The sequence below is a fragment of the Quercus suber genome, unplaced genomic scaffold (assembly GCF_002906115.3).
Source record: "Quercus suber isolate HL8 unplaced genomic scaffold, Cork oak 2.0 scaffold_50, whole genome shotgun sequence".
Taxonomy (NCBI): Eukaryota; Viridiplantae; Streptophyta; class Magnoliopsida; order Fagales; family Fagaceae; genus Quercus; species Quercus suber.
The window spans coordinates 1678798-1750886 of NW_027069515.1; the positions used below are offsets into that span (position 1 = coordinate 1678798).

Below are 72089 nucleotides of genomic sequence, written 5' to 3' on the forward strand. Positions count from 1 at the left end.
GTGTATCTGCACACACTTCTAATGGATGCCACCGACTAAGTTGCAGATTGTTGGAGGTTGAGCTTTAGGCTCTTAATGGAACCATATCCCTACCTATTTGGATGGGGTGCATTTGCACTCACTCCTGATGGATGCCACCGACTAAGTTGCAGATTGTTGAAGGTTGAGCTTTATGCTCTTAATGGATCCATATCTCTACCTGTTATGATGAGGTGTATCTGCACGCACTCTTGATGGATGCCACTGACTAAGTTGTAGATTATTGGAGGTTGAGCTATAGGCTCTTAATGGATCCATACTCCCTACCTGTTGGGATGGGGTGTCCTACACGCACTCCTGATGAATGCCACCTATGTGTGAGTGGAAGTTAGGCCGATTCCTATAAACTGTTTGGGTAGGTCTCTAGAGCTCTCATGAAACCCAGTGGCGTATGGCCTGGATAAGGCTTCAACCCACTTAAGAACAACCTTGATAAAGAAAGTTACGTGGGTGGTAAGTTTGGATTACTAATAACTTGGTTAAAGGAGTTTTAACTCCGCCATTGTCTTTTAGTTCCTACTTATTTATCCTAAGTATGGTTAAAACCTTTGGCAAATGGACCCTAAACAAACTTTCTCAAACAAGAAATTTTCTACCATACAATCAAAAACAAGGAGAAAATTATCTAAAAAATTAATAAAACTCAACAAAACTACAATTCAAATAAATAAAAAATCAAAATAAAAGATTGCAACTCTTTTTCCTTTAAAAAATAATTAAAAAAAAACCCAAGAGTACAATTCCAAATGGGAAAAAGTAGAGAAGTTATATAAATACATTGGCTTTACAAATTCATCTTAGACGGTTTTAACTTTACATATTTGCCAACTTTAATTCTTATGTTATAACTAAGTATTGTCTATGAAAGTTCAATATGTGTATAAAACACCCTTAAACATTTAGACCCCAAATTATGAAATATCAATTCAAGCTTATAATCAAACAATTAATGTGCGGAACATAAACATAAGCCAATCACAGAATTGATAACTAATCTAAGCCAAATATAAACACATCCACAGCAGTAAATATAAGGCAAAGATAAAAGAAAGGAAGATGCAAACACACGACAACACACGATGTGTTATCNCTTAGGAAAAAAAAAATTTTTTTTTTTTTTTGGAACTCAAGTTCCATGAACTCGAGTACCATGTAAAGTACTTGAGTTCCACTTGAATTTTTTCACGGAACTCGAGTTCCATGAAGTCAAGTACTTCACATGATACTCGAGTTCATGGAACTCAAGTACTTTACATGGAACTCGAGTTCCATGAACTTGAGTTCCAGAATTTTTATTTTTTTTAAAATTTTTCAGTTTGCTATGACTCGATTGTTCAAAAATCGAGTTTTAAATTAAAACTTGACTTTTAGAAAAATTGAGTTTCAGAACAAGGGCACTTCCCTAATTAGTTTTAGATATGGAGCATTTTGCTGAAAAGTTTTGGCGAAATGGGCAAATGCCCATTTTCTCCGGTTATAATGGAGTATCTAGTTGTACAAGCATTTTGTAAGTAGATCGTTGTAAGTTGCAAGTTCTTTTCCAATATTGAATTTTTACATGACTATTTGTGTCTTCAGAGTGGGTTTTCCTTTGAAGAGATTCTTCATTAATTTTTTCACTTCCTAACCAAATTTGGGCATTTGCTTTTATTGCTTTTGGTTTTATTAGTGTCTTAGATTTGGTATTTGGTATTTGATATATGTGGTTAATGCTGTAAAAAAGTATGGAGTTCAAAATACCAAAATTATTTGTGAAACCATTATGGGCTTAAGAAATAATAAGAATGAAGAGAACTTGAAAAATAGATAGCCACAACCATAGCCACACACAAAAGAGAACACAAAATATTTACATGGTTTAGCCTTTACCTACGCCTCTGGGCAATGACAAAGAAAACTTTTCACTAACAAATTGGGATAATACAAAGATAATATAGAGACACTCTCACATAACCCAAAACTCCAATACACCCAAAATATTTCTTACTCACAAATACAAATACTAGGGACAACAACTAATACAAAAAGAGATTTCTCTTTAACTAAAACCAACAAACCACCCCCTCAAAAAAAAAAAAAAAAAAAAAACCCAACAAACCAAAGCCAACTCCAAATTGTGGCACAAAGGGCTCTCTCACAAACTAATTGCATGACAAACACAAATTCAAGGTCTCTCCCTCTGTAGGAAGACCGTTGAACCAAAGCCACCAAATCTTTTGTAGTATTGTCTATTTAGAAAACAAAAATAAAATTTCCTCTTGGACAATAAATTCATTTTTTTGGTAGATAAATAATACTTTTCTTGGTAAATAAGGAATATATTTCCTTATTGAACAAGGAAAAAACTTTACTTTCACACCAAGAAAAACAAAACCAAATCAAATTAGGAATTTGAAGCAATATTTAACCATTAATATACCTATTTGTGTAGGAAATTTCTAATAAATTAACTTGTTGATTTAATTTATTTATTTTGCAGCATATCGCCTGGGATCAATTTAAGATTTTTTTAAATTGAATTAAAGCAATTTATAACACATGGGGGTCTAAATTGAATTTTAGACAAAAGCTATACATTGGCCTTTAATATTTGGGGTTGTTTTCACTTCTGCCCTTTATATTGCAAAATGTTTATTTTGGCTCTTTATATTTGATTTAATTTTCATATTAGCTATTTACGTTTTAAAATTTTTATTTTGAGCCTTTGTGAAATTGAAAATTTTAAAACATAAAAAGTTAAATAGAAAACTGAATAAAAAATAAATTGTCAAAATAAAAACAATTTCAAATTCTAAAGATCAAAAGTGTACTTAGTCCATTTTTTAATAGAGTGACACCCCACCTTTCTTTAACCTCCACCAATGCAAAACGCTCTCTTATTCATATATTCAGGTTTATTATATGTCTTCGACATATAATGTCGAAGAGGAACCTGCGTTACTTTCTAAGTAACAGATTGTTTTTTTACTAAGTAATCATGAATATTATTGCAAATAAACAAAGAGGGACCTGTCTCCATCTCCAAAATCCTCAACAAGCAGCTCACTTGGGATGTCTGAGATGGGTATAGTTCAGACCTTGTTACAAAATAAGGCCTATTTCATTCAGCTGTCTGTTTACGTGTTTAGCATGCCAAGAGTAGCAATTAGACAAAAGAGTTTTGGTATCTATACTACATTTGCTTCGATACATAACTGATTCATAGGCCAAAATGGGGATATACCTCTTTCACCCAAAAGTTCTAGCAAAATGCTCCATTTTTTAAATTATCTAGGGAAATGCCCTTGTTTTGAAACTCAAGTTTCAACGAAAACTCGATTTTTAGAAAATCGAGTTATAGACAAATCAAACTTAAAATAAAAAATAGATAAATAAAATAAAAAATTTGTGGAACTTGAGTTCCACTTGAAAATTTTCAAGGAACTTGAGTTCCTTACTAAAACTCGATTTTAAACAAATCGTGTTTCAAAAGAGGGGCATATTGCTAAATAATTTCAGAAATGGGACATTTTGCTGGAACTTTTGGGCAAAGGGGTATATCCCCATTTTGGCCCCAATTCATATTATTAGAATATTATTAGAGTACAAGCCCAATAGACCTAGGCCTATAGTTGTAGGTCACTTGTACATCATAATTTGTCTACCGATATATATAAGGTTGACCCTTGTACTTTATTACCATTGGCAGCGCCACATTGACTTGAGGGGGTTCAATTGAACCCCTGACTTAGGACAAAAAAAAATTACATATAATCTATACTATTAATAATAGAATTCCCAATTTGGTTTTCAACTTTTTATGTACTAAAATACTCTCACACAATTTCTTAAACTCTCTAAAATACGTCTATCATTCAGTTAAATAATTTTAAATTAAAAAACACAAACTAGTTAAAAAAGTAATTTACTTTTCCTAAGTTTTAGGTTTTTTACATTTATCTTCTCCATTCAGCCTAAAACTTAAGACACTATCTCTATCTCTTTTTTAAACATTATTCTACATTACCTTATCTCTTTCTTAAAAAAAAAAAAAAAAAAAATACACAAGTTATTTATATATTGCTTTTAAACATTATAACACTAAACCAAAAAAATAAATAAATAAAAAAAAGAAAATTATTGCACGCGCAAAGCACGTGTGGTGAGTCTAGTAATTTTATAATTTTTTTTGGTTACGACCACCCGAAAATAAAAATTTGAACCCCCTTAAAGAAGCCCAATAACAAACCAATTTAACACCAATCTTTATCTTATCATTTTTAAACAAAAAGAAAAAATCCAACAACAAACCAATTTGATTTAAAATTTGAAAAAACAAAAAAAAAAACAAAAAACAAAACAAAACATAGCAAGTCCAACAAAAAATCTCAGAAAAAGATAATTATGTAAGCAGTAAAGTGTAAACACTAAAAAACAATTAAGTGAGAGGTGGTGGAAGTGAGGTGTGAGAAGAGAAACATATACCCAAAACTTATGGGTTCCACCAGCTGTGAGAGAAGAGAAACATATACCCAAAACAGGGTGTAGTTTCTCCCCAAGCACGCCAACCAAAGATGACCCATCATAGTTAACTCAATCAAGATTGAAGCCTTCCCATTGGAAAGGAAGGATAAGAAGAAATTTGCCCCTTGAGTGGGCCCAACCTGAACTTCTACCCTAGTATCCCTTTTTTTTTTTTTTGGAGAAACCTACCCCAGTGCCCCTTATCTCTCTTTTCAAGAAATATCATTATCATGTCTATTTCCTTAACATAAAATGGCCAGAGAAATTGTTCTCACCTATAAAAATATGTACATTCCGTACACACATTCACACATTCATAATTTCGAGCATAATATTTACATTTTTTATTATTAATTTATTAATATATATTTAAAATATAAAATGTGTATCAATATGCTCAAAGGGAAGAGCATTTGCAAAGCTGGCTCAAAAAAATTTGGAGCTTAAGAGTTAGGATGGTAAATTAAGTCGGATATCTTTTATATATATATATATATATATTTGAGTATAAATTAAATAAATTTATTTAAAACTCACCAAACTAAGATTAATTTGATGAATTAATACTAAACAAACTAAAGTTAATTTCATATGAAGAATCCAGTATCATGGTTCATATATACAATTTAACAAAAATAAATGAAACTTTCTTTTAGAAGTGAAATTAGTTTTATCTTGGATAAGGTGGTGTAATGTAAAGTAAAGTTGTAATTTTATTTTTAATTTTGATTTTGATGTTAAGAAAGAGATATAGATTGTTTGATGTGTGGTCATGTGGGAGATTAAATGGTTTATATTGACAATCTATCATGTTGGATATTGATTTACAAGAATTAAGCCTCAAAACATTTTTTTCCCAAGCATTTTTAATTAGTTTTCAATTGGGTAAAGTTTCTAGTACTGGTTTAATATTTGGGAGACATTTTTAGAAGTAAGAAAAATAGTACACTATTTTTTTTTTCTCTCTCTCTCTCTCTCTCTCTCTCTCTCTCTCTCTCTCTCTCTCTCTCTCTCTCTCTCGTTTTCTTTCTAATCTTTCTTTCTTTCCTCTCTGGTTTTTTTTTTTTTTTTTTTTTTTTTTTTTTTTTTTTTTTTCGTATATTCTTTTTTCCTTCTTTTTCCTATTCTTTCTTTTCTACCTCCTCCCTTCGTTTGTCCTCCTTTTCACTGTTCATGGCTACCCCTTTTTATATCATCTGCTGGCTGCCCAACCACTACCTTTGCTCAAAGTGTGTTGGTTGCACCACTCTTCATTCCCAAACAAAATTACTTGTCTTGTTCCTTATCTCTCTCTGTTTTAAGGATTAAGCTACCTCATTACCTACCTCTATGGCATGTATCAAGTGGTCCCAGCCCATACTTATCTCTTTTGGGTGAGATGCCATCCAGCAGGACATTTTCCCTAAAGAAGCTTGAGCAGGGACCCCAAAATAGACCCCCCCCCTCTTCTCCCCACTACCAAACCATATCCTCTGAATACCTTGACTCGTGGCCCACCTCCCACGTATTGGCTGGGTACAAGTTGGTGAAGCCCTGGCCCTTTATGCATGCTTCACTCCGTCTAAATTTGTTTCTTTCTAACTTTCACACTATTTCTGTTGCCTTTGCATTGTTTGATTCTGCTGTACGTATTGGTTGATTTTTATCCTTTGTGGCGTGAAGGGTGTGTGGGCTTTTGGGCTCATATTTTCTTCCTCTCATCCTTTCCTGAACTGGGTGTTGCTTGGGCAAAAGCCTTCATCTTCTTGGTGAGCCCATGCTTCCTTCTTTATGGCCGTAGGCCTTCTTGGCCATTAATCTTGCNTGAGCAGGACCCCAAAATAGACCCCCCCCCTCTTCTCCCCACTACCAAACCATATCCTCTGAATACCTTGACTCGTGGCCCACCTCCCACGTATTGGCTGGGTACAAGTTGGTGAAGCCCTGGCCCTTTATGCATGCTTCACTCCGTCTAAATTTGTTTCTTTCTAACTTTCACACTATTTCTGTTGCCTTTGCATTGTTTGATTCTGCTGTACGTATTGGTTGATTTTTATCCTTTGTGGCGTGAAGGGTGTGTGGGCTTTTGGGCTCATATTTTCTTCCTCTCATCCTTTCCTGAACTGGGTGTTGCTTGGGCAAAAGCCTTCATCTTCTTGGTGAGCCCATGCTTCCTTCTTTATGGCCGTAGGCCTTCTTGGCCATTAATCTTGCCATATCACTTCATTGTGTCTGCTACAACTTTGCCTTTCTTTTTATTTCTTATTATCCTGTGGGCTTATGGGCTGATGTTCCTGCCATATCAACCCACTTCTTCATCAATCCTTTGCTTAGGGCTTCCTTGGCCCACTTCCCACGTCTTTGCCTCTTTTGAGCTTATTGGCCAATATTCTTGCCATGCTAGCCCATATTACCACTTTATTCCTTGGGCTTCTTCGGCCCATTCATTACATTTTTACCTCTTTTTACTCCCATGGGCTTGTTGTTAAATTCCCTGGGCTTCCTCGGTCCTTTTACTATGCTTTTACCTCTTATTACCTTTTTGGGCTTATTGGCCACTAAGCTAGCCCATTTGACTTTACCAATTCATTCTCTGGGCTTCCTCGATCCATTTACTTCTTCTTTACTTTTTATTGTTCTCATAGGCTTACTACTTCATTCCTTGGGTTTCCTCGGCCCATTTACTCATTCTTTACCTCTTTTTATTTTCATGGGCCTTCTGGCCATCAATCCTGCTGCTTCAGCCTGTTGGGCTTGTTTCCTTATTTCTTTACCGTTTTGCCCACATTTCCTTCTTACCTTCTCTATTGTTGGGCTTCTTTTGCTGTTGGGCCATTTGTCAAAAATGGGCATTAATAGGGATCACAATATATTCTTAATTACCCACAGTTGTAGTTTTCCCATTATTTAAAAAAAAAAAAAAATATTCTGGCCACATAAGCCATTGAGACTTGAGAGCACTGCAATTACATGTGTGGTATACAAGTTGGAATTCTTGTTCTGCCTTCCATAGATAAATGAAAAGGTGTAAATCTGCTTATCAGATTTTGTTCCATTCCCAGATTAAAGTTGAACGTGAAGCATGTCTGAGACCATGACTTAGTCAAGATTTTCATGGTGATGGATGGGCGAAAATTTACCAATTGAGAACCTGTAAGGATTAAACAATCTACGTCTTACCTTTGAGACCAACTAGTGGGATTTACCTAAAGCATGCACTCTAAAGGTTAAGTCAATTTGTATGATATTGATTTCCAAAGTTTTATGATATAAGTAGTTTTTTTTTTTTTTTTTTTTTTTTTGGTGTGTGTGTGTGTGTGTGAGTGAGTGAATGAACGGTAGGAATAGAGGCATGCATCAATAGACCACATTTTCTCTCCCTCTTGACAAACCCACTCTCTGAAGATTAAGAATCGAAACTCAAACCATTTAGGCCCTTTCTCCAAAGTGTATAACTTCTATGGTAAGAACCTTTCTTGAGGTTATCCGCGTTGGAGATTGGTTCCCTTCTTGGGTCTGCTCCTGCTGAAAAGTTTGGCCTATCATCTAGCAAACAAGCTTTTCTTTCTTTTACTGGTCATATTTATTGGGTGATACACCCACTATTCAACTATTGAGTTATTTACTTTTTTTCTATTGTAGTGTTATTTCTACCTACTGTATTAATCTACTGTAACACTATTAACTATCTTCTTAGTATTAGTTTTATTTATTCTGTTTAGTATTGTGGTTATCATGTTGTATTGTATTCCTACCATAATACTTGTAACAGTTATTCCTACTACAACCACACCACATGCCCTGCCCACAACACTCATGCCAGAACGCGTCCACATTGGATTGGCTCAACTTGTGCACAACCTGGCCTGAAGCGTTGCCCTAGTAAGACTAGTCCCAACTCTCTTACCTGAAACTAACAGGCTACAGTGCAACAGAAGGGATTGAGGCCCAACAGTGCAAAAAGGTCCACCAATCCCTATATGGCAAAAAGCCAGAATCCAAGAAATTTCCCAAGTACATTTTTTTAGTGAAATGAATTTTAAAGTACTAAAAAATGTGATGGTCCAGTCACCGTGACCTAACCTTAAGTTTTTAAGTATATGATCTAGTCTTGAACTCTTGACGCTTTAGCCATGAGGTATAAGTATTTGGTTTTTGTAATTAGTCTGAATTAGTGGATTTAAAGTTGTTGTACTCCAGCTATCAAAAGTGTGGATCTAAATCTTCAAAAGGATAATGAAGTCGTGGATTGGAGGTTCATGTTGCAATAGGTTGCTATCAAAGAAGTCTGTGGATCTTAGAGCTAATTAAGTTTGGTAAATTTAGTTAAGTTTACGAAGTATAGGGTTATTCATATTCCCAATTTTTTTCATGCAGAATTATTTTGTTTTATTGCTTTCCTAAGTCATCACATCGTGTGTTTTTTACTTTTCCGTACTTGCATGATATTGATGTTTATCTGATTAACCTAAAGCTTAATTTTCATAATAAATCTATTAATTAGCTTGCCTTTAAAAAGTGATTAATAATCGAATCTAACCGGGGTTTAAAGTCTAAACCCAACAAAACTTTTTGCTTTCCTGAAGATTATTAATTTAACAGGGAACATAGTGTCCATGATTAACCAAGCAGTTAGCTGACTGAGCAATGATTAAGGAAATTGACTTTGATTAAGTCATGGTCTCAGACATGCTGCACGTTCAATGTTTGTCTGGGAGTGGAACAATATCTAATAAAAAGATTTCCACCTTTTCATTTAACTGTGGAAGGCAGAACAAGAATTCCAACTGCTTGTATAATGCACATGCAGTACTCTCAAGTCTTAAAGGCTTAGGTTAGGTGGTCTAGAAATTGGAAAAAAAAAAAAAAAAAGAGAAATTACAACTGTGGGTAATTAAGAATTCTGTGATTCCCAGACCATACCAAAAAGACAAAATCCAAGATATTTCCTAAGTAAATTTTTTGATTTTTCTAGTGAAATGAATTTTAAGGTACTTAATATATGTGATGGTCCAGCCACAGTGACCTGACCTTGAGTTTTTAAATACATCGTCTAGCTTGACTCTTGAAATCTTGATGCTTTAGCCATGAGATATAAGTACCTGGCTTTTGAGATCCAGCCATACACAAAGGACAGATTGGCCGGTTCTAGTTTTATAACTAACTTTATATAGAGTACTGTATTAAACAATGAAATAAGTTGTAAAAAGATTAGCTACTGTCCAGATTGACACGACTTTGAAGTTGCGTGGGGATTTTTGTTTTTGTTTTTTTTTTTTTCAAGTTGTAAGGAAGACAACATATATATGTGCTTTGTTGTATTGTCTTAAAATGTTTCTTGTACTTTAGACACGCGTCTTGATGTTATTAGACAACGTTTAGTCTAGGCTTTTTCTAAGAAGGAAGTTGGACCTGACACTCTGCGAAATGAGCTCCAAGATACAATTCTGCCACTGCTAGTTTGTGCGCAAACATTAAGTCTAAAGTCCAAGAGAGGATGTTGCAAAATGGACTTATTCTCCGTTTCTGCTACAGTAGAAACTTTTCTCCAATTTCTACCACAGGATTGACTCTTCTTAACTTCCTGTTGTGTAGTAATTTCTGCATTTTTCTGCAACGTGACATTTCTGCATTTTTTGCAGCAAAGCTAGCTTTTCTTAACTTTCTACTGTGCAGTAAAGTTTTCTACACTTTTCTGCAACGTGAATGACTGCTCTTCATTTTCCACTACAAAAAATATTTCTCCACTTCCTGCACATAAACAACTCTAAATAATGATTAGCTTGTATTAAAAGTAAAACACGTAAAGTATTCTCAAATATATAAATACATTTGACTACAGAAAGTATTCTCAAATATATACATACATATATTTTCCACTACAGAAAGTATTCTCAAATATATACATACATATATTCGTATATATACTTATACGTATTTACATATAAGCATATAACATATATATATATATATATATTGCAGAATAATGATTAGCTTGTATTAAAAGTAAAACACGTAATAACAAAGAAATAAGAAAACTTCAATAGAAAAGGTTTAGCTAGCATAATAGCTAACATGGTGAATATGATAAAAAGGTGTTACAACAAAATAACTAGTACAGCAAGTAAAGATACCACAGCAAGACAACTGATGCAGCAAACGTGATAAAAAAGTGCTATAGCAGAACAACTAAATACAGCAGATATAAGTTCTAACGAGTGAAATCAAATATATTTGCAATTGAAATCAAGTATTGAATCTACCCATAGAATAAGTAAATCAAGAAGGAACCCAAACTCCAACTTGAACAAACTTGTCATAGGCTTTTGCCATCAAAGTTATGCATTTTGGAGAATAGGCCTAAATAGCTACAAGCTATTACTTTAAGGGGACTTCAAAGAGTGGGTTTGCTAAGAGGGAGGGAAAAGATGGTTTATTGATGCATGTCCCTATTTCTGTCGTGTTTTCTCTCTTCTTTTTACCACTTTTTTCTTTCTTTCTCTCCGTTCTTTTTACTCTTAGTTTCTAACTATCTTGTCGTGGGTTGTTTTTCTCCCTTAGGTCTTTTCCCTTTTGGATCCCCCTCTCCCTGGGTGCCTCCCCATTTTCATCTATGGCTACCTTTTCCTTTTATAGTAAACTAATTCAATGAGATTTCTCCTTTTTACCCCTAGGGTTTCACCAACTGTTTATGGCTTGTTGTCGGCATTCCTTCAGGACTAGCAACCAACCCATTGGTTGCCCAGACACTACCTCTGCTCAGAATATGTTTGCTACACCACTACTCATTTCATGACAAGATTCTCTTTTGTTTGTTCTTTCTCTATACCTTTACCTCTAGTTTCAAATGGATAAAGATTGAGCTACCTCTATTGGGTAAGGTACCATCCCAACAGGGTATATTCCCAAAAAATGTTACTGCTGGAAACCAAATATAGACCCCTTTTCCCCCCACCACCAAACCATACCCTCTGAATCCCTTAACCGTGGACCTACTTCCCTTGTATTAGCTGGGTACAGATTGGTGGTGCTTTAGCCCTTGTGTGCTTGCTCCACTATCTTTTATTTTTGTCTTCTTTCATTCCCATGTCGTTTCTACTATAGAAGATTGGTTTTTATTTCGTCCTGCTACATGTCTCCTCTGCCCATGTTTGTCCTCTATGGAAGAAGGTATTGGCTCTTAGGCTTGCCTTGTTTTCTTTTGTCTTTTCTCTAATTTTATTTTCTTTATCCTTCACACATTTTTTGCTCCTAGATTTGTCTTATTTCTTCATGCATTTCTTGCTGTATTTGTCATTCCCTTTGGTTTGGCTTTTATTTCCTTCACACAGTGCCTGCAGCTGACACTTTTTTATGTTCCTTGTTTCTTTTCAACGTGCTTCTTCATATTATTTTTCACTCATATCCTTTTATGCAAAAGGATTTGGGCCTTCATGGGCTAAATAATATTTACTGGATCAAAAGGGTTTTGGACCCAATTTGCCTTGGTCTACTAAAGCCATTCTACTGAAAAGCTGCATTATGTAGCAGATATGTATTCTGTTGCAAATTTGCATTTCTGCTGCAAATCACTCCCCCTTGCAATTCTTTCTTTAGGCCTTTCTTGCTCTTCGATCTTCTTGACGGGCCTTTGGGCCTTACTTTTTATTGGGCTTTCTTCCTCATGGGTTTTGGGTACAGATTTGCAAAAACGATCATCAACAGTAATCATACAAGCATATTTTTTTTTGGTACTTAATTATTCATCTCAAGATTTATGTAATTGCATGATACACCATTTTATTCATATAGATTTTCTCTTAATCAACACCCTTATTTTGCATACTTGGCTTTGTAGTCACTTCAAAGCTAATCAACAATCTTCCCTAGTAGTTCAACAAAAAAATATTAGCACTATAAACAATCCTCAATTTCTTATTCAATTCATCGAAAGCATTTTTACATCATTCAAAGAGAAACTTCAACTTTTAAATAATGTTTTAATGAGAAACTTCGATTTTTAAATAACATTTTGCATGTCCAAATCTCATTTAAAAGATGATTTCTAAAGTAACCTGTTTTCCGAAAAGAATTGAGTTTTAATGTAAGTTTTCTAAAAAGGTTCTTGTTCTTTAAATTTGTGTAAAACCAAGTGATTTCAAAGTCATATTCCTGTTCTCCAAATAGTAATTAAATGTTTCTTTTAGCAAATTGAATTTTCAGATTTACTCAAGAATTGTAAAATACTTGTATAAACTCCTCTATTCCTACTCATTCCCTAAGAGAGTCAAGCATCGTTTGATTTATATTTCAATTCGATATTGTGATATTCGATATGCTTTTATATTTGGAATAATTGTCAATGTTAAGAAAATCATTCTATTTTGTATAAACTTTGCTTTTGTGATATGTGACTCAAAATAAGTGTTTTTAGAATTGATCAAGTATATGTGTAAGCTCACTCACAGGGTTGTATGTGAGAATATGTGATATCTGTATATGTAACACTTTGCTCTAATCAATTATCTATATGTGTTTTCAAATGATTTAAAATTTGATTACATATGTATTAAGTGGTTCATTATATGTTTTGGAATAATTATATTTGATATCATTGAATGAGGTTGTGAAAAATTAAAATACTCGTGCTATGCTTGACTCTATTCTACTGTATATTGTGTATAATTGCTTACTAAATGTGTGGCTCACCCCATCAATTACAATTTTCAAATTAAAATTTAGTTGGGAAACAGAACCTTTGGATTACTTCATAAGGTGCAAGGTAGAGCGTGGGAGTTTTTAGACGACGTCAATAATACTTGAAGCTTTTAAGGATTTTTAGTTATTTTTATTTAGCTTAAGATTTTATAGTATTTGGAGATTATTTCTAAATTGTGGATTTTAGTTATTATAAGAGATTTATCAAGAGCATTGTTTATTTGGAGTTTGAATTATTTTGGAAATTAATTATGCTTATTGATTTATGTAAAATCAGCAGATTAGTCATGCATCAAAATTCTTAGTCCATGGATTTGGGTCATGACACCTTGCATCTATTTGCCACATTTATGGCATCTGAGGTACTTGCATCCACACTCAAAATGTCATTTTTCCCAGGTTACAGATAACAAATGCCTTGATGTAACATAAAACTGAATTGAAGATAATCAAGACATATTGATCGTAAATTTCTCACCTTGGTAAAATATAGTCTGGCAAAGTAAAGTATTAACGACTCTTTCTGTGATTCTCACCATAGTAACCTAAAACCGAAAGGGGAAAAGAAGAAAGAGAAAACTTTAAAATAATTGAATGGCAAAAATCCAAAACTGACTCTCTAACTTTCATCATTTGTCATTTCAGTCCTCTAACTTTCATTTTTGTCATTTCAATCCTCTAAGTTTCAATTCTCGTCAATTTAGTATTTGGTTAGACGTCAGTTAAGTAGTGCCATTAAATGAGTCAAAACGACGCCGTTTTGCCTCTATTTTTTTTTTTTAAATTAAAAAAATAAAAACTGTTATGAAAAAAAATAAAAATAAAAACACTGAAAACTGGGGGAAAACCCAAACCCCTAACTGAGAAGTTTGGGTTGGCAGGGGATTTAAAGATATTTGAGAGAGATACCGATATGAACTTTAGCTATTTTTGACACCGAATCAGTCTCAACCTTCCCAACCAGTTTCGACCCAGTCAACAAAACCTTCATATCACTTGTAACCTCAATGTCCTCCTTCGCCAAGAACCCATCCCCAAAATCCATCAAATTGAACACCATCGCCACGTTAGCCTTAATAGCCTCGCACGACAATGCCACAACCACATCAGAAACTGCCGACAAAGTCGCTAATTCGTGATCCAACAAAGCAGAAACTCCAAATGCCAATGAGAGTCTATCGAGTGTGGAGGAGTCAAGTCGTAGTGAAGTGAAGTCAGTGGCAACGGCGTAGAGTGTTGGATTAGGGACTTGGAATGTTGGTTTCACTTTTTTAAGATGATTTGTACCAGAATCCTCACTACGCAATGGAACTTCCTGGCGTTTAGATTTTCTTGGTCTCTCAAGTGTAACATCCACCTTCTTTTCTTCTTCATTTTCATAACTGGGTTTAAACATAACCTTTGAAAAATAATGTTTAAGTTCTACACCTTCTAGTTTCCTCAAATAAAGAACATCCATCCCATTTTCATCAACAATCAATCCTTTCACATTTCCTCCAAGTTTCATTATCGGTCTCTCTCTCAAATATCTCTCAATCTGGGTCTCTCTCTCAATCCCCTACCGACCAAACTTTTCAGTTAAGGATTAGGGTTTTCCCCAATTTTCAGTGTTCTCTTTTCTTTTTTTTTTAATAACAGTTTTTTTTTAATTCTTAAAAATAAAAAAAAATTAAAAAAAAAAGCCAAAATGGTGTCTTTTTGATTCACTTAATAGCACCACTTAACTGACGTCTAACGAAATACTAAATTGACAAAAATTGAAACTTAGAGTATTGAAATGACAAAAAAAAAAGTTAGAGGACTGAAATGACAAAGAATGAAAGTTAAAGGGTCAGTTTTGAATTTTTTTTCCTAAGTGAATAGATTTATACCCCAGTTTTCATATAAAAAAGGACTTAATTAAACAAATGTGCAGTGCTATTAAGCCAGAAATTGAGAGACATACATCAAGTCATATTCACACCTTGGACCTCATAAGTTCTTTTTCGATCAATAAACTGACTGAAGTTTGCAATATTTTTTCTATTATTGAGATCTAGTGTTACATCGTGGGAGCATATCAGCACTCTATCTTAACTACCAAGGATGTCTGTTTCTATGAAATCTGCCCCTCTTCAATAGCTCTCACCTAGTGTTGCGTTCAAGTTTTAAAAGTCTCAAATGAATCATCAAATATATTGTTTTAGAAAGCCAAAGGTCTGAAATTTTGAAACTCTCTTTGGAAGAGAGAGAGGTTGGCATTAGCAAGCTGAAGGGCTTAAATGTTAAAATCGTGGAACACAGGTAGAGCAAAAGGAGGGGATATAGAAAGGGTTGGCATTATAGAGTAAAGGCTATTCGAAATGGGTTTGGGCGTTATGGTGGACAGCATTTTGATAGTCCTCCATTAGAATATGGGGAAGGGGAAGGAACATGGTTTGCATGAGAAATCTGCCGTTAGAAGGTGGAGAAGGGGAAGGAACACGTTTTTTGTGAGAAACAAAAGTGAAGGAAATCTAGGAAGTTGTAACCATGATTTTCAAAGGGTTTTCAATTGAGAAGGCTTGGGTTTAGGCCTTATGTTAGAATTAAATTTAGAAGAAGTGAGCTGGTGGAATTAAATTTATAGGAAGTGGGCTTTATGGTAGAGATAGGCTGAAAATAATTTTAGTTTTATTAGTATTTTAAAATTGACTACTTTAAAATTGTAGGATAATTTTAGGAAAGGGGATGGGAATGACATAGCTGCTGACGTGGCTCAACGTGAACATAGCAACATTAAATGCTACGCTTCAACTTTTAGTAACATTAAATGCTACACTTCAACTTTTAGTAATATATAGATATAGATTTTTAGATACATCAAATGTTTCAACTTCATGTATCGTTATGATTCTGGAACATATTGAATGCTTAAGTCTCCCTTGTAGTAGGTCAATAGAATTACTAGCTTGATTTACTCACTTTCAATCTACTCTACACCTTATTTAAGTATTTTATTGCTTTATCTTTTGATTAGACGAGTTGGCTCTCCACCCTGAGATAAAAATAATCTTAGTTCTTATGATAAGATATTAGGTGGATCCTTGAAACCCTAGTGCTTTTCTCCATTAAATTCTCTCAAATTTATTTTTCTACTTTTAATTATCAATTCAATATTATTGTGCTCCATATTTGGGTGAAAAATTAGGGGTGACAATTCGAGTTCGCGTGTCGGGTTCGTGTCGTGTCAACTCATGAGTATCCGATTATGTGGGTTAACACTAACCCAACATATTTATTAAATAGGTCAAGATTCATCAACCCTAACACGACCCATTTATTAAACGGGTCAGTTGTGTCGACCTATTTATCAAATTTTATCAAAATGAAAAAAAAATTTATGAAAAAAATAATAATTAATTATTTTTAACATAAAATTCAGAACTAATGAGTAACTGGATCACAAATAATCATTCAAAACTAAAGCATATCTCAATATCACAAATAAGCAATCACATTATGTCAAAGAAAGTAAACCACAACAACTAATAAGTTTATATACCTAGGATTTGAAGGGTATATCAGTAAAATGTCATTTAATTAAACGAATTAGACAGGTCAAATGGGTTCCATAGGTTGAACACTAACCCAACTCGTTTATTAAACAGGTTAGTCGTGTCAACCTGAATATGACACGAACTCATTAACCCTTAACCCATAACTTGCTAATTTCATGTCCAGCCATGTCGAATTCACGAGTCATGTCCAATTTTGTCACCCCTATGAAAAATACAACAAATAACTATTTTTGTTTTCTGCTTAATAATAGAAGTTTTTACATTAGTGTCAATCATTACTTATAAATCATCCTCGAACTTACCAACATATTGTAGATTCAAATCTTCTAGATTTCCTAGAGTACTCTTTACCAATAAATTTCTTTAAATCCTAACCACTCTTTTGTGATTTAAGGATCTAGATTCTGTCACATCAGCATTCTACTAACAACACTCTTAATATAATAAAATAATGTTGTAAACAAAACAATTAAGATTATTGTTAGTGAAATGTTGACATGGCAAAATCTAAACCATTAAATTGTTAAATAATAATTAAGATTTAAGGAAATCTATTTGGTAGAATACTCTAAGAAATCTAGAGGATCTGAATCCAAATATTATTACTTGTGATAATTTGCACTTAAGTTTGCATTATTTTTTTAGAATCATGGAACAACCAACAATTCATGGAAAGCTCAATTGCTTCTTCTTTTTTAATGAGAATTTTGTTTTATTGTTTTGTGTGGCCATACATATGCAAATGACATGCCATAAATGCAATTAACTAGTGACCTTGAATTTTCTACTACAATCATAATCAAATGTCTACAATTTAACCTCAAAGTAAATGACTTTTTCGTTTACTTTTAAGTGCAATTACACTTAAATTGATCCAAGGACAGCCCTTGCACTGGATCTCAATCCTGTTAGCCGAATCCACCAATAACCATGAAATCCCATCGCAAATGACATATTATGTATTAGACCCATACAAAAGTCCCTGGACCTACTACACCTCAAGAATTCATAAACATCCACTGGTTGCACTCTAGAGTTTGGATTAATGTATTAGTAATTGTAAAGGATTAATGCTATATATATATATATATATATAACTTAAATACTATTGATAGTCATTTTTATATTTTGTTAACTCTTTAAAAAAATTTGTAAGGATATTATTAGGTATAAAATATAAATTGTCCATTTTTTTAAAAATTATTGTGAAGCACTTTTTTTTTTTACTATTCATTTATTTTAGACTCTTTGATTTTTGTACTTAATAACTCACTTGGATAAATATTTATGATGTGGTCCATCATTTAATTATAAAATTAAGAAAAGAAAAAAACTCTTTAAGAATAAACAATTTATGACATATGGCGCAAAATTAAAACTCTAATTTGAAATTCTAATTAGAGTTTCTCTCAGCTTCATCTATTATTATGTATAGATTCTTGTTATTTGAGCCCACCACAAACATTACTTTTCCCTTACCAATAACCACTAACCATATTAGTAATTTGTAAATTAAAAAAAAAAAATTATAACTCTAGCATTTTCCAATCATTAAAAAATAAAAAATAAAAATAAAATAAAAATAAAAAGACCTCTTTAGTCTTGACCTTTATGAGCCATACATATTTCGTATATGTGATTGATAGGAGATAACCTATTACTTACACTTTTTATGATTGTTGACATGATTTATTCTTATTGGTCTAGTTTACTTAATAAATATGGTGTCAACATTATTCCAATCATAATATATCATCTCAAAATGTGTAAAAAAAAAAAAAAAATTTTAAGTCAACTATTGTTCAAAAAAATGTGAAAGAGGTAAGTTTAAAAGACAAAAAATTTGAGGAGAAGAGACTTTGACCTCTTAAAAGGTAATTCATATTCAGAGTCCTACAAAAACACCCCTTTCCACGTACAAATCCACACCCCTTTTTAAGTGTCTATTTGTGATTGGATTTCAAAATTTCACTTGGGTCTACCACATGTACTTAAGCATGTTGTGTCAACTTATGCACCAAATACAAGTTGACACTTAAGTAAGGTATGAATTTGAGTGAAGAAAATGATGTATTCCTAGAATTATTCATGTGAAAGACACCAAACTTTCATTAAGAAGTTCTACTGAGGAAACTTCAAGGAATAAAAATCCTATGTCTCACCATTTATGTTCTACTCAGTATCTAACCAAAGTAAAAAATGAAAAAAATAAGAATAATAATAACATATTATAACGGATGATACATAAAGTAGAACAATAAAAAATAAAAATGGAACAAAGTATTTTTATTCAAACCTTCAAGCTCATATCCATCATGGTTCCTTTAACTAATTTGAGCAGAAGGATTTCAGTTTTTTCAAAAACTAGTGCTACCCAGATAATAATCCCGGCATTGAGCTTGTTATACTACCACGTTTTAGAGCATTCCTATATGAGCAATGGGTTACTTTCGAAATAATTTGCGGGTCGAAGCTCGAATCCACCATGAACACTTGGCATCACTGGGAAATCTTCTTGGTATGGAACGTGATGAAACCCAACTGTGTACCATAGAACTATATCTTTGTTGTCAATTGCTCTGTTCCTGCACATACCAATAGTTGTCCTCTTAGTTAACTTGAAGAAAATTAACACTCCATACTGCAACTTTGTTAATTAGACTGTACCATATTTTATACTTATAAACTTAACATATCGATTTTTTTTTTTTTTTTTAATTATGAAGGTGTCATTGAACTAGTGTCATTTGGTTGTATGAAATATGACGATGTTGTTTGAAAGAGTTCAATAACATGTTAATTTTCATAATACAATTTCACCTAGATTCACTATAGCTGAGCTACATGATCCTTCATAGCAGAGGATCAAAATATGTGTGTGTGTGTGTATGTGTGTGTGTTCAATAGAATTTAAACACATAACATTCATCTTATAGTGATATAATTTATAATTAGTTAAAACTTTTGTGGTCAAAACTCAAAAGTCTTTGTGACATAGTGTAGTGTTATTGTAAGCTTCTCTCATGATTTCATATCAAAACTCCAAAAAAAGTTTTCAAATTTTATTTCATATCAAAATAGAGTAATTTCAGGTATACAATTTTTTTCACAACCAATAACATGGCCTGTTATGATAAGAGTAATATCATTTTTATCTAAATCTACTATTGATACCATTATTACCATGTATCAATCATAACAAGTCATGTCAACATTTGTAAAAAAAGAAAAATAAAATTATGAGAAATGTTATGTCTTTAAATTTATGAATCATTCTATTGACAATCGCAATTTACCTTTGACTCCAAATGGCCAAGCCATCATCTCCTCGACTCCCATCGGCATAAAAACCTCCAGGCCACCTTTCCGACTTGTTATAGGCAGTCACCCATAGTTGATACTTTGTATAAGCAACCCTAATTTGGGGCCAATCATCATCAGATAAAAGAGAATTAACCTGTTGTCCAGTAATCAGCCGGTAACCGACATGATTCCCAAGCCTTGTCTTCTTGTTTGGATTCACTACTAAAAGTTCACTTGGCTCCAAGCCAAGCTGAATCCTAGCCTCTGCCTCAGTTTTGGCAGTTTGTTTAACTACCGTCCAATAACTTTTTCTTGGTGAAGTAGTGTTTGTGTTTTGGGTTGATACTCTTATCGTTTCTAACTTGGCTTTGACGAAGGAGTTGCCGATACCATCAACGTCAAGGTCAAGATAGTATGTGAGAAAGTGGTCGTGGTGTACAGCAACGGTGTTTTCTGCTACTAAGGGTCCGTACTCGTTATCTGTTATTTGATCGGTATTTGTGTATGTCGTAGCCTTCATCATGAGTATACCTGTCAAATCTACCTAGAAAAAAAAAATCCAAATATTTGTAAGTGTGCATTTATTGTAGGGTCATTCTATCGTTTGCTATGACCACGTGGTAAACTGTACACTTTTAGATTATGTAAAATCTAATCTAAACTATAAAACCGACGAAATGGAGAATATTTGCAATGGGAGAGGATCTTTTTCTCATTCTATAATATGTAATTTTTTTTGAAGATAAAAATAAAGTTCAAATTTAAACTACATCATTTGAGTTTGAGTAAATTATCATTTTTTTTCATGAATTTATTTAATTTTTGTTATTTTAATCCTTAAATTGTAACATCTCTGTCAAGTTTGTCCTACCGTCCATTATTATCTATGGAACTGACATTTTTTACATATGTGATACAAGTCATACAACACATTATACTAGACTTAAGAATAGTTTTATAGATGACAAACATATGGAATGACCAATTTAATTGAAAATGTTAAAGTTTAATCAATAAAATGACAAAAGATAAATTTTAGATTAAAAAAAAAAGGATAATTCGCCAAGTTTAGAATTAGAGGGTACAGCTTTGATTTTCGCCTAAAAATAAATTGAGTTTGATTAAGCTATGCCAAATAAAAGTTAAACTTTATTGTGCCTAACAAGATAAGCTGATATTAAAAACTGTATTTGTTAGAATTTTTCTTCTACAATTGCTAATTACTTTTGCAGAAGATATGTTTTTTTTTTTTTTTTTTTTTAAGAACTGCTATGTAATGTTACAATAACAAAGTACTGTTTTTTTTTTTTCACCTTGTTCTACACGTACTTTAGAAAAGCTATTACAATTAACGCTCAAATTTGAAAATCAATGAGTCAGCCCAAGCTCAGTCTGACCCATTCTCTCCGACCACAAAAACTAGGCCTGAATTTCATAGAGAATTTGGGCTTTGGGCTGGGTAAATATGAGCTTGGATTGTTTTTCGAACAACAAACATTTTTATAATGAGTGATAATAAATAAAAAAAATAAAGTGGGTTTCTTTTCTTATACATTACCAGCATCTGTGTCGGTTGCTAATCTACTTTGCTCGTCACAAGAGGTCCATCTAATCATCGATTATGAAATTGAGGTATTTTTCTTTAAAAACACAAAAGAAATGAATCTCACCCCAACTTTGATGGAGCCACTTTGTTTGAATTCCCAATCAAGAATATAATCATAATTGCCCACATTAGCCACCATTCTAATTACCAAAGTAATTTCCGGCTCCCCGCTTCTTATCTGCAAGACATAACCACTTTATGTTGATATCATAATAACAAAATTAAAAGTTAAATTATATATTTGGTCCCTAAAATTTAAAGTAAGTATGATTTTGATAGTTTAAATTTAAAAACTTTGGATTTGGCCTTTGAGATTTTAGAATTAGGAAAATTTCATCCCTAGAACTTAGGAAAAGTTTGATCTTGTCTTCTAAATACGGAGTTGGTTCAATTTTGTAAGGGTTAGCTTGATTATAGTCCTTTAAATATGTAGTTGGTTTGATTTGGTTGCTAAAATATGAGGTGGCATTACTCATGTAAGCAAAAAAAAATAGATGGAGAAACGAAAATATTTCTTATTTGAATTTTCACTGACCAAATCCAAGCCTCTAAGATTTGAAAGAATAAAATCAAGGAAAATATTTAGGTATTCTTGAAATATAGTGAAATTGTGCTCCCTTCTTTCTTATTCACGATGGACCCACCATAAATGTAATAAGAGGGAGCACTATTTACCATGCTTCAAAAATACTTGAGAATTACTCCAAAATCGAACATGCGCCAAATTTCAATAATCAAAAAGTATAATTTACCCAAAATCCAAGGGAAATTTTTTTTTTTCCCAAAACCAGAACCATAATAACCATTAATGAACACAGCTAGACTTACCACTTTGCCAGGAACATTAATTTCTGTATGTCTCCAAGCTACATCACCAGCATACCGCTCAAAAATGCAAATAGCCCTTGGTACCATTTGTGCCTGTCCGTCTGGCCCAACCATATATCCATCCATAAATGCAGCATTCCCTGGGCAATCAATCGATGGCTGTAAGGTATCAGCTGCACGACCAAACCCATATTCACCAATGTCCATGTATGTCCTATAATACCATTCACTTGTAGGATCCATATATGGAACAAATGTCTCAGATACATGTCCTCTATACAACACGCGCCTAAACTTCTTTTCTCTGTCATCAAATATTGAAGCTGTGGATATGATAACACCTGCCCGAGCATTGAATCCCACATGGAAATCCCATTTACCCCATTTAACATTTTGGCCCTCAATGGTGAACCCACCATTTGTTATGTTACAAGTAGTAGAATTTTGCTTCCCTTTTGATGATTGAAAATCAGTACCCTCAGCTTTAGGCACAGGTGCTCTAAGTCTATCAGTGTACATTGTAATCTTCATTGAATCAACATCAACAATTACAGTTATTCCTTGAATAGGCCTTGCAAACACATTAACAGACCCTCCACGATAAAAGCATGCAACTTTGAGAGTTCTTCTTGTAACACGTTCACCAAACCAACCTACAGTAAATGGTACACAAGAAACGTCAGACAAATTTAAGCCCCTTCTTTGAATTGAGTTGTTGAATTCTGGATACGTCAAAGGCAGTTTGCTAGCTCGGTAAAGTTCAATGAAAGTGAGAGGAGGATAGCCAGAACCATTGTAGACTTTGTTAGATGTGATTGAGCCAACGGTTAAGTCTACAATGAGTTCATAGGTCGTCTCACCCCTTGCTCGAACGACAACCTTGGCTTGACGATTAGGCTTGATTCCTTTATTAGAAAGCCAGTTGAGGACATCTTCTTTTTGTGGTTCTTCAACATCAACAAAATGATAGGTTAGGTTAGGAAGAGAGGCAAGGTGAGACTTTTGAATTATGTTCCTTATTTGGTCAATTTCAGTAGTGTTGAGAGGGTCTAAAGGGTGATAAAGACTAGATGCGAAGTAACATTGTAGGAAAAAAGATAGAACCAAGAATGGAATTTTCATGGATGCTGCCTTATAAATTCAAAGAAGAATTGCTTGAGCACTGGTGCTAGTAGTCAACCCACTATTTTGGACTATATAGCAACGTTGTGTATTACATTAAATGGTAAAACCCCTACAACCACAGTTCTCTATGCATCTACAATCACACGTTTCCTTATAAAATGAGGGAAGATTCTTTGGTAAGACTCTCTCTCTCTCTCTCTCTCCCTCCAACTCACATTCTCTCTCTCCATTACTAAGTATGGAACTAACTTAAGTATTGGAGTGCTTACCGTCATCTATTGCGGTATTGTCTCTTCTTTATGCGGGACCTTGGTTGTGCCAGACTTCAACAGAGTTTCGTCTCCTACCAAACAATGTTTACATGTTTAGTACTTGACTCCATACATTCAGGTGCCAGTCTCATTCGCATTATAGTGGAAAAGTTTCTGTACCGGATTAGCTCCAATACCATACTCAACACATGCAATTCATGGTATTGTTACCAACTTGTATCCACTAAAAGTTTCTCCACCTACAGTAAGGCACATTATAATTTATTGTTCCACCTCTCTTACATGAAAGCTGCGTTAAACTTTGAATAAAGGCTACCGTAGCTTTGACGTTGCAATGTTTCATTTCTTAGACTTCAGCTGTAAGCACGAGATACAAGGCCACTTGAATTTTCCAAGGCCTTTTCTTGCATTGAGAGCAAGAATAAATCATTTGCTTAGCTTTTGCTTTAATAGTGAAACTGGGGGCGTGATTGTTAACATGCTCCTCTTCACAAGTAGCTCTCTTTGGGAATAAATCACATGTCATTGATGTCAACACTCAATGCACCCGCAGAAATATTAAATTCGAATCAACCACCTTTATGAGTCATAAATTAAAAATCAATGATTCTCACCTCTAACCCCAAGAAAGACAGAAAGTATCCATACATGTGATTGAACCAAATTTTTTATTTCAACAAATAAAAAACAAAAAAGTTAATGAATGCTGCACAGGTTTATAATTTATTTTTAAAAAAAATTTTATGGAAAAATAAAAAAAAGTAACTGATTTTTTTTTTAACAATTTTTCTATATTTCCCGTGAAAGTGGTATCAAGTAATTCCTATGATGATCTATTAACAAATGTCTTAAAAACACCCGTTAACCGGATCCAATAAAAAAAAACTTTGAAACTTGGCTGCTATTCCTTGAATACTCAACAAGGAAAGATAAAAAATAAATAAGTGAAACACATAGAGTATTAGGGGGTGTTTGGATGCTTTTTTTTATCACTCAATTTCCATCACTAATCACTCTAAAATATCACACCCGTTTGGCACCATCACTCAAATGCCATCACTCAATATTTTTCACACTATTTGTGGGCTCCAGCTCTGTCACTTGGTGTAGTTTTTTTTTTTTTTTTTTCCAAGTACCCAACTCACTGAACCCAATGAAAAAAAAAAAAAAAAAAAAAAAAGGGCTAGATTGGTCAAAAGTTGCGGCTGAGTGGGTCCCCCATGTGTGTTTAATTACAAAAATGTCATTGACTTATGAGTTATGGAAACTGAAAACAGTCAAAATGTGTTTTTAGTTTCCATAACTCATAACTCAAAAATCAAAGAATTGAGTGATGAAAATAGAGTTATGGAAACAGAGATATGGTGGTGCCAAACGGACTTCTAGCTATGGGTCCCACCATTTTATAGTTATGAGTTATGGAAACAAAGAATTAAGTTACGGAAACAAACCATCCAAACACCCTCTTAGCCACTCATATAAAAATAATATATATATCAAGAAAATTGCACTCAACTCCCCTAGTTTGGAATAAGACTTTTACCTCCTCAAAAATGCAAATTATTTACACTAACCTCTCATGTATAATTCAAAAAAATGCTTCAAAAAATTGCCCAAAAAGAGATTTTAATAAATACTGAATTTTCTATAAAAGGAGGTGTGGATGATAGTTTCATTGGATGTAAAAGAGAAAATTCAAAAAAAATCTAAAACTTCTTTTTAGTCATTTAGAGGAGGTTAGCGCAAATGGTTTGCAATTTAAGAAAGATGAGTGTCTTATTCCATACTAGAGGGAAGGTAAGTGTAATGGATTAGACTATGCATATGAAATTTGTGAGTTGTTTTAAGTGGTCAGTAGTTCGATATAAGACTTTACCTTCCCTAAAATGCAAATTATTTACACTAACCTCTCATGTATAATTGAAAAAATACTTTAAAAATCCCCCAAAAAATATTTTAATAAATACCAAATTTCTTATTAAAGGAGGTGTGGATGATAGTTTAATTGGAAGGTAAAAGAGAAAATTCAAAAAAAAATTAAAACTGAGGAAGTCAGTGTAAATGCGATTTGCATTTTAAGAAAGATGAATTGCTTATTCCATACTAGAAGGAAGGTAAGTGTAATGGATTAGACTAATATCACTATACTGTAATGGGCCTTTTTAGCAATCGCAAGCTGGACTGTCTCCTACCACGTTATGGCCCAAAGGTTCTGGGTAGGAAAGTCAAGACTGGCTTGACTGTAACACACCCCAAGTCAGCTTGTGCACAAACTAGAGCCCATTTGCTAAAACTTTGGTCACGTGCCCATAGCAAATGAGACTGTTACAAGAAAGTTATGGCAAGTGTAATATGACAATAATAACAAGAATATGCTTATTGTCAACCAGAAAACAGGAAACACCAAATCATGATCTTAAAAAAGGAAGAAGTAATGCAGCGTTATAAATAAGATGATAACAAAAAAAAAACACAGCAATGCTTGATCAATAAAATAGAGGAAGAATGGTCAGTCTACCATGCTTGATTTCTCTACGGAGTTAAGTCTAGGAAGGGAACCATTCTTCAATGTGGGCAATCTCACAGGAAAATCCTACCACGGAAATTACCCACTTTGAGAGAATTGGCCTAAATGGCTTATCCTTAAATTCCTTAATTCTTACTAGAAGGTAGGCTTTTAGAGGAAGAGAATGGATTAGCCTATTGGTGCATGCTTACTATCACACTCTTGCTTACTCTCTGTTTTTTCTTTCGAATTCCTTTTTCCTTTCTAAGTTTTCTACTCTATCTTTTCACTCTCTTTCTTACTTCTTTTTCTCCCTATTCTCTCTTGTTCTTGCTTCGTTGTTCTATTGTTATCTTCCCTTCTTATGTTGTTTTGTGGTGCACAGTTGAGACCCTTTTTATACTGTCTACCGTGATGGGTTTTTACTATTTTATCCTTTAACCGCTTTTGTCTTTGTGTTGGTGTCCTTCCAAACCACCCACTAGTCTATCAGCTGCCTAGCCACTACCACTTATTTATGCTAGTCATGCCACATCCCATTCCCAAACAAAGAGTCTTATTTTGTTTGCTTACTCACCAGGGCAGTCCATCCGGATAAAGGTAGGTATTCTCTCTCACTATCCCTCATGGCATGCACCTAGTGATTCTAACTCATTTTTCCTTCTTTTGGGTGGTATGTCATCCCAACAAGACATTTCCCACAAAATAATTTGAGCGAGAACCCCAGAATAGACTCTCCCCTTTTCCCCACCGCCAAACCATACCCTCTCTTACCTCTGACCCATGGCCCACCACTCCTATATTGGCTGGGTACAAGTTGGTGGTGCCTGAGCCTTGTGCGTGCTCCACTTCCATGTGTGTCCATGGCTTGTCTGCTATTCATGCATTTGCCATGACCTGAAAGCTCGTCTGCACATTCTGCTACTCGTTCTTGACCTCTTGTGGCGTGAATGAGTCTCTAAGCTTTCATTCTTTATGTCTTATTTCCTTCCTGAGCTGAGCCTTGCTTAATTGTAGGCTTTTCCTTCTTTAATCCTTCCCTTACCCTTTTTACGATGGAGTTAACACTTCTGTATTCCCTTGCTANCGCTTTCTATTTCTCATAATGTTCATGAGTTTACCACTTCTTTCTCTAGGCTCCTTTGGACCCGCTTGCTTTCTTTGAGACCCTTTTGCTATTTTTTAGGCCTATGATCTATTATTCTTGTCATTCGGGCTTAATGGTTTTCTTCTTAATTTATTAACTTTCCTATGTTGTTAGGTTTCTTCCTACTATTGAGCCTCCTTGCCAAAGTGGGCATCAACAATCAACAATTAAACGTCATATAGTTAGAAAATTAAAACTCAAACTTGTCTACAAATTAAAAGTTAAAACCAAAACTTAAAGATGTTGTGAGAGATACTGATAATAGCTTAATTTTGCATATTTATATCAATATTAGAAAGTATTATTATACTTATTTTGAGTTAATTCATGCATTTTATATTTGGTTTTGGAATAATGTTGAATAATTAATTTTTTGCTTAATTGAATTTTAATGCATGAATTTGTCTTGTGTAGGATAATGGAATTAAATAAGTGGATTTATGTAAAGAAGAAAGCAAACGGACTTTACTTTTACAAGGGCCATGTTGAAGTTAAAGAAAGTCAACTCAATTAAATTCGAGTCCAATTGGAATAAGGAATCAAAGGAAATTTGCATCAAATCCAAATCCAATTTAGATTAGGATTCCAGCCTGCACACCAATTAGTATTTTAGGCATAACTTTCGGCTCAGATGTCCAATCGAGATAATTCAAGTTGGGCTGGAAGTTAACTTAAAGGCCTACAACTTTGTAGTTACCACAAGTCTGAATTCTGATGTTAAATGGGTCGAAAACGTCGGTTAAGCAAAACCTGAAAACTTGAGATTTTCCTCAAACGGGAATTCAATTTGTAATAGAATTCCTTAATCTCTTTAAAGGCTCTTTAGGGAAAAATTCAAAAGGGAGTTGTTGTAGAACATAATTTAGGTTTTCTTAAAATTTCTTTATAATTTTAAGAGTTTTATTTGTGTTATAGCTTGCTAAAAGCCTTTCTAAAGCAAGGGGTGAAACTCAGCTGTTTATTGGTATATTCTTAACAATTATTTTATTATTTTAGTACTTATGTTATTATGTTTTTTATTGATTCACTCATCTAGAAAAGTGTTTAGTTCTATATAATTTTTTGATTTATCGTAAACTTCGAGCACGTTAAATGCTTAGTATTCTCTATGAATTAATTCACTAGTTTTGTTTTGCCTAAAATCAATCAATTTCATAAAACTACCTTAGACAATTGATTCTTAAGTTTTTATTGTTAAATCATCCGACTAAGATCATCCTTGGTATAAATTTTAGTTGAATTATAAAATATTTATTGTTAAGACTACCAATAGATGTGTTGTGTGGATTCCTAAATCTCAGCGCCTTAATATATTGTTATTTTCTCTCAATTTAAATTACATTTACTAAACCATCAAAATCTCTTCAATTAAACTTTATTATTTTAGTTTTATTCTCTTGTGGTTTGCTAATCAATTCCCTTTTTCTTGTGGATTCGACTTCAGACTTACCAAGATTATTACTTTGCGACAATTCTGCATTTGGGAACATTATTTAAGTCACAACAAACACCACTAAAGTATCAAATATTTTACCAGTTGAGCTAACTTAAACCCATTATGTTTTATTTCTTTTGCTTATATAATTTTGCGCAATAATTGATTGTGAATGGAAATTTGTTATTAGTATGAATCTTGAATGAACTATTTCCTATTGCACAATATGACTTTAAAATTTTTAAAATAAATGAAAAGACAAAAGTTTTGGGGGTTTACTTATTTCCAATTGATTGTTCTAATAGCATGTGAAATTTGGAAGTTGATTTGAGTAATCAATAATTGTGTGATGTTTAAATGAGAAAGCAGGGACAAAGTTCCCATATTAATTATTGGCATCATAACCCATGTTCGAGTTGCAGGAATGGAGATTGCCTAAGTGCACAGTTTCTCTGAAGTTTGTGATTTCACTCCATTTTCTATGCAAAAAATTTTTGTTTGTGGCTAAATATATGAACAATTTTATTAGAGAAGACAAAAGAGAACAGCCTTGGAATCCTTCCATTTCCATTTGCCAATGCCTTGCAAGGATAAGCAATAATTGCTGCAAAAGGGTTTATTACTGAGCATTCTTCAAATTGAATTGAGACATAAGGGGTCCATCCCAAGCAGCTTCATAATAAGGTTCTTCTTTTTCTTTTCTTTTTCTTTTTTAAGTGTTCTTCAACAATGAAGCATGATATTAAGTGCACTTCAAGCCTACGTAATCCAATGACTTAGACCACTTTCAAAATGGAGCAATTAAGCCTCATGACATCTTGAGGTGGTTTTACCTTTAGCACCGGATTGCTCTCGAAGAAATTTGCTGGCCTCAGCTCAAAACCACTGCTCAGCGTAGGCATCAATGGAAAATCTTCTTGGTAAGGTGCATGATGAAACCCCAACGTGTACCATACCACAATGTCCTTATTTTCTATCTCCCTATTCCTGCATTGACAATATATAACAATAAGGATTATTAGGATAAATAGAGGATGATTAACCCATAAATCCCTACCATCAATATGATTAGTTGGCTATAGTTTCCAATTAACTCAAATGGTCATAATAAGATATTTGAATTTGAATCTTACTTACACCAAAAATCAAATAGCATCTTAACCTGATGATAAAAAACAATTACCACATAACGGATACTATAAATTCAAATCTTATTATGTGTGTATATATATATATAAATGATCAGTGGAATGATCACGATTATAACTTATCGAAGGATACCTTTGGCTCCACGTGGCTAAAGTGTCATCCCCTCGGCTTTGATCAACATAGAGTCCCCCAGCCCATTTTTCTGACTTATTATATGGAGTGACCCACACATTGTACTTAGTGAAGGCTGCTCTGGTTTGGGAGCAATCATCGTCTGATAGAAGTGAACCTGCCCCTGATTTGGGGATCAGACGATAGCCAACATGATTGCCCATCTTAGTCATCTTGTTCGGATTCACAACTAGTAACTCAGTTGCCTTTGAGCCGAGTTTGATTTTTGCATCTGATTCAGTTTTAGCTGTCTCACTAACAACCCTCCAATAACTCTTCCTAGGTGAGCCGTGGTCAGGCACTTGGGTCGTTTTCAAATTGGACTTGACAAAAGAATTGGAATCACCATCCACATCAAGATCAAGGTGGTAAATTAGGAAGTGATCATGGTTTACACCTATGGTATTTTGTGCTAATAGTGTACCATAGACTTCCTCCTCTATTTGGTCTCTGTGAGTGTACTTTGATCCCCTCACTTCTAGCAAACCAGTTAGCCCAACCTGTAATAAAAGAGTATTGATTTTTAATAATGGAGTTTTAACCCTAAGATGTAACAAATTTCACAATCGAAGTAAAAATTCTAATTAATACAATAAGACCATCATTGATATTACTTTCATTATACATTAATCCACATTTACCACCTTAGTAATTGTGAAATTTGTTATAGTATTAGACTTTATAAACAAAGAATTAATGACCTCTAATTTATAGGTGTGGTTCTCTGCTGGAAGAGTGTAAATTCCCTTCAACAATGCATTTTGGCTAGAGACTTTGTTAGATGATTGAATAGCAAATTCTATTTCAAACTAAATATTCAAGTATGTTGTATTATAAGCCTGTGACTTTGGATATAATAAAATGACGAAAAAATATATGTTACTAGTATCAATTAATCTGTTGAGAATGAATCTAAAATTTTGGGATTAAGCTTAATGATTATTATATTGTAAAGATATAAAGGACCTTATATATTTCAATACAATATTACTTATACATGGGACCATTATTGATATTACGTTTATTATACATTAATCCACAAAGAATTATACGACCTTAGTAATTGTGAAATTTGTTATAGTATTAGACTTAATAAACAAAGAATTAATGACCTCTAATTCATAAGGTGTGGTTCTCTATTGGAAGTGTAAATTCCCTTCAACAATGCATTTTGGCTAGAGACTTTGTTAGATGATTGAATAGCAAAATCTATTTAAAACTAAATATTCGAGTGTGTTGGATTATAAGCATGTGACTTTGGATATAATAAAATGATGGAAAAAATATATATTACTAGTGTCGATTAATTTGTTGAGAATAAATCTAAAATTTTGAGATTAAGCTTAATTATTGTTATATTGTAATAAAACGGACCTTATATAGTTCAATAACACTAATCGGGTTTTTCATGAAAGAGAACTTATGTGAATCAAGGGAATAAAAATGATGATTTACCGTAGCAATAATTGAGCCACTTTGCTTGAATTCCCAATCTATTATGTAGTCATAGTTGCCCACAGTTGACACCATCCTGACCACTAAGCTCACCTCTGGCCTAACCTCCCTTACCTGCAATCCATTTAGCTAAGCATGAGGTTTAAAATTTCTACTTTAATTACCCAACAAAGAACCTTAAAATAAATAAATAAATAATTGAAAAAACTGTATTTAGAAAGAAAACACACACACACACACACACATATATATATAATGCACTTTTAAAAAGGGCGGTTTCAAAACGAGTACTTGTCAATGTTGTCATCAACCCAATCTCGTTATCATATAAAGTATAAACCACTAGAAATATAATCGGCAAACCTTTAAAACCTATTAAAGTTTTACTCACTTTTTTTTTCTTTGAGAAACAAACAAAGCCACATAAGAGAGAGAATGAGATTCTAAAAATTTTACTTACTATTGTTCTTGGAATAGCAGTCTCTGTGTGACGCCACATTATATCTCCAGCATGTCGTTCAAATATGCAAAAAATTTGTGACATCTTTACTGGTTTCCCATTTTGGCCAACAACATAGGCATCCATAAATGCAGCATTCCCTGGGCATCTCAATCGATGGTTCGAGTGATCAGCTGCACGACCAACCCATATTCACCAGCATGTCAAATGTCCTATATACCATTCTTATCTAGGATCCATATATGGACAAATGCTCTGACACATAACCTTTATACAACACAGGTCGAAATTTTTGCTTCTCCAAGTCGTAAATTGATGCCAAAGAAATTATTGGACCTGCTCGCATGTCAAAACTTAAGTGAAATCCCAGTTCGCCCACCTAATTTAAGAATGATAAATGTGAATTATTTGGTCATAAAAACTACATTAATTTAAGTTAAGTTATGGCTACAACGTAATGCATGTTATAAATTGATAGTATCTTATAGGGAAAAACAATAGCAACTGTATAAAATGTCTGATATATTTTTGGTAAAGTTTAATTGGTCCTTTAACTATTAGTTATATCAATTTGATCCATCAACTATTACTTGTATCATTTTAGTCCTTTAAATTTCAAAATAAAGTCAAATTCATCATTGGATTTCCTCTCCAATTAAATTTTAAATTTAACGAAGTTAGCTAATTAACATGTCAAATGGAGCACACATTATAAATTTATAATGGAAGTGTAAAGATTTTAAAATCAAATCAATTTCAATTATTAATTAAGCTAAAATTAATTTAGACAAAGAGGAAAATCATGAATTACATTGAACTTTGAAGGATTTAATTGACATAATTAATTAATAATTTAATATGTATTTTTCTTTCATTCCCATCGTACAAAATATTCATCTTTAGTTAATTATAAGTCTACATATCCATTTTAGATGTCTTTAAAATTTGTCCTCATTTAAAAATACAATAACAAATTCATTTTCTTCATGTTTTAGTGTAAGTTTACAAAATCTTTTCTTTTATATAAATAGATAGTAGGAGATAAGGACGTGGAGTTTGTACCACAAATATAAAGAATCACAAAAGATGTCATTACTCATTACTGCTTAATTAGCTATCATTTAAAACCCAAACATCTAAAATACTTACTAAATGGCTTTATTACATCTTTACAAGTTTGGAGCATTAAATAGGAGCTAATATTACTCCAACCACCATTACAATGTAATTAATATTTATGTTAATAAAAATAAATTTTGGTTCACTTTTCAACTTAAAACAAAAACTGGTGAGTTTCTTAAAGTTCTGTTTTTGGATAATGTTAAGCTACAACTTCTTCCTTTTTTTTTGTCAATTTATTAAGATTGTAATTAAGTTGGTAAATTATGATTGGTGTAGTGTCATTTCAAATTAACCTATCAAAACTCCATTTTTATACTCTATACATTCACTACCAGATGTCACATTAACCTATCATAAGTCATAACTACTTTTATATTATGCATTAAATACTTACTAAATGCCTTTATTACATCTTTACAAGTTTGCAGCATTAAATAGGAGTTAATATTACTCCAACTACCATTACAATGTAATTAATATTTATGTTATTAAAAATAAATTTTGGTTCATTTTCAAATTAAAACAAAAACTAGTGAGTTTCTTAAAGTTCTGTTTTTGGACAATGTTAAGCTACAACTTCTTCCTTTTTTTTGTCAATTTATTAAGATTGTAATTAAGTTGGTAAATTATGATTGGTGTAGTGTCATTTCACATTAACCTATCAAAACTCAATTTTTATATTATACATTCACTACCAGATGTCTCATTAATCTATCATAAGTCATAACTTTACTTTTATATAATGGAGTTCAAATCTTCTGTCTCATCAAGTGTGCTCAATTTTATGCTCCACCAATAAAATTTGGGTCACATTAACAACTATGAAATAAATTATATAAAAAAAATTGGATCAGTAAAGTTATTCTTATCGTCAATGTTTAGGGGATAATCTTCTTTTCTCACATGTTAATTACATTAAGTCATTAAAGGTGTTGGGGTTATCACAATTAGCAGGCCACTACAACGCACATTTCCAATTACAAAAGTATAACACCTTTGCCAACAACCAGAGATCAACATCTTAAAAGGGAAAACATAAAGTAAGACATTTGTAAGCGAACCTAATCCATGTAGCCCCAAAAATTTTGTGGTTCATCACCCAAATCCTTTCTTTTATATATATATATATATATAGAATTTACTATTTAGCGAAAAATCCAAAAACCAAAAACAAACAAACTTATAATAATTTCATTATTGTAATAACTTATTATACTTCATACTCGCGTGTCATTTTGGAATCCATACTTTCATTATTGCACCGAACAAAATATGATCTCTCATAATTTCCAAATAATTAGTACAATAATATAAGTCTACAATAAGCTAGCTAGTCACTAAAGATACCAAAAAAAATCACAACTTTCAGCTATAAGATGTTATCAACAAGTAAATTGTGATTTAAGAAGTAGACCAAATGAGAACCAATTATTAAAACTTTTTATCTCAATTCATGTGAAAATTGTTATGCATGTGATTTGACTCATCATAAACATAGGGATTGAAGTGAAATTTAAAAAGATAAGAGTAGGTTTTTTTCATGCCTCCCTTATTATGGATTATAGGACCATCATTAACCAAAATTTTCAAATAAGAATGAAGCATTGCTATGATGAAGCCAACAAATATGCAAATAGTAAGGATAGGAGCCAATTCAAACCAATAACTTTTGTTATTTGATAGTCCACCTATAAACTTTTTGTGTTATTGGTCTATGACACTGCTGGCACATATTACGAGAGACCCGGTCTCTCCGTATGTTGACTGTATTTAGTTTTCTTTAATTGAGTAGTTTTTCAGACTTTCCTCGTGTGTGTGTATTATTATTTTCAGCTATAACATATAGAACTCATAAACGTTCTTACCTAACTTTGTGTCCATCTATCTTGAAGCTTGGTCCGTCCGGTTGCACAACAGTGATCTTCTTCAACGGCGGCAAAAATGGTGGTTTTTGCTCCGATTCTCTATAGTCCGTCCCTCTGCTTTCGGCATCGGAACCGTTAATCTATCCCAAAACCCAATGATCTTCATCTCTTCAAGATCAACTGTCGCCGTTACTCCCTCCAACGGCCTCATGTACATATTAACAGTCCCATCTAAGTAAAAACACATAACCTTCACAACCCTCTTGTTGTTCCTAGTCTCTCCGTACCATCCCACAGTGAAACTACCACAGAGAACCTCGTTGATCTCCAAGCCTCTCTTACTAACTGAAGCAACAAAGGGAGCGTAGGCTAAGGTCAAAGCGTTTGCGGCTATTTGTTCATCGAAAGTGAGTAAAGGGAAGCCATGGCCTTTGTAAATTTGGTTGGAAATGATGGAGGGGTTGGACAAATCTACGATGAGTTCGTGGGTTTGATGGTTTATACGGGCTATGATAAAGGCTCTGCGTTGTGGGATTTTTGTGGTGGAGTGGCTGCTGAGCCATGAGAGAAGGGTTGGTTTATCTGGGTCGTCTAGGCCTACGTATTGGAAGGTTAAGTTGTTGTTGGAGTTGGGATAGGCGTCTGTGAGAATGGTTTGGACTAAGTTGAGCTCTGAGGGAGTTAAGGGGTCTAGAGGGTGTTGTTGCTGTTGTTGGGTTGGTCGGAGAATGGAGAATACGATAAGGAGAAAGAAGAACATCATTATCTGGATGTTGAAAATTGAAGCCATGGAATTACGGCCTATGAGTAGTTAGTAAGAGGGCTTTTGCGTGTGCTTCCATTGGGAGAAAATAAAGGTCTGGCTGTTGTCTATATATTAATTAAAAGAGTTTCTACTCTCTTTTTTCTTTTTCTTTTTTGGCGAAACTGTTCCTTTTTTTTTTTTTTTTGGAAAAATTTAAATACATTCATTTGGTTTTGTTCCTTAAGTTCTCTCTTTAAAATTCAGTCATGTAACAGTATTTAATTAAAAATACACTTTCATCCATGAGGGAAAAAAAAAAAACATATAACTGAATTTTAAAAGAAAAATCTAAGGAACAACGCTTTAGTACTGTACCTAAGGTTTTTTGTCCTTTTTTTTTATCTAATTTACTCGCAATTGTTAGGTGGGTCATTTCGGTGGTTCTATGGTAGTCATGGGTTTAGGGTCGTGGTTTTTAGTTGTGGGATTGAATCGATGGTTAAATTGGTAGTGTTGGGTTTAAATTGGTGGTGGCAATCTGGGTTAGTTTCAATTTTGGCAGTTGTGGGTTGGTTTCGGTGTTTTGGGGGTCGATGGTGCTGTCTTGGTTTTGGTGGTTGCATTGGGTTTGAATCGGTTGTTGGGGCTTGGGTTTCCCTGGTAGTGTTGGAGAGAGAAAGGGACGAAGATAGGAGAGAAATTGGTGTTGTTTTATGTAATATTTTATAAGATAATTTATAATATTGTAATAGGTTGTATGGTAAAATAAGAAATGGGATGTGTGGTGAGTTATAAAATAATTGTCTAAAATAAATAAAGTAAATTTTTAGAATGTAAAACGGCAAATTTTTTCACAAATAAGATGCTAATGCTCTTATATAATTATATAAACATATGTGTATGGTGATATTTATGTCTTTCGTGTGCAATTTCTTGTGAAGTAAATTTTCGTATTATATATGAATCAAGTTTTTTTTTTTTTTTTTTTCGCAACAATGTTTGAAACAAAAAGTACTTACATTCAAAACAAGAATAAAAACAATCCTTAGCTTATAATAAAAGTTTAAATTAAGCAATTCAAAATCAATTGTATTTTGGCAAGATAAGAGCCCTCGCATCAGTGTTTGTATTAATAAAAACAAACTACCCCGTTTTAGCCAACTAAACCTAAAATTCACCCACACATTAAATCATGTAAAAGTGTGTATAAATATATAATTGCTATAGTAATTATGTAAATTTACTCCGGCACTATTCATTTTGCATTTAATTTTTTATATTTTCTTTACATATCTCGAGAATAAAAAAAGAGCACGGATGGTATGTAATTGTTGTACATAAAAAAGACAATTAAAAAATCAAGAAAATTTGATATTTTAATAAAATATAGAGTAAAATAAATAATCTAATGTGGAGTGTTTTGAAAATTGAGTATGCAAAATTAAAAAAAAAAAAGTAATTTCTTATGCTAAAATAGATAAGAAATTTTGCACTAGTTGATGCAAAGGTACTTAATTAAGACTTATGGCATGCTTAAAAACTGAATATGAAATTTGTTGGAAACATGCATAAGGCGTTACTATAAAACTAAACAAAACAAAACAAAAGCTTAGCATAAAATTTTTAAACACTCACTTGTTCGTACAACCAATTGCAGTTTTTTCTAAGATTATAACATTTCCTATCACAATTGTGGCATCAACAGCCAGCTTCCCTCATGCTAATAGAAACAAAACAGGGGGTATCAAAAGTTCCAAAGATACTACAAAACAAGTACCACTTAGCAAAAGAGTGAGCTGCTTAGGGACCCAACTGATAAAAGACAAATTAGGGAAATGAAATGCCAAACATTTTAGACTTTGAATGAAATTTTCTATCGTCCAAGGGGTATCCACGCCCTGATTTGTGATAACTTGGAAATTAAAGTTGCATGTGATTTGTGTAGTGTCATTAATTTTAACACACTAAACTATCAGAACTCTAATTTTATATAATTTAATTACAAGGTGTCACATTAACAATAGTGAAATAAATTAATATTTTCAAAAAATGTGTCAATAAAGTTGTAAGGATGAAGGGCCTAGGAATGTATATTGGGTCGTGAGCCTTGTTCGAGGACATTTAGCTATCCGAAGATGGTTAGACTTTAACGAAGATGTACAAATGAGTAAATTATGGAAGGATTTTAGTTATAAAGGTTTGGAAAAGTAGTCCGAGGAGAAATGCCTCTTCAGTTAAGTAAAGTAGAAGTCAAAGGTTCAACCTGCCATCAAGAACGACACATCAGGCAATTTTACTGGTAAGGATAAGCATTAAGAGAGAATAGGACAAAGGGAAGCTGAGAAATATCTAAGAGAAAGTTGCTATCACCGCATTAAATGTTCTGCAACTAACCCCTTGACCTCACCAGCAGCTTGATCTATACGTGGAAGGCTTAAATGAAGAAAAAGATGGTAATATAAAGAAGAAAGACCCCATTACAAGGGGGGGCATCTGAGAATTTATAGAAAAAAAAAATATTGTAGTAATAAGAACTATAATTAAATTCAAGAGAATTATATACACGAACTACTCTCTCCAAACTTTGCTAAGGATGATTTTCCTTGCACAAAATTTGTTTATCTTCATTTTCTTGTCATCTTTAACATATTATAATTGTTATCCAGCTCATTAAAATCTAGTTTCCAGTTCACTCTTTACAAATTATTTATGTTGAACTCTTTAAACCTTAATCTTTTTACTTTTTAGGCCTAAGAACCAAAACGTGCCCCTATAAAAGTAATGCTAATCGCTCATGTTTATGGAGTAATCTTCTTCTCCCGCACGTTAATTACATTAAAGAAGTCAGGGACTTTGGGGGTATCACCATCAGCCCGCCACTGTCTCAACTAAGACAATTCCATTTAAAAAACCTGTACCTCTACCAACAACCAGATCTCACCATCTTGAAAGAAAAACCATGAAATATTATATAATTCCTCCCTAGACCTAAGACCTAAGACCTAAGCCCTAATGTGGGAAAAATTATCTTTTTATTCTCAGCAAAAAAACAAATGTGGGAAAAATTATATCCCATGTCAGGAATACATAGCATCTCCTGCTCCCACACATTCATAGGACCCACCTACTATAACTCTACGAGAGAGATGTTATGTACACCTGTATGCCCCAAAACTTTGGTGCTCCACACACACACATATATCACTTAATATTTTATCTTAAGATGAAAATTTTGACAAATATTTTTCAACTAATATTCTTTGTGCTTACAAATTTTTAAAATAATCAAATATCAATAACTATGTTTTCAATTATATTTAAATTTTAAATTTTTACAATTTAAAATTATGCATAAAAAATTATTTTCTAGATTGAATTATAGATAACATCCGATTGGCACAAAATTTAAAATTTATATTAAGAACATATAAAACATCTAGTGTCCATTTAGAAACAGTTTATCTAATTTTTTACTCAAAGTGTGTTAAAATATATTTATACTTTAAAAAATTTTTAAAATTTTGATAAAATATAAGAAAAAGTGAGGTTTTACAAAACTTTAGATAAAAACTAAAAGCTAAAAGTTGAATCTAATACCAAACATGCTCCTATTCTAATAGAGGGATTTCAAAATATGAATTCAATAAAACGTTATTAAATAGTATAATATTACTTAAAATTACACCTAGTATAACTTCAATTTATCCACGTGTATATATATATATATATAAGTTTTACTTTATTAATTTCCTCAAATTTATTATGCTATTAATTCATTTAATCATCTCTAAGTATCATTTAAATAAGTTAAATAACAAATTAAATAGATCATAATAGATAGTTTTATTAGTCGCCGCTTATTATTTGGTAGAAGGGACTTTCCTCCTGACGGATTTAAAAATAAACTCTTTTTCATATTACTAATATTTAACCTAAATTCATCAGTAAAAAATAATTCAATAATTTTATCAATTGACAAATTAAACGTCATTCCTTCTGGCCGGTCATTTCAAGAGTCTGAACTTTAATTATTGTGTTTATCGGAAAAAACTTTAATTATTGTACTACAAAACAAAACCCTCTTATCATCTCAAAGTGTTTAATAATTTCGTAAATTTGAGCACAATAATTAAAAGTGTGGGCCGGGTTTGAACAATTGAGGCATATATTTTTAATTTTTAAATAATACTACGTATATTTTTATAGACTTTTTCACTCGTATATTTCTTTTTAAAACTGAAAACCCACGAACTAAACCGTCCCTGAAATTTTGAAGTTAGACATGACATATATTAGTAAAGTAGAACTCATGAACGTTCTTACCGAAGTCCGTGTCCGTCTATCTTGAAGCTTGGTCCGTCCGGTTGCTAAACAGTGATCTTCTTCAAAGGCAGCAAAAATGGTGGTTTCTGCTCCGATTCTCTATAGTCCATCCTCTCTGCTTTCGGCATCGGAACCGTTAATCTTTCCCAAAACCCAATGATCTTCATCTCTTCAAGATCAACTGTCACCGTTACTCCCTCCAACGGCCTCATGTACATATTAACAGTCCCATCTAAGTAAAAAGTAAAAACACATAACCTTCACAACCTTCTTGTTGATCCTAGTCTCTCCGTACCATCCCACAGTGAAACTACCACAGACAACCTCATTGATCTTCAAGCGTCTCTTACTAACTGAAGCAACAAAGGGAGCGTAGGCTAAGGTCAAAGCTTTTGCGGCTATTTGTTCATCGAAAGTGAGTAAAGGGAAGCCGTGACCATTGTAAATTTGGTTGGAAATGATGGAGTGGTTGGAGAAATCTACGATGAGCTCGTGGATTTGATGATTTATACGGGCTATTGTAAAGTCTCTGCGCTGTGGGATTTTTGTGGTGAAGTGGTTGCTGAGCCATGAGAGAAAGGTTGGTTTGTCTGGGAGGCCAACGTATTGAAAGGTTAGGTTGTAGTTCGAGTTGGGATAGGCATGTGTGAGTATGGTTTGGACTAGGTTGAGTTCTGAGGGAGTCAAGGGCTATAGAGGGTGTTGTTGTTGTTAGGTTGGTTGGATTATGAAGAAAATGATAAGGACAAAGAAGAATAGCTGTATGTTGAAAATGTATGAGTAGTTTAGTTAGAAAGACCGCTTTTGTGTATGCTTCTATTGGGAGTAATAAAGGTCTGGATGTTGTCTATACATGGCAAAAGTCTTGTATGGTGTGGGGCTTACCTGCAGCTAAAATATAGGTGCAAGTGATGCAAACTCAAAGAGAAGAAGGTCCCTTTTGTGGGGGTGTGAGTATATATATATATATATATATATATATTTGTCTATATATTTTAAGTATAAAAAAAATAATTTAAGTACTTTTATTCACCAATAGAATACATTAAAAAGGCTCTATGGTATCCTAAAATATAGAAGATTAAAAAAGAAAAAACAAAAATAGTCAAAATTTGCCTACAACAAATTAAATCATAAGATATAAATTTATTAACACATTCTTAAAATCTACTAAAATCAAAATTAATACTAAACAAATTTATTAATTATACAAAATAAATATCTTAAAATATGTTAAAATAGAGATTATAAATTTCTAAAACAAAAAACAAAAGAAAAAATCTCTCCTCTCACTGTCTATCCATCTATATTCTCACCTTTCTTCATCTTGATATTTTTTTTATAAGCTTTTTTTCATTCTTTGCAATAACTTCACAGTGGTAGACGGTGTGCTGAGTGTGGGCATAGCAGCTTGAGGCTTGAGCTTCATTTGAGGCAACCCCTCCTTCTCTCTGTCTGAAATGGAAGACAGGAAAATGAGAGTATAGCACTTGTTTGTGAAAACTATTGGACTTTTTACTCAATTTTCATTTTTTTTCTTTGTACACTGCACAACTGACAACATTGCACCTGGTTCACTTCACTAAACGCTACATGCATAGCTGATAGCCAGTCAGCCACATGGCCCACGACCCCCCACACTAACACTAAACATGCATATTAACACTAACTTCCCTAAGACATTAAGAGCATTGTCATCAGGTGTGTCAAATGTGCCAAATGCCAAATATTTGGCACATTTGACACACCAAACACCAAAAAACACGCTCATCAGATGTCCTAAATCTCAAAAAATTTGGCACACATGAACAGTACGCTCTCAAATATGAGAGCGTACGGAGGGATGTGCTATAATTTTTTGGATTATTTTATTTGCTTTTCTCTCTCTTCCAACGCACATCTCTCTCGTCTGCAACAGAGCTCTCCCTCTCTCCTCTTTGGTCTCCATCTCTCCATGCTCTCTATTTCTTTCTCTCTCTTTTTTTTTTTTTTTTTCCTGTCATGAAGAAGAAGGCGATTCCGATTTGAAGCAGAGCTCGCCGATTGAAGCTCGCCAATCTGAACCTCTGCTCGCCGATCTGAAGCTTTGCTCGCCCAGGGGCAGTCGCCAATCTTTGTTCGTCGTCCTCCATAGTCGCCGATTCTTGTCACGAAGAAGAAGGCGATTCTGATCTGACGCAGAGCTTGCAGATTGAAGCTCACCAATCTGAACCTCTGCTCGCCGATCTGAAGCTTTGCTCGCCCAGGGGCAGTCGCCGATCTTTGCTCGTCGTCCTCCACAGCTCTCGCCGCCGATCTCTCCGCCGATGGTTGGTTGAGTTTGGTCATTGATTGATCTGTTGGGTTGGGGTTTTGTTGAAGATTTTGAGTTTTTTTTTTAAAATTTTTTTATTTTGTTGAGGTTTTTGGATTTGGAATTTGTTGAAAGATCCGGTGATTATGGTTGTAGTTTGTGGTTGTAGCGGTGGCTGTTGTTGTGGCGGTGGTTGTAGCGGTGGCTGTTGGTTCTTGGGTGGTTGCGACTGCCTCTAGCTGTGCATTTATATATTTGCTAGGTTTTGGGTAAATATATTATTTTAATCTGTAGTAAATATTATTTTAATGTATAGAATTGAAAAATAGAACACCTGATAAATGAGATGTTGTAAAATGATGTGGTAAAATAGTAAAGTATGTTTTTAGTGTGTCAAAATGGCATTTTTTATAAAACAGCTGATGAGAATGCTCTAACGCACCCACTGTACACGCATAAGCATGAATAGTCTCTTTTGCTCAATTACGACAAGTTATCACGCAAATTTATAATTTAATGCGTACCATATCAACTTATTTATATTATAATTATATTAATTTATTAAACTATCTAATAAATTAATTTTTATTTGTGTAGATTTAGACTTTAAAGTAGAAAATAGTCACAATGTTAGAAAGTTTCCAATAAATAGGTTCTAATTCTATACTTTAAATTTTACTTTTATGATCCATTTGGATACAGTTTATTTTGTTGAAAACTGAAAACATTGTTTAAAATTTTTTTAAATGTGTGAATAGTATCGTGGGACTCATTTTTAATTTTTTTTTCTGAATAAAGTAGTTGTGGGTCCCGTGAACAGTGCACTTTGTCCCTAAAGCTGAAACTCACGGAGAAAAAAAAAAAAAAAAGGCGTGAAACACCAGAAACGCAGACGCAGGAGAAAAACACTAAACCCAAAGGCTCACTTAGTTTTTTTTTTTTTTTTAAGAATACTTAACACACACACACACGAGGAGAGAAAAAAATGTCTTAATTATAAATTGTGTTTTATGTATTTATAAATATTTTATCATTATAAATGCCTACTAGAAAATACTTGTTACAGTTGCATCTGTAGAAAGAAGTTCTTCAAAATTAAAATTAATAAAATCTTATTTAAGGCCTACTATGTCATAAGAAATATTAGATGGATTAGTCATATTATCAATTGAAAAAAAAAATGTTAGAGGAACTTAAATACAAAAACTTAATTAGTAATTTTGCAACTCAAAAAGCAAGAAAAAAATAGATTTTAAATAAAAAATAAAAAATTCAATAAATATTATTTAATTAATATATAAATATAAAAATAAAGATTCTTCAAAATTAAAATTAATAAAATCTTATTTAAGGCCTACTATGTCATAAGAAATATTAGATGGATTAGTCATATTATCAATTGAAAAAAAAAATGTTAGAGGAACTTAAATACAAAAACTTAATTAGTAATTTTGCAACTCAAAAAGCAAGAAAAAAATAGATTTTAAATAAAAAATAAAAAATTCAATAAATATTATTTAATTAATATATAAATATAAAAATAAAGATAAAAAAGGCCCTACTTAAAATTTTTACCTTAGGCCTTCCAAGTTGTTGAGCCTGCTCTACATCCGGAGAATGAGATACCATCTCCTATATATGAGAAGAGTTCCTACTTTTTAAATCTTCAACTTAAAAAGATTTCATTTATGATATATTTGGCCTATGATTAGAATCCTTTAAACTTGCTTGGGTTATGATATATTTATATCTTGAGAATGTTTAAACATTAAACTCCCTAAATTTAAAACGTTTTTTAAGCATGCCATTTATGGTATTTAATTAAGCATGTCTCAAATTTAGATTTATATTACATTATATAAAACAATACTATATAAATTATAAATTTTAATTGTTTAAAATAATCCTCTACATATTATTTTAGTAACATGTGTGCATCAACATGTGCTTTCTTACCATCAACCAAACATTCAATGTGTGAAGCTTTATCTTAAAATTGTAAATTACTTTAGAAAAAGTTAATAGATACCCTAAAAATATTGGTTTGGGAAAGTTTTTTAGCAGTCGAATAGGTCAACATTAGAGATTTGAAAAGTGGTGAAGATCTAGTCAGATAAAGATGAAAAATTGTGAAAGTCTGGTGAGATCTCACCAGATTCAGTGAAAATCTCCCCATATCCACTAAAATGTTGCCGGAAAATTCTTTGTTTGTCAGTCGGATCAATAATTTTGGTAGGTTTTGGGGGGGGAGAAAAATCTCCACTCAACTCGCCAAAGTAAGTGTAACACTAGAGAATCGCCGCCGACCACCACAATACTGATCCAGGTCTTGAGTGGGTTGAGTCTAGTGTGTTGATGGGCAACCCTAGCTTTACCTTTCATTTGATTATTAGAAACAATAAAACTTAGGATAAAATATTATTTTGGCCCCTAAATTTTACCAAGATTTTTTTTTATTCCCTAAATTAAAATTTTTTTTTTCATTCTTAATCTTTGCACAAAAAAAAAAATTAACAGTTTAAAGACAAAAACAAGAATTTAAAAAAAAAAAAAAACTTTTTTGAATATAAATTAAAATTTTTTTTTTCATTCTTAATCTTTGCACAAAAAAAAAAATTAACAGTTTAAAGACAAAAACAAGAATTTAAAAAAAAAAAAAAACTTTTTTGAATAGTTTATGGGTTAAAATAAATTTAAGTTTAAAGATAGAAAGTAAAACATTTTCAATAATTTAGAAATGAAAGACAAAAAATTCAATAATTTAGAAATTAAAAAAATAAATTTTTAAAAGTTGAGGTAAAAAACAAATATTTAATAAAATTTAAAGACCAAAAAAGTATATATTATCCTAAAATCTATCATTCATTTTATTGAAAAAGTAAAAAATCAATTAAGCCCAATCCTTGGGCCCGAGACTGCTAGACCTCCTCCCATAGTTCACACCTTCGTCTTGGGCTGCCCAGGTCTTTAAACTTAAACCCATGCCCAGCCTTGTCTTAGCTTTGTGGCAATATGTGATCTGGGCTTTGTGAAATCAGCTCGATTACAATGAAACCCTGTGTCAGGATATAGTTTCTTCGCCAGTCCACGTATGTCCGTAGCTGTGTGTTTTCTCTCGACGCTTCTCGCGAGCACGAACAAACTGTGCAAACCGTGTGCGCACATTTATCCTCATAATCACAACGCTCCAGACGTGTCTTGAATCAATTGGCCCTCAAGGCCTTCGAATTCAATCTTTTAATGTTAGAAGTAACAAAAATGCATGTAGTATATGTGATCTGCGTCTGAGTGCTCACATTTTAAAGTTTCCACTGCACAAAATAAAGAAAAGAAAAAGAACCAAAATCTTCCACTTTTGTCTCTCTCTCCCTCTCTCTCTCTCTCTCTCTAGGAAACTCTAGAACTTGAGCTTAAGACTTAAGAGCACCTTTTGTATTTGTTTATCAGCAAGCTAAAGCTGTGTCTTCTCAACGCAAAAGTGGTGTCCCAACTTCCAATCCATTTCTCTATCTGCTCTCGTGATCTTCTCTAAGCAGTAAGTCCTCATTTTCCACATTTTGTTTTTTCATTAAGGGTTTGCACTGCATGGCTTCTTCTTTTTTTTATTTATTAACACTCTGTTTTATTGACGTACTTTTACTTCATTAGATATCATTTTCTAGTCTTCATGTTGCTATAGATTCGTTGTTTTTTGGCTCTTTGGCATATTCAGTTTGATACCCAACAAGGATATACCATCGTTTTAGGAAATGGGTCGGTTTTGTTTTAATGCAATACTTTGTTGTGTGGTTGGGTTTTATGTCAACTTTTTAGGAACCAAAAGACCTTAAAGGTGTTTGTAGGAAGACCTGAAAGAACTCTGTTTTCAAAGTTCTTTACTTTGGATGCCTTTTAGAATTGGGGGTTTTATTAGTGTAGATGGATTGTGGCTTATGCTGAACTAGAAATTACCCTGAAGGCTAATTCGTCTAACAATGTAAAAACAGCATCTTTATGTCCAAATATAAATAGCGATGTACATCATGTGCCTTTAGAATTCAGATTATAGCTCCACATTAGTAATTGAATTCATTCACATTGTTGTATTGACTAATGCAGCAAAAACAGTGTTAATCTTTTTAAAGGACAATTATCTTCAACCAGGTAATTAATTGGTCAATGCCACCACGTGATTCAATTTAGGAACAACAAGGTAGAGCTTTTTAAAAAATTAGTAAGATGATGCATGTTGAGTGCACTGGTCTAATTTAAGGAAGACACAACCAATGGTCCAATGGTATAACTGTATGTAGACATTCTCTCTCTCCCTGGGGTCATCTATTGCATTTCATTTTAATGTTTTTAAGTTTTGAAAATTCTTGTTAATTGACATCACTGAAAAATTAACCTGTTTCTTGAGGAGTTTGATCATCAATGCTTTAATGGCAGTTGGCTGATAGAGGAGTCAAATTAGAGATTTTAGGCAACCAAACTGTTTTATAAAAGCATCACCACTGTTTACTGAATTTGGATTGAGTTTGTATGCATTTAGTTAAGATTAAGAAAGACTTGGTTGTTCCTCATTTAATGTTTTTATTTGAGATTGTTGTGGTGCAATGAGAAATAAGATGGATGGTTAGTGGTTCCCTAGACAAAAGGCAAAAGTCAATAATTCAACTAGTATTGGTTGCATTAATAATCAAACTAAAGTTTTATGAGCCTTTGCTTCTAGAGAACCATACCTCATTAGAGAATTCATTATCTTGGATTAGAAAGCCTGGCAGCTTCAATTTGTCCATGTGTTTTGTCCTCCTGTCTAAACAAAATGTAAGGTCGACAAAGTTGTTTTTGTGAGTTGAAGTCATACATGATTCTTTTGTGCTTGTTACATCAGATGAATAATCTGATTTCTCTTGGTCTGGCATTTAGAGTCCTATATAACTATGTCTAATAAGGTTGTTTCCTGTGCCCTGCTTTGTATTATATGTTGCAAATGGTTGTGAGCTACCTCTTGGATCGTTCAATGTTAAGAAAATTCTTCATCCTTCTTTTAATTTTTCTAAATTTAGGAATGGCTGAACCAGCATACACTGTCGCATCTGATAGTGAAACCACAGGAGAGGAGAAATCATCTTCTGCTTTTCCGGAAATTGCAATTGGAATTGATGTTGGCACTTCAAAATGCAGTGTTGCAGTTTGGAATGGCTCCGAAGTGGAGCTCCTTAAAAATACTAGAAACCAAAAGATGATGCGATCCTATGTTACCTTCAAAGATGATATTCCTTCAGGGGGAGTCAGCAATCAACTCTCCCATGAGCATGAAATGTTATCTGGCGCTGCAATCTTCAACATGAAACTCTTAATTGGTAGAGTTGACACTGATCCAGTTGTTCATTCAAGCAAAAGCCTTCCATTTTTGGTACAAACATTGGATATTGGCGTCCGCCCATTTATTGCAGCCTTGGTTAACAATGTCTGGAGATCCACCACTCCTGAAGAAGTCCTGGCAATATTTCTAGTGGAGTTAAAAGCAATGGCTGAAGTTCAGTTAAAGCGGGCCATAAGAAATGTTGTTCTGACCATTCCAGTTTCATTTAGCCGCTTCCAGGTGACGCGGATTGAACGAGCTTGTGCCATGGCTGGCCTTCATGTCCTAAGACTGATGCCTGAACCAACAGCTGTGGCACTGTTGTATGCACAGCAGCAGCAACAGGCTGTACATGAGAATATAGGCGGTGGAAGCGAGAAGATTGCACTCATTTTTAATATGGGTGCTGGCTACTGTGATGTAGCTGTTACTGCTACAGCTGGAGGAGTTTCACAGATAAAAGCCTTGGCAGGAAGTACCATAGGAGGAGAAGACATACTTCAGAATATGATGCGTCATCTGTTGCCTGATTCAGAGATTCTCTTCTCAAATCATGGAATCAATGAGATCAAATCAATGGGATTGCTCCGAGTAGCAACTCAGGATGCAATCTACAAGCTCTCCTCCCAGACCAGTGTACAAATCGATGTTGACTTAGGAAATGAGTTAAAAATTTGTAAGGTTGTTGATCGGGAGGAATTCGAGGAAGTCAACAGGAAGGTGTTTGAGAAGTGTGAGAGCCTTATCATCCAGTGCTTGCATGATGCCAAGGTTGAAACTAAGGATGTCACTGACATAATTGCCGTAGGTGGATGTTCATACATTCCGAAGATTAGGAATCTTGTTATGAGTATATGTAAAAGACAAGAGCTTTACAAAGGAATGAACCCATTGGAAGCTGCTGTTTGTGGAGCAGCACTGGAAGGAGCAGTGGCTTCAGGTATCAGTGATCCATTTGGGAGTTTGGACCTGTTAACCATTCAAGTCACACCTCTTGCCATTGGGATTCGAGTGGAGGAAAACAATTTTGTACCCATTATACCTAGAAACACTACGATGCCAACGCGGAAAGAGTTAGCTTTTACAACTGTTCGTGATAATCAAACTGAGGTGCTGATTGTTGTCTATGAAGGTGAAGGGGAGAAGGTGGGAAAGAATCATCTGCTGGGCTATTTCAAGATCATGGGTATTCCTCCAGCTCCCAAGGGAGTTCCAGAGATAAATGTGTGCATGGACATTGATGCTTCAAATGTGCTGAGAGTTCTGGCTGGTGTTGTACTGCCAGGATCTCGACATCCTGCAATCCCTGTCATGGAAGTTAGGATGCCAACAGTCGATGATGGGCATGGCTGGTGTGCTGAAGCTCTAGACAGAACTTATGGGTCTGCTCTGGACTTGGTTACAGTTCAGAAGAAAATATAGTGGTGAGATGTATATATATTTAGTCTCATTGTATGTTTGGTTACTGTGGTTTTTATGTTTTGTTGATCCTGGACAGAATCAATTTTCATGAAAGTTGTATGGTGATGCTTTATCATATACATCAATAAATGTGGACTTCGTGTAGATAAGTTGAAGCTTGTTTATGTTGTGATTTTCAGTGTCATTTTAAGTTGTGTAATATGATTGACAGACTCAGTGGTTGGCATTTTGTTCTTTCCTTATGATTTGGTTGCCATTTTTTCTTTCTTTATGATTTACTGGTCTGGTAGAGGACTAAGAGGAGGGGGATTTGAACTTTGGTTTTCCTCGTCTCTTGAGACATGTTAAATCACCGATTCTCCTAGAAGAAGTTTAAGACATGTTAAATTATCGAATTTTTTAAAAGCTTAAGTTATTAAAAAATGATGAATTTAATCACTTAATTATAATTCTAATAGAATTAAAGTTTATAACATATTAAATAATTGGACATTATCACTAATATGTTATCTCCAGTATACTTAAAAACACAAAGATGAAAGATGAATGTCACAAAGATGAATGTTAATTGATGACTAGAAATGCAATTAATGCAGAGATTTTGAGGATTAATATGTTATTAAAAAAATAATAACAAAGATTGGGCTTTAAGGTGGATCTCAATTTTTATTAAGTGCTATATTATAGTGATATAACTAATCAATACATGTCTCATTTTGTTTGCCTGTCCAAGACCAAAAAAAAAAAAAATCTCAATCTAAATGAACAAGATCAATAACCTGCCATCCATTGATTAGAATTTAGTCCACAATGATGTGCCATACATTGGATATGCATCATACAGTTCCAAAAAAAAAAAAAATCAATTGTAAAGTTTATGGCGAATTCATAGTATTGCCATTACAACCTCTTGTCCATATTCATCAGAGGAACTCAAAAAACAAACGAAAGGGACACTCTAACAACATAATAAATTCCAAACACTAACAGTAGCAGTACAAAACACAGTCCCTTGTCCACATTGAAACCCACTCGCAAGCTAAAATACAAAGCCAAATTAGGGAGAAGTGAAGGCAACACTATTGTCCAAATGGAAAAACACCAAAATTTCTAACATCACTTCTTGAGTAATAGGCACCTTGATACCTCAAAGACACCAAGTTCACGACAAAACACCATACCCAAAAATCAAAAAAACGTATAATTACTTACAATCCAGTACATACATCTGTCAATTTCAATTCCCAATGCTGCAACATTGCACATACTCTCTCTTTNGCTTAAACTGTTAAAAAATTGTGAATTTAATCACTTAATCATAATTCTAATAGAATGGAAGTTTATAGCATATTAAATAATTGGACATCATCACTAATATGTTATCTCCAGTATACTTAAAAACACAAAGATGAATGTTAACTGATGACTAGAAATGCAATTAATGTAGAGATTTTGAGGATTAGTTTGTTATCTGCAGTATACTTAAAAACACAGATCAATGTTAATCGATGACTAGAAATGCAATTAATGTATAGATTTTAAGGATTTACTTGCTAGCAAGAGCAGTGTGATAAGTTATGGTTTGTTAATGGTAGAAAATTTGCTTTATTCATGGTTTAAAAAAGAGGAAATATATTAATGAGCTAAGATGGCAAAATAGTGAATCATTGTCCTCCAAACCTCCTTGGCTGTATATAAGAAATAGTACCTACTGGTATTGGAAGCACTAGAGGAATCTTTAACAGAAAGAAAAGGTTCATCACTAACTAAATTGTATTCTTATTGATAACTTGTTTTATTAGACAACAGCAGTATAGGTTAGAAGCGGGGTTTCTCTCTCTTTGGTTCATTTTATTATCTATAATCTCACAATTCCTTTTCATCACTGTTTGTTCTTAGGTGTTAAACATAAAGATTAAGTAATGATTAATGACCTCCAATCAAATACATTTTAGTAACTTGTAGTGGTCACAGGCCAAGGATGAGCAAACTTAGGTAATGTTACACAGTTGGTCTCCTAGCTTCTCTTAACCTTTTTAATGCTTGATCAAAACTTGCTTTGGTCTTAGACTGTAGATGGAGATCAAATAGCCCATGGGTTTAGCCTGTTTTCTAGACTTACAGGCTGCAAAGCCCATGACTCATGCAAATTAACTATAGCCTATGTGCCACTACTAAACCTTTGTAATTTTTGGGCTTAGCAAAGCAAATTTTTTAATTTAAAAAAAAAAGAAAAAAAAAAAAGAAAGAAGATGAAACTACGACACATATGATCAATATATGTCTCATTTTGTTTGCCTATCCAAGAACACACACACACACACACACACACACACACACACACACACATATATATATATATCATTTAGTTTGCAAAAATCAAAGAAAATACACCAATTTAAGGACACAATATTTTTCACAACATTTTTTACACAATTATTGAATTGATATATTATGATTGATGTTAATAAAAGTGGTATTATTGACTGGTCTAATGAAAGTAATATTTTTCTAGTCAAAACTTATTACTCAACCATTAAGAAAATGATGATAAAAAAATTTGTGTACTAGATTTACTCGAGAAAAGAAAAGATGAAAGCCAAATTGTTTTAGCATAGTTTACTTTTTAATTAGGATTTATAAGTTGCTAAGCTTCCACTCAATATAATAGCTGATATATTGACATTTTAGTGCGTTCAAACATAGTAAAACATGATTTACCCATTACATTACCAAATTAAATCAGAACTTAAATTTACTCACGAAAAAAATTAGAACATAAATAGCGTGTGCATTTGTGTAACTATTGCTTGGCATTTTTTGTAATATTCTAATGCAGAAATCTACCTTAGAATAATGTGATAAAAGAAATTGAAATTAAGAGAGGGTCTCAACCATTCTTTATAACTAGTTGATAATTTGCATTAATGTAATAACACATATACATTATAACTAAATAACATTTCTCTACTATCCAAAAGATTTGAAATTCCAAAAATGCTATGAATGAATACAAATAAGATCTATTATTACAAGTTAAAAATCCATTTATAATATGACAGTATGACACCAAATTTTCTCTAGAGCATTTTTTTTAAATAAAAAAAACCATACCACAGATCTCAAATCAATTCATAAAGTAAACTTAAAGATTAGCTCTCAATGTGAGCACATCTGATGATTTCTAAAATCATTTTTTAGAAATCTAAAACTACTACTTGTCTCTATTATATGTTTCATCACTTAAGAGTGTCAATTTTCTTGCTGTGAATGTGAGTCCATTCTTGGCAAATGATAATGACTTAGAGAAATTTTTATTAGGAAATGATCAAGTAGGCCAAATGGATCAAAGTGGACCAAAATAGACTAGATAGAACAAAATGGATCGAAATTGACCGAATTGACTCGAATTTAACCGAAATGTACAGAAGTGCTACACTGATGTAGCTTAATAAGAGTGTAGCAACAATAAATACTACTTTTAGATATTTTCTAGGTGATCCTACTTAACTTTTAAAATATACCCAAAAAAAAATGATACTACTCTCCTCCCCTACTTAACTTTCAAAACATCTAAATAAAGGAAAAGACTAATGAGTAACTATTTCCTTCGATCATTTCCATTCGTACCCTTACTTATCCCTTCAACCTTTCAAATTGGCTGTTAGACTATATAACTTATGATACAGCCAATTAATCTTCATAAGGTAATCTGATAGTTGATATTTCAGGTTTTAACAACATTCATTTTTTTTCCCCAAATTGGATTTTGTAAGATCTAAATGAACAAGATCAATAACCTTGCCATCCATTGATTAGAATTTAGTCCACAATGATGTGCCATACATTGGATATGCATCATACAGTTCCAAAAAAAAAAAAAATCAATTGTAAAGTTTATGGCGAATTCATAGTATTGCCATTACAACCTCTTGTCCATATTCATCAGAGGAACTCAAAAAACAAACGAAAGGGACACTCTAACAACATAATAAATTCCAAACACTAACAGTAGCAGTACAAAACACAGTCCCTTGTCCACATTGAAACCCACTCGCAAGCTAAAATACAAAGCCAAATTAGGGAGAAGTGAAGGCAACACTATTGTCCAAATGGAAAAACACCAAAATTTCTAACATCACTTCTTGAGTAATAGGCACCTTGATACCTCAAAGACACCAAGTTCACGACAAAACACCATACCCAAAAATCAAAAAAACGTATAATTACTTACAATCCAGTACATACATCTGTCAATTTCAATTCCCAATGCTGCAACATTGCACATACTCTCCCTTTTCCGACACACCATTTATAATATACTCTGTGAGTTTCATTTTTATTATATATATGTTATTATAAAAATATAAAATATAAGAAACTCCATTTTGACTTCTCAAACAATAAAACCCGACACATATTCCTACCAGCTCTGCCTTAACATCGAAACCAACATATAAAAATATATGAACAGCAAACCAACTTGAGTAATACAAGAAGAACATTACAAGATGAAAGTTTTCAAATATTGTCATTAAAAATTTCCTTTTTATTATAAACAAAGTCCAACCAAGTAGGTCCAAAAGATTCTATCATCTCCAAATATAAAAACTCTCATCTTCACAAACAACAAAAAATAAAATTTATATATATCAACTTTGAATTGAAACATAGATTTTTTTTTTTTCAACGCTTAGAACAGTTCTATTTCCCACCATATGATTTCCAAAGCAAAATATTGTTCAATGTTCGCCGTTTCGACCACGCTACCTTCTTCCCATGCATGCTTTTTTTTTTTGCCTTTCCTCCAAACCCCAAAACGTAGACTTTAAACTTTGTAAATTGTAGTAAATGCCACAAAGCTCAAAATTGGACATGGTGCACACCATCTCATACCCCAACTAGCACGTAGTTGTATAATTTTTTCTTTCTTTTCTTCTTCTTGATGTTGATGATCAACGCACGAGGAAACTTGAAACTGAGAAATAATTAATCAATTATTAGCAGTAATGTCATCGATCTCTTTTTTGTTAATTCAATATGTACTACATCTCTCTCTTTTTTTAAGGATTGCTCAGTTCATTTACGACCACCAAATTTGTTACAACTTAATAACATGTGCAACTATGATTAGTGAACCATTATACACATGTTACTATTGTAACAAAAGTTGTGTTCTGACTCAAAACCGTTGTGATACAGACACGTGGCGGCGTCTAAGGTGGGGAGACACGATTGAGATTAGACCACCAAGTGGGGGCCTCATCTTTGACCTATAAATCATCTCATCATACGGCCTCCGGTAAAACTTCAAAAACGGAATGAACGATTCACGAGACTTGTCGGTCCTGCTGACGTGGCCCTCTTTGCGGAAAAACATGGCTGGTGATTGGAGGAACGAGGGGCGTGGGGTCCGCGGGTGAGAGATCCTGCTAGAGTCACTGCCCGTGGTACGCTGTGGCAATGGGGTTGAAGGAAAAAGTGATTTCCTTGTGTGCCTCGTACTGTTACCTCCACCGTTGATGCTTCCACGTGGCGTCCTGGCAGCCGGTGATGCGAATGAGAATGACCGAGCATTGAGTGGGGAAATCAGTGCAGGGCCCATTGGAGATGGGCTGGTGGGCCCAACTTTTGATGCTGACGTGTCGGTTAAGCTGAGGTACCAAGGTTTGAGTGAGTCAAAGTGGTGGGACACAGTGAAGGAAAAGCGGGAAGATGAGCATGATCCAATCTTGGCTGTTGATTTCAATGACGAAGGATCAAATCGTAGGGACGAGGTTCGTGGGTAGTTTGAGAAATCGTTGAACTCCAATGATTCTTCGAAATCTAGTGATGATACCATCATCGTGACCGTTGATAGCTCAACGAACGGCCTCACACCCTGCAACCATAAAACAAAATTTACACACTCAAAATTTGATTTTCAATATACAAAAAGATCGGCCATATTTTTCTGACATCTAGAAGCTCAAAACAAATCTGTCAGAATTTCACGTTTCTATACTTGACTTTTGATTAAAGTACCTAGCCAGAACTTCAACTAGTTTCTAATATTTGTAAACTTTTTTTGACAAAATTAAACAAACAAGCAAAGAAGTCCAATTCACTGAGACTCAGAGAAAGTGATATATTTTACATTCTCCTATTGAATTTATTCACTTGATTAGCTTAAGCAATGAGTTACATAGTTAGTATAATGACAAATAATGTTACACTTTTGTCAAAAACACTTATTTGGGTGTCCTTATTTGTCACATGCTTGACAAAACACAACAATGGGATATTGAAGCAAGAACCAAGAATCCCCACCAAAAGAAAAGAAATTTGGGAATGGTGTTTTTCCTGAATTGACTAGAGGATGATGGCCTACCTAGAAAGGTCTAAGATCGGATATAAAGGTAGTCCATTATTGGTGGTGAAAACAATATCAAAAACGCACTGCAGCATCAAGATTCAACAGTATAATAAGACTATTTTTTTTTTGTGTGTAGGCTAGGGACACTGTCAGTAAGTTATGCTTGGCAGTAGAGTACAAGTGATGCCACCAAACAAGGCATGGTTTTGAATTTTTCTTACCTTCCACAGATAAGCGAACAGAGATGGAGGGTCTATTACAAAAGCCTTGTATAGCCTTCCTGGGTAGTACTCCGCTACAATTTTCAGCGTTGTCAGTAATAAATTCATAAAAGCCGAGGCTGACCTGAAAAAGCCTGCATTTCCCACGCATTTCCAATTAGCTCCACAATATTCATTTCTTTTTCATAAATTAGACTATCTTATTATAATTACTTTTAATTATATCTAAACACGATTAATTTAGATATAATCAAATAAGAAATCGAATATTCAATCCCATCCCATCTATTGGTAAGTTACGAGACCAATATATGACCAATTTTATACATGTGTTGCATTTCTTTTTAGTAAATTAGAGTCTCCTATTATAATTACTCTTAATCAAATCAAAACATTTATTAATTTAGTAAGTTTTAGTCAGTTCAATTAATTAAGTTTTTACAATCGAATATAGGATCTAGGTTTGAACCCGCCTATTCAAGGGTAACAAGCTTGATATGTGATTAATTTTATACATGTTTTCCTTACCAGCCAAACCCTACCAGGTGATGTACATGGACCCAACAAATAATTAAATTTTTAACATAAAATCAACATGTAATAATCAATTAATTAATGGGGGTTGTGATAAAAAGCTGAGCAAAGCGGCTAATTAAGTAATTATCATTTATCTGTACTGGCAAAGCAAAAAGTAGAATCCTGGGTACTTCTGCTCAGGATCGAATATTTAAGGATGCCACAGGCTTTGAAATTGACTAATTCTAGGAGTATAAGCTTCAATTCCCGATAATACCCCTTAACAACCAGGCCATTAATTTGATTTTAGACCACGACAAATCAGGGGCACTCCGGACACTTTCTGAGAATACCTCAGACATTGCCGGTGCTCCTACACTATTGGCGTGCCTCAGTCTTATTCATTAACTAGGCTGATACACAAGGGTACAGATTTAAGGTCAATAGTACAACATGACCAAACTAGATCCACACCCACACTAATTTCAAACCTATATATGAATATGTGAAAGGGTAATATAGTAAACTTACTTGCGTCGAAAAGAAGGACCAATTGCTCCACAGATTTTGGCATGGTTTGAATTGCCACCTCCAGTGTAAACACCAGCAAACGAGTAAACCTTCAATATTCAAAAAAATAAATAGAAGTAAATATTAGAATATAGTATTAATGAGTGTGAAATTTGTGACAATTTTAATTAAAATATATATATGGTTTGTGTTTTGGTTACTCACAGTTTCTGGGAATGGAATTTCTGGTAATCTTGCTTGATCCGGAAAATCTGTAACAATGGTGAAATATATTTTCTCAGTTACCATACTCACTTTCATGCATTTTTGAAGAGAAACTTTGAGAGAAAATGGGGTTTACCAAAACGGGTCTGGATTCTTCATCGTGACCAGCCACAAAAGCAACACCTTCAACTAGCTCAGCTGAGAACTCATCAGCTATCAAATTATCTATATCCAAAAAGAAAAGAAAACGCAAAGAGATAATTAAAATTAATAACCAAAGACATAAAATTTTGATTTTTGTTTTTTCACTTTGTGGGGTATTGTGGAGAAGTGGCTTTAATCATTACTAGGATTTTCAACTTTAACGCTTAATTCAAAGTGAAAAAGCAAGATTCTTTGCATAGAGAAACAAAAAGATAAAGTCGGTATAGCAGCCAAAAGAAAAGTTGCAGAGAACAAACAGGAAAAGGTTTTGAGAATAAGAAGAAGAAGAAGATCAAAGATGATGAAAAATATTGCAAACGTGTGTATATAGGTATGAAATATATGTATCATGTACCAGTGCCAATACTCTCTCTCCAAGAAAGACAGGCTCTCAAGTGCTTCGCAGCCTTCTTCACATTATCCCCTTTTGCTTGTAGAAACCGTTCTACACAAGCTTTGTTGCAGAACTTCTCCTATATTCATGAACAAAAATGGCCCACAAAGCAAGTTTATAACCCAAAGTTTCAGAAAAAATGAGCTAACTTTACTGTACATGGTGCACCATAACAACGAAAGCAAAGAACAAAAATCAGACTATTTGGGTTACATAATAATATACTATACTATACTATACTATGCTATATTAAGAAGCTGAACGAAACCAAGTGAGCTAAAAACCCACCTGTTTTACTGTAAGTGGGGCTTGTTTTCTGAGAAGTTCAAGAACAGCTTCAACTCTGGCATCATCATTCTGATCTCCCTGCAGATCTTTCTTCCCCATTTCAAGAAAACACTAATATACTAAACTTATGCTTCACGCAACCATTAAAAACTTGCACTTTGCAGTTTGCACTCAGAGAGCCTGAGAGAGAGAGAGTGTGTGTGCTGGAACTGAGATTTGGTTGAATGAATAAAAAGTGAGGGCTAAGCGGGTGTATTTATAGCAAACGACGGCTAATAACGCCGTTATGTACACAAATACGCATGCAAGCTAGGCATCTAATAAACAAACAAAGCTTTTGAGTTTTAAAACGTCAACACTCACTGCATTGGTCAATGCCAAAATATTGTAGTGTCATCGTAATGATAGTTTTGAGAGTGATTAGTAACGGAAAACGTCAGTTGGCTTAACCCCACTGAGACTACCCGTTGGAACTCTCATTATTAGCTTCCACTTTTGCCCCTCTCCACTTTTATACTGTTCTTGTGCTTTTTAGTACTTGCATATAATTTCACTCTTTTTTTGTTTTGGGAAACTAACAGAATTTCCAAATTTAGCCAACCGAAGTTTCGTGATAAAATTTAGGTTGGTGTAATGTTTATTAGGTTTTCATTAAATTTAAATTTGTAGAATACGGTTAACAAGTGCCCTTAGAATAATTATTAACAAATTATTTAAAATAATTTTAACTCTATTTTTATGCAAAATTAAAAAAGCTATCAAATTAGTAATTATTTTTTTACTTTTTCCGTAAAAGCTTTCCTAAGGATATTTATTAATATTTCTCATAATTATATTAATATAATTTTTTGTATAATTGGATAGTTGGTAAAAGGAGAACTGAATTATGAATGTCTCCGTTAAAAATACTATAAAAAGTACAAGATGAATTACAAGATTTTAACATGATTATATAGAATTCACTTGTTCCTAACAAAAATAATATTATTTTTGTTTCATGAGTCAATACGATTATGTATTTGGATTTAACTTATAAACCTAATATACAACACATAAAGAACTTCAACTAATTTCTACACAAGTTTCAAGTTTTTAAATGTGGTGGAGGTTATAGCACAATTAATGTGTTATAAGTAGAGATAAACAACAATTTTTTTTTTTTGGGTTAACTATTGAATTGATAAGCTGTAATTAGCATACAACAAAAATGATAATAATAATAATAATAGTTACATATGAAAGTAATGTTGCACAACTTATATATCACAAATTGACTCCTCAAATATTGTGAAATTTATTATGTCTTCAACTTCAACACTATTGTTTCTCAAAAACAAAAACTTCAACACTATTGTTGTACAGTACTAACTCATTTCTCGAAGGGAAAGTGAAAGTGAGGGCCATGTGAATGTAAGTGAAACGGCTGCAGTGGCATTTGGATGCAATTACAAAAAAGAGTACTATTTGTCTCGGTAAATTTAATAGGGATTATAAAGATAATTTTGTAAGGACTACATGTGTGCGATGATGCATGAAGCCAAAAAAAAAAAAGCTTGAACACGTGAACGGATATCGCGGGATAATCAGATGTATGAGTGCAAGTTAAATAGTGTTTACAGGCACTTCAGTTTGGCCAGAATTTTGTTGGAATTTAATTACTAGTCGTTAGGTACTACTTGTTGGCTTATTCTTTTTTTTGAAAATACTTGTTGACTTTTATCATATCACATTTCCTTTGATGTCAATAAAATCGTTGTGATGTTATATGACATGTTTTATTTGGATTATCACGTAGACATAGATTCAAAAAATTTAGTACTACGAGTCTATTTGAATACTTTTTATTACTCAAAACTAGAAATATTGTAGTAAAATAATTTTTAAATGTGTAAATAGTATCGTGAGACCCAATTTTAAAGACAAAATTGCTAAATATGGTATTTGTGGGTCCCGTGAACAATGCACAGGACCCACAGGAAACAATGCTTCCGTTGGGAAACGCGCAAAATGCGCTTCGCAATCAAAGGCTACATTGACAAATTTTTTTGCTTTTCTTTGATGTAACAATTTAACACAAAGACATAGATTTAGAAATTTAGTACTACGTTGAGACATTATTATTCTTTTTCTGACATAACAATTTAACACATAGACATAGATTTAGAAATTTAGTACTACATTGACACATTGTTTTACTTTTCTTTGATGTAACAATTTAACATATATATAGACATAGATTTAGAAATTTAGTACTACATTGACACATTGTTATGCTTTTATGGGAAACGCGCAAAATGCGCTTCGCAATCAAAGGCTACATTGACAAATTTTTTTGCTTTTCTTTGATGTAACAATTTAACACAAAGACATAGATTTAGAAATTTAGTACTACGTTGAGACATTATTATTCTTTTTCTGACATAACAATTTAACACATAGACATAGATTTAGAAATTTAGTACTACATTGACACATTGTTTTACTTTTCTTTGATGTAACAATTTAACATATATATAGACATAGATTTAGAAATTTAGTACTACATTGACACATTGTTATGCTTTTTCTTATTGTTAGGGTCATATTTTTATATAATTGACATATCCTTTATCAAAACGCACTTACTTGTATATAATTTGATATAATTAATCAATTTGATTAATTGAATTAATTAAATGGGGTCAATCTATAATCCAACACTGATATAACAATTTAAAACATAGACATAGATTTAGAAGTGAGTTCCAGTTAGCTCAACTAGTAAAATCTCTGATAATTAAATAAGAGATTTGGGATTCAATCCTCGCCTACACTAAAAATTGATTGGTGTTTTGATCTGATGATAAAGAGCTATCACGAATAGTAGATGCCATAAGTTTTGAAACTCAAAAAAAAAAAAAAAAAAAAAAACATTAAGTACTACTACTTGGGCATTAACTATTGCATCACATGTTGGAAGATTAATGGGTGTGAAAACACAAGAGACATTGAACATTAAACACTTCACATAGTCCCATAAGTCAAAACATTGATATTTGTCTTCCATTGTTTCCTAAATTAATAGAGTCCAAGTCCGTCGTTGCTACGGCGGAGACCTTTAATTTTCTACACTCGGCAAAGTCCCACATAGTCCAGGACATTCTCCACGTGTCAGTACATTATTTAGCAATGTCTCATTGTCTCTCTCTCTTTCTCAAACCTTAATTTTAACTTGAGCTATATTTGGATAATAAAAATATTAATTTATTGTCTAGAATTGGCCGCTTGCTCAATTTCGAAATCCTAAGTCAAAATAAAACCCCCAAATTAAAAGCAAATACTCGTCGCTTAACTAAATAAAGAGGGGTTTTGTGCCTTTTGTGGGGGCTTAGGATAAACAAGGTTCAAGCATAGCCAAAGCGTAGTTTAGGCTAAGTAAAGTTGGGCTTCCCAAAGCTTAAAGCTTGTATAGCTTTATCGTGATAATTAAAATAATAACACAAAGGGTGGTATTTAGCGATAGATTTGTTTCACTTGTCCCCATTCAAATGTGTGAGAGATTCTTCACTTTACCTAAGCTTCTTACTTTTCTTTTCTTTTTTTTTGTATGAAAAAGAACTCTCTCTCTCTCTCTCTCTCTTGGAATATACAAATATTTGATATTTGGCAACTATTTATGTACCAATTAGGTTGACAATATTGGACATAATAAGATGACTTTGGGGGATATGATGTTGTTGCTTCACAACCCTCTCACGTGGCCCAAGTGTACTCTAAAGTTTCTACCTTAGTCTCATTCACCTACCCTTAAAAACCCTTTTTTTTATTGATTTCAAATTTTGAAACATAAAACCCTCCCTCCTTTACTCTCTTCCCTCTTTTCCTTGATCATGTGCCTAACACACCCCACACATCACCCATATTCCAAACCTAAATCAATATCATGGTTGAATCATTACCATTTAAATTCAAAAATAACGTATTCCTTTCCTCTCTGGCTTCTATTCTCTCTCTCTTTCTCTCACTTTCACTGTCGCTATCCCCATTAAAAACAAATTAAGGTTAAAGGGAAAACAGTGATTAAAAAAAAAGTACTATATAAAACTAGCAATTTGCCGTGTTGATTTGGTAGCTTTCTGTCTGTTGCTACAACTTTATTTGGATGGAATACAAGCAATAGGGGATCTTGTCAATTTAGGACTTCTGGGCATAATGTGGTATTTTCCTTCATTGACTAGAGGTATGGACTATGGAGTGTAATATATGAAAAATTAAAAATTATGGTTCCTCGTTTTTTGCTCCTAGAAATTTCTGTGAAACTTCTAGGAAAAATTTTAGGAAATACCACTTCCAAGACAATATGATGAATTCTTGGCATTTATTACCATGAAATTATTAGGCCCTGTTTTCTGTTTAATTGTCAACTAAAATGGCCATATGAAAAATTAAAAAATTAAAAAAAAATTATGAGGAAAAGTACAAATTTTCTAAACCCTCTGAGTTTTAAATCTTTTATGATTTTATATAAGAAACCCATTTCAATATTGGGCAAAACTTAGATGCTGTAATTTATATGCTATATATTAAGATTTGGGATTAAATTCAAAAACATATTGCATTTAATTTTATTGTCCATAAAAAAATGCATATTATTCGTAATGCAAACTATACATTTGAATTTAATTAGCAAACCTAATGCACAATATCTAAGGAGCATATTCAAAAATCTTCCCTTTTAAATTTTTTTTTGAATTAAGAAAACCAACTCTAATTTTTTTTTTTAATTTAGCAAAAATTAGGTATAATTTTTTAGATGCAATATATTAAATTCTCTAATTAAATTGAAACATATTATTGTATAGATCAATAAAGCACACATAATTTTATTTTTTTAATAATGATTAAATTCAATATAACTATATATATTTAAAGATACAATTATATGTGAGTTACAGTTAACTTAACTGGTAAAGTATTTGATGACGGTTAAATAAGAGATTTGGGGTTTAATTCCCGCTCACCTCAAAAATCGATAGATGTCTTAATCTAATGATAAAAAACCATTATCAGAAGCAGGCGTCTTAGGTTGAAACTCTTTAAAAAAAAAAAAAAAAAAAAGATACAATTACATGTTTGAATGTGTTGAATTTAATGGACACCATAATGTACTATACTCAAGGAATTTACCAAAGTTTTACCCTTTGTTTTTTGCATGCGCAGATTTTAAATAGATCAGCCTTAAGGAAATTATCATACCTGCAGTGACCTAAATTCATAATGATACTTCTTTTTTCAGGTTGAAACAGATTGAGAACCAAATGTTACGACAAATCTTAAATCATTTTCACGCACAGAGCTGCTAAGGCCCACTTTTCCACTCTGGTCCTGAGTCCTGGACCAAATGCAACCATATGATTATGTTTTCAGACTTCACTCTTCAGAACCTCATTGCCATTTTGGAGTTTTCTATAATGTGTCTCCACATGTTCACCTCTATTGGATTTGGATGGTATTTTATGTTTTTTTTTTTTTTTTTGGTGCCTCATTTCCCTTCTCAAAACGTGAGTGCATATTATCCACTAGTAAAATCTCAAAATAATATCTTCACAAAGAATATTGAAAAACTTCTCAAATTTTCAGACCATATTATAATTATAAAATATGATCTATTTTTCTCATAATATTGCAATTTTCCATAATTATTTTACAATATGTTCATCAAAAATAAAGAAGAAAACTGCGACCAGTATTATCCCTGATTTTAGGTTAACTTAATTTTAGATTGATTTTGAACTCTCTTTTTAATAGAAGGAAGCATTTTTCTAAGTATGATCATCTTATATTTTAATTACAAGTGGTTCGATGCTTTACTTCAAACTTTGAAATTGTGCTTCAGTGGAGAATTTCACTGAGTGGATTACGTACGAGTGGATTACGTATGGGATTCAAAAACACCTCATTGAAGAAGACTTTTTTGTAGAAAGTACAAGTAACAATAAAAAAATGAAAACAAGTAAATAAATATTCTAAGTTATCAACTACCAAGGTTAAATTCTAAGTAAATTAGTTGGATTGTAAATAAGTCAAATTAAAGCCTAATTCAATTAACATATAAAAGATGTGAGCTCTACTATGAGACTCATACCTCATGTGAGAGAAGGTGAGCTTCCTCTTATATAGAAGTGAATAAATTATTATGGCATCTTTCTCTTTAAACCAAATCTCTTATTTATATTTGAGGCTTAAGCGTTTATTGTTAGTTACTTCTTTCAAATATTTATTTCTCGTCCGGGTTAAAGTACACTTGTTGAATTAATAATTAAAGTTTGTAATTTTACCTAATTGCTTTGAAATTTTTTGTGTTAACACCATTTTTCTTCATTCTTGGTTTTAAAATCTTTCACAAGAGCTGTTACATCAGTTTTGCACTTGGCAAGACACTCTCAAAAGTCTAAACGATAGAATTAATGAGATATTACTTGTAGGGACTCAGTTTGGATTGACCCTGAGTATGAATGGGTTTTCAGCCCAATCAAGCCTAAACAATAAATTTATAGAGAGTGGGTTAAAGGTTTAGGCGCTGGCCATCGTTCATCAAGCATGAACTCTCATTTATAAAAAGATACTTAGAGTTTCTTTACAACTGAGAGGATTCTCCTAGGCCATGGGCCGAGGAGGCCTTTTGCTTCTCTTTTTTCCCCCCCACTTTCTACCTTATAAGCTTTGAAGCGAAGGGAGTAGTATACCACTAGTTTATAGTTATTCGAATAACTATAAACTAGTGGTACACTACTCCCTTCGCTTCAAAGCTTATAAGGTAGAAAGTGGAGGGGTTTTCCTTCGATGTGGGACTCCTAGGCCACCATCCGAGGTGAATGCCAAGTATGCCGAGGTGAATGCAAAAGTATGCCGAGGTGAATGCCAGGCCATCCGAGGACGGCTTAGGACGTTGCATGCATGCCTAGAACGTTTCATGCATGCCTAAGTGAGGTATAGGGTGTCAAGCCTCAAAGAGGTGAAAATCACGACCACCCACATTACTATATGATTAAAGAAAACCTAAAAACACATGATTTAATTCCAACACTTGATGGATTTTGAGTCAAAGAATGCCTCTTTTTTTTTTCTTTTTTTCTTTTTTTTTAAGTTTTGGGCTCAACCATGTATGCAGGTTGGTCAGAGCTATAGAAGATATGTTACATTGATTTCTAGGTTAAGTTAACAAAAAACAAGATTTTTGTATCATAGTTTGAATTTAATTTTTACTGTAATACATTAGCCATCCATAATAGGAGAAATTATATGGTTCACTAGTGGATCATGTCACTTGTCTACCATTCTACGAAAAGACTTCCATTTGTTTAAAATTATTGAATTAGTAATCAGTTTCTGTTAAAAAAAAAAAAAATTAACTCAGCAATTTTAAACAAGTAAAAGTCTTTCAGTGGAATAGTGGACCGTGTCACTTGTCCACCATGAGTACCTTATTATTTCTTCCATAATAAAATATTTTTTATGAAAAATTAAAAAAAAAAAAAAAAAAAATCAGTTTTTTTTTTTTTACATTTTTTTATAAAAAAAATTTTAAAATTATTTCTTAACATATGCCCTTAAAGCATAACATAACGAGACCCATCAAAATATTAGTATTTTCATTGTAATTAAACGAGTCCGGTTTGTTACCCTTTTCTCGTTGGAAAAGAAGGGATCTGACGTAGGCCTGTATCCGTTGTGAAAAGGTATCTAACGTGTTTAGTTGTGAATGGAACAAACGATCATTTCAGATTTGGACTTTGGTGTCGGTACAGCTGAACAACTTTTTTTAACCTTTAAGGTACCGTTACAAACACAAATAAAAGTAATGTTAATTGTTGACCACAGGCCACAGCCTTCATGGATTCTGATCACATAATGCTAATTGCTAGCTAGAGGACCCATTACCATTATGGCTGCAACCATGGCCCCGCCATTGAAGAAAAAATGTTTAGTGGTCCGACAACCCCTCACTCACCTCTTTTTTAATTCATAATTCATATTACATAACTTTGGGGTGCCAAGTTGCTACCTACTTCGTACTTAATCTCATTTTTCTAATTAAAGAAAGTTATCTAGAAGAACAATATGTTTATCCAATGAATTAGGGCTAAGCAAATAAGAGAGTTGAGCCTTCATGGATTCTGATCACATAATGCTAATTGCTAGCTAGAGGACCCATTACCATTATGGCTGCAACCATGGCCCCGCCATTGAAGAAAAAATGTTTAGTGGTCCGACAACCCCTCACTCACCTCTTTTTTAATTCATAATTCATATTACATAACTTTGGGGTGCCAAGTTGCTACCTACTTCGTACTTAATCTCATTTTTCTAATTAAAGAAAGTTATCTAGAAGAACAATATGTTTATCCAATGAATTAGGGCTAAGCAAATAAGAGAGTTGTGTTTTCAAAATTGGATTTTTTTTTTTTTTTTTAAAGATATTATCAACTTATGGCATCCATTCTTAATAGTAACTCTTTATCATCAGACCAAGACACTAATCAATTTTTTATGTAAGCAAAAATTGAATCATGAACCTCTTATTCAACTATTAGAGACTTTACTAATTGAAAAATTGCACTTAAAACTAGTTTATATGTTGTTATTGGCAATTACTAATGAGAAAAATGTAATTTTAGTTGTGAGTTTACATTAGAACTAATAACAATGTACTATTTAAGATTTGTTTTTGAAAATGTGGTAAATATAACACTTCTTAATGTTTTATAAGTCTAAAATATGTTTGGTACATGTTTTCTATTTCTAGCCCCACTTGTCAATCATGATTCACCACCATGACCTACCCAAGCAAATCAGAGACCTAGCTACTCACAATTGAAATTCAGTCAAGAAGAGAGAAAGAGATGGGGTCTGAGATTTGGATGAATAACTGTAATAATTGTTCTCAAATATTAAAAAAATGTTTTCAAATTATGCGTAAGTAACACCCAAAGTATATATCTAAGAAAAAAGATGTAAAAAAAGGTCTCGGTTGTTTTCAGAAAACTATTCTCCATAGTGAAAATTCGAACATTTTTCTGAAAACGATTTTCGGAGAATAACTAACCAAACAAATGTAAAATTAGTGGAACCCACGCTTGTTGTTTTTCAAAAAAACTGTTTTATTATCTACGTTAGTTGTTATTGAAAATATAACAATTTCAAACTTTTCATTATAAAAGGAGAGAGAGAGATGTGATGCTATAATTTTCTTTCCTACAATAAGTAGAGTCGAGTGTGACAATGTCATTTAGAGCTTGTTTGAATAAACTGTTTCAAAATGTGTGTTTTAAAAATTAGCATTTTTAAAATGTGTGTTTTGAAAACACCATTTTAAGAGTCATGACCAATTGACAAAGGCCAACCTGCTCTCCCAACTTTCAATTCGAAATTATGTGACAAACCAAATGGCTATTATAGTTATAAGCATGTGTTGCATAAGTTGAGCCTAGCAATAAAAAAATAGATGGTCATGTTCCAGTTCGACATGTGGGTGAATTTTATTGTTTAGGACTTTAGGTTAGGTTAGGTATCTAATTGACACTCCACCCTCATCAACACTCTCTCTCCTATAACAGGAATAAATTTATTTATTTTTGTCTTCTCCATGATTTTGTAATAGGAATATAAAAGTTAATTCTATAAAGGTGAAAAGTAAGTGACAACAATTTGTATGACTATTACCACATATCTGATTTAATTTCAAGCTGTTATAAATTGGTCATTATCGCAGGGAATGCTAATTAATAAACGCAAAATACAGATATTCCCTACTTTCTAGGCAGCTTTGAAAAAATCAATACCACTAAAGGCCATTTGAGTCTTTGACTTTGACACAAATTCTGTCCTAGAGTTTTTTAGGTTGCAAACTTCTTCAATTCTGTTAATATAATTTTTTTCTGTGACATGTTTGAATAAGCTTGTTTTATATGGATTATAAACGTGGAGATTAATTTAAGAATCTTTGTTTAGGTCTGCTTTTAAGTTTAAACCAAGATTCTTGTCCCTCAAAAACCAAAAACAAAAAGAGATAAAAGGTCCGTTTGAACACAACTTATTTTTGCTGAAACTAAAAACTGAAAACTAAAAATATTGCAGCAAAATAATTTTTAAATGTGTGAATAATACTGTGGGACCTATTTTTAATATTTTTTAATCCGTGAACAGTGCATAAACAGTACTCTTGTCCCCTAAAGCAGATATGCATGCAGGAAAAAAAAAAAGTAAAACGCAAAACGTGCATTTCATCCGGATCCAAACACTCACTAAAGAATAAAAAAACAAAGAGTGAGAGAGAAAATCAGAGAGGAATTTTTTTTTCTTTTGACAGAATAGTGGAACTTACCTGGCCATCAAATAGAAAATTGCTCTAGTTTTCTTTTCTTTTCTTTGCTAAGCTAGTTCCAAGTATAGCTTATATTTGAATTTCTCTTTAGGCTAAATCATCTATGTGATGGGAATTGACAGCATGATTAGACAAAAAGTAATTGAACATAACATGTCTCCTTTTTTTTTTTTCTCTCTCAGAAAAGCATAATCACAAAATCTCCCTTGCTACAAACAGTAAAAATAAGATCAAGCATATGACTACGAGTCCCTCTCTAGTCTCTCTAACAAGAAAGTTACGAGTTTTCTCCTGCATTATTTTGTAGATAAGACGTATCGGATTAATAACTTTACTTGACAGACATGTTTGATAGAATAGGTAGCCTGTCTTTGGAGTTATAGGACATGAATGGGAATTTCTTTTATTTGTATTGGATTGACATGATTCATCAAAAAAACATGACTGACATGATAGATCAAGTGTCAATTAGTCTTTCCTGTTAATCTTTAATGAAATATGGGTCGGAATGGGGAAGGATTATTGGTGTCTTGTTTTTGTCTCATACTCTCGTCTCATTTTCAGGATAGGAAAAATTCTACGCGGGGAAAGAGTGAGATAAGGCGGGAATAGTAGGGTTGTGTATATGTAGATATTAAAAAAATTTGAATCTATAACGTCCATTACAAGATGATTTCTCTTACCATCATAACAAAATACTAATAAATTTTGTTTTGGTGTAAACAATATTCAATCTAATATCTTAATATTTTACTAGTTAAGTTAATTAAGATCTACAAGTACAGTTTTTTAAAAATAAAAAATTAATTAAACAAACAATTTAGGAACTTGGAATTATTTAATTTTATTGTCAATCATTTGGTAAAGTATACAAGTTGTTAGTTATAAATAAAAAAAAGAAGAGAAGAGTACAAGTTGTTTATTATGAACTACTCTATTTTATTAAGAAAAATATGCCAGTTTGCTACCATTCTACCAACAAGGGGGTATCTCATGAGATGGTCTCTTGAGAGTTAAGACCACCTCTCGAAACATTTGAAATTCACACATCTTCTGAGAGCCTTATAGTTTAGGGGCATTGATGAATCTACTAATCATAGGTTCTCCCATGGAGAAAAACCTAAATTCAAATTGCACTGCCACTTGTTGTAACTTGTAAGCACACAAAAAAGAAGAAGAAAGATAGTTTGTTGATTATGAGTATCGTTAACCTTTATTACATTTTAAAAAACTAATTAATTATAAAAACCTACTTAAAAATGCAAGTGATTTTTAAACAAATATATTATCAATACAATTTTAACTGAAGTTTATATTAACGCTATGTTTGTTTTGATGAAAAACATTTTTTTGCATTTTCTGGTATTTTGTACAATAAAAAAATGCAAGTTAATGGAAAACATTTTCAATGGTCAACAAAAAATGAGCCCAATATATATATAGAGCCACACACACATACAAATTGGTTGTTAGCCAACTATTGATTGACATGGTTCATCAAAAACAATACTAAAATGATAGATCAAGTGTCAATTAGTCTTCTTGTTAAACTTTCATGTGAAGATACCGGTCGGAATAGGGTAGGATTATTGGTGTCTTGTTTTTGTCTCATGCTCTCATTTCATTTTCAGGGTAGGAAACAAATATATGCAGTGAAAGAGTGGGATGGGGCAGGAATAGTAGGGTGGGGCTAGTTGTGTATATGTATATACATTTGCTGCAAGATGATTCCTCTTACCATTATACTAAGATACCAATAAATTTTGTTTTGGTGTAGGTGAGAATCGAGAATCAATATAGTCACTTAAGACTTTATTAGTTAAGCTAACTAAGATCTATAAATATGATTTTTTTTTTTAAATCAAGGATTAAGTAAATAAACAATTTAGGAACTGGGAACTATTTAATTTTGTTGTCAATCATTTGGTAAAGCATAAAAGTTGTTAGTTATAAATAATAATAATAATAAAAAGTACCAAGTTGTTTGTGGGGGAGTTTTTTTTTGCTCTAAAGAAACTTATGAGTACTCCTTTAGGCAATTTTTGCTCTTTGTCCCACATTGGAAGGGTTTCCTTCCTCCTAGCACTCTATAAGGCATGATGAACCAAACTAGTGGTACTCTAATGCCATTGGTTCATGCCTTATAGAGTGCTAGGAGGAAGGAAACCCCTCCAATGTGGGACAATGAGTAAAAATTGCCTAAAGGAGTACTCATAAGTTTCCTTAGAGCAAAAAAAACTCCCCCACATTGTTTATTATGAATTACTCCATTTTATTATGAAAAAGAAGCTAATTTGCTACTATTAATATTATACAAATAAAGGGGTATCTCATGAGATAGTCTCTTGTCTTGAGACTACCCTCTCGAAACATTTGGAACTCACACATCTTCTGAGAGCTTATAGTTTAGTGGTATTAATGAATCTTCTTATCATAAGTTCTCCCATGGAAGAAAACCTAAATACAAATTGCCCTCCCACTTGTTGTATCTTGTAAGCACACACAAAAAAAACGATAGGCAGTTTTTTTTTTTCTTTTCTTTTCTTTTGAGGAGGAAGATAGGTAGTTTGTTGATCAAAAATTTTAGTACATTTAAAAAAAAAACTAATATATTGATTATAAAAACCTAATTAAAAACACAAGTGATTTTTAAACAATATACTATCAATAAAATTTTAATTGAAGTTTATATCAACGCTATGTTTGTTTCGATGAAAAACTTTTTCTTCATTTTTTTTGTGTTTTGTATGACAAAAAATGCAAGTTAATGGAAGATATTTTCTATGGTCAACAAAATAATGAGCTCAATCTAGTGAAAAATGGTTTTTAAATTTTAAAGAGCATAAAATGTTTTAAAAAATGTTACCCACTCAAAAAACCACTTCAAATAAACTTAACACCATTAAAAAAAATATCTCACAGTCTTAGCTCTCTCTCTCTCTCTCCCCCCAAATTGGTTGTTAGCCAACTATTGATCAAATGTTTACTTTTTCCCAATTGATTTTTTTTTTCAAGCCAAGTGCTTTGCCACTTAATTTTTCATGTAAATTTCGAAATTAGGGTTTGTTTTTCAATTTGAGACTCTTAAATATTATAGAAATAGAAAAAAAAAAATCCCTCTTTAAGCCCTATTTTTGTGCATCAAAGTTAAACATTCATGATTTTCTATGCAAGCCGAAGAAAAAAAAAATTCTAGCTCATTTTCAGGATCACAACCAACATAAGAAAATGAGTTATTTTCAATTGAAACAAACACACTGTCAATGATAATTGGATTGCAAACAATTCTAAGTGCATGAAGATTAATTCAAATGGATTGAAAGTAGTTTTTAATTTCATTGGACACTAGTACAAAATTAAAATAAATTTGAAGTTTAATTTAATTATTATAGTGGATTAACTTAACTTAATTATTATTATTTTTTTAGTATAAACAATTCTTATGACTGAATATGTTATACAATATTAATAACAAGGTAATTGTTAGTTCAATTCAAAAATGTTATCATATACCATGGCTCTCTCTTGGCTACTTGAGTGGCAAATTGAAACAATACTCTTGACTACTTGAAAGGTAATTATTTGTTTATTTAAACTATAAATTAGATATAAAAAAACACAAACACATCTTAAAAACATAAATTTTTTTTTAGCTAAAAATTTAACATAAAATAGGTAACAT

At 32.8% G+C, this 72089-nt stretch overlaps 4 protein-coding genes across 4 annotated transcripts; 1 reads left to right on the forward strand and 3 right to left on the reverse strand.

Moving 5' to 3' along the window:
- Positions 1–19022: 19022 nt before the first annotated feature.
- On the reverse strand, positions 19023–23759 carry LOC112038121 (primary amine oxidase 1). Its single transcript, XM_024070939.2, has 4 exons — positions 22495–23759; positions 21731–21844; positions 20054–20604; positions 19023–19342 (listed from the first exon to the last, which is right to left on the reverse strand). The coding sequence occupies exons 1-4, from the start codon at positions 23614–23616 to the stop codon at positions 19186–19188; spliced, it is 1944 nt and encodes a 647-aa protein (XP_023926707.1). The 5' UTR covers positions 23617–23759; the 3' UTR covers positions 19023–19185.
- A 5572-nt stretch (positions 23760–29331) lies between these two features.
- LOC112038115 (amine oxidase [copper-containing] alpha 2, peroxisomal) lies at positions 29332–36153 on the reverse strand. The gene is given in 8 exon segments (XM_024070934.2): positions 29332–29966; positions 30261–30799; positions 31755–31868; positions 32215–32467; positions 32469–32580; positions 32583–32593; positions 35202–35307; positions 35310–36153. Coding segments are annotated over 8 exon segments (2028 nt in total). The 5' UTR covers positions 35992–36153; the 3' UTR covers positions 29332–29755.
- A 9762-nt stretch (positions 36154–45915) lies between these two features.
- On the forward strand, positions 45916–49480 carry LOC136066876 (heat shock 70 kDa protein 8-like). Its single transcript, XM_065771872.1, has 2 exons — positions 45916–46097; positions 47611–49480. Exon 2 carries the CDS (start codon positions 47613–47615, stop codon positions 49329–49331), a length of 1719 nt encoding a protein of 572 aa, XP_065627944.1. The 5' UTR covers positions 45916–46097; positions 47611–47612; the 3' UTR covers positions 49332–49480.
- Positions 49481–53859: 4379 nt separating this feature from the next.
- On the reverse strand, positions 53860–58280 carry LOC112038137 (uncharacterized). Its single transcript, XM_024070955.2, has 7 exons — positions 58045–58280; positions 57718–57835; positions 57295–57383; positions 57159–57205; positions 56955–57043; positions 55908–56041; positions 53860–55212 (listed from the first exon to the last, which is right to left on the reverse strand). Exons 1-7 carry the CDS (start codon positions 58141–58143, stop codon positions 54514–54516), a joined length of 1275 nt encoding a protein of 424 aa, XP_023926723.2. The 5' UTR covers positions 58144–58280; the 3' UTR covers positions 53860–54513.
- Between the last annotated feature and the right edge of the window lie 13809 nt (positions 58281–72089).

Coding starts and splice junctions, on each gene's coding strand:
- LOC112038121 (XM_024070939.2), bottom strand. CDS start 23,616: ATGAAAATTCCATTCTTGGTTCTATCTTTTTTCCTACAATGTTACTTC. Junction 21,845..22,494: donor TTAATGTTCCTGGCAAAGTG/GTAAGTCTAGCT, acceptor TATGTCTTGCAG/ATAAGAAGCGGGGAGCCGGA. Junction 20,605..21,730: donor GTGGCTCCATCAAAGTTGGG/GTGAGATTCATT, acceptor TTTTTTTTCTAG/GTAGATTTGACAGGTATACT.
- LOC136066876 (XM_065771872.1), top strand. CDS start 47,613: ATGGCTGAACCAGCATACACTGTCGCATCTGATAGTGAAACCACAGGA.
- LOC112038137 (XM_024070955.2), bottom strand. CDS start 58,143: ATGGGGAAGAAAGATCTGCAGGGAGATCAGAATGATGATGCCAGAGTT. Junction 57,836..58,044: donor CCCCACTTACAGTAAAACAG/GTGGGTTTTTAG, acceptor TCATGAATATAG/GAGAAGTTCTGCAACAAAGC. Junction 56,042..56,954: donor GGTCCTTCTTTTCGACGCAA/GTAAGTTTACTA, acceptor TGGGAAATGCAG/GCTTTTTCAGGTCAGCCTCG.